General features: G+C 43.8%; 4 protein-coding genes across 7 annotated transcripts; 2 read left to right on the forward strand and 2 right to left on the reverse strand.

The window, feature by feature from the left end:
* The first annotated feature begins 456 nt into the window (after positions 1-456).
* Positions 457-6,218, forward strand: RAPSN (receptor associated protein of the synapse). Its single transcript, XM_058848702.1, has 6 exons — positions 457-648; positions 3,296-3,634; positions 4,937-5,095; positions 5,433-5,531; positions 5,629-5,751; positions 6,132-6,218. The coding sequence occupies exons 1-6, from the start codon at positions 457-459 to the stop codon at positions 6,216-6,218; spliced, it is 999 nt and encodes a 332-aa protein (XP_058704685.1).
* A 2,099-nt stretch (positions 6,219-8,317) lies between these two features.
* Positions 8,318-17,235, forward strand: PSMC3 (proteasome 26S subunit, ATPase 3). Its single transcript, XM_058844239.1, has 14 exons — positions 8,318-8,370; positions 8,959-9,158; positions 9,919-10,548; positions 10,644-10,724; positions 13,445-13,570; positions 14,300-14,404; positions 14,499-14,561; positions 14,977-15,114; positions 15,242-15,385; positions 15,610-15,758; positions 16,253-16,349; positions 16,500-16,645; positions 16,813-16,894; positions 17,016-17,235. Exons 2-14 carry the CDS (start codon positions 9,054-9,056, stop codon positions 17,124-17,126), a joined length of 1,977 nt encoding a protein of 658 aa, XP_058700222.1. The 5' UTR covers positions 8,318-8,370; positions 8,959-9,053; the 3' UTR covers positions 17,127-17,235.
* LOC131581696 (transmembrane protein 178B-like) lies at positions 15,068-29,543 on the reverse strand. Of its 2 annotated transcripts, XR_009278127.1 has the most exons (5): positions 28,715-29,543; positions 21,831-21,944; positions 20,474-20,611; positions 18,887-19,310; positions 15,068-15,193 (listed from the first exon to the last, which is right to left on the reverse strand). XR_009278127.1 is itself a non-coding variant. In XM_058844252.1 (4 exons), exons 1-4 carry the CDS (start codon positions 29,094-29,096, stop codon positions 19,066-19,068), a joined length of 879 nt encoding a protein of 292 aa, XP_058700235.1. In that variant the 5' UTR covers positions 29,097-29,543; the 3' UTR covers positions 17,651-19,065. The 2 variants fall into 2 exon arrangements, 1 of the variants encoding a protein (XP_058700235.1); XM_058844252.1 differs by lacking the exon at positions 15,068-15,193 and having other exon boundaries at positions 17,651-19,310.
* Positions 29,544-31,388: 1,845 nt separating this feature from the next.
* SLC39A13 (solute carrier family 39 member 13) lies at positions 31,389-51,618 on the reverse strand. Of its 3 annotated transcripts, none has more exons than XM_058854121.1 (11): positions 51,466-51,609; positions 46,909-47,007; positions 45,409-45,708; positions 44,849-44,962; positions 43,129-43,247; positions 41,763-41,906; positions 36,707-36,796; positions 36,132-36,182; positions 35,762-35,894; positions 35,526-35,625; positions 31,389-34,072 (listed from the first exon to the last, which is right to left on the reverse strand). In XM_058854121.1, the coding sequence occupies exons 3-11, from the start codon at positions 45,674-45,676 to the stop codon at positions 33,997-33,999; spliced, it is 1,095 nt and encodes a 364-aa protein (XP_058710104.1). In that variant the 5' UTR covers positions 45,677-45,708; positions 46,909-47,007; positions 51,466-51,609; the 3' UTR covers positions 31,389-33,996. The 3 variants fall into 3 exon arrangements, with proteins under 3 accessions (XP_058710104.1, XP_058710123.1, XP_058710115.1); XM_058854140.1 differs by lacking the exon at positions 51,466-51,609 and adding an exon at positions 50,861-51,079; XM_058854132.1 differs by lacking the exon at positions 46,909-47,007 and having other exon boundaries at positions 51,466-51,618.
* Positions 51,619-69,165: the final 17,547 nt, after the last annotated feature.

Raw genomic sequence — 69,165 nt, forward strand, 5'->3', positions numbered from 1 at the left:
AGCCTGACTAGAATTCCTGGGAGCCACGTGAGTTGGACTGGCAGGAGCAGCTGCAGCCAATGGGGAGGAGACCAGCACTGGCTGTTCAGATTGAGTTTCACTCCAGTGCCTTGAGATTTTTCTCTTTCTCTCCCTGTCGTGCTTTTCCTCTTTGTTTATGGGATCGGACAGACAAATGCACTGATGGAGCCCTAGCAAGCAAGATGTTTGCCTAGTGGATTTGGGATTCTGCCTTCAGAGGCAGAGGATTCTGCCTTCAAGTGCTGAGCAACCACTTCTTGCCATTGCCTACCACAGCTCCAGCCCCCTGACATGGCTGGGCTTTTACGGCTCTGGGCCCTCTGAGCACACAACCCGCCCTCTTCTAGTGGGGCATTTTACGTTGTGTTCTCTTGTAAGCACATCCTTTTTGCTATCCTTAGAGGTTAGTGTATGAGGCTTTTTAATCCATGGGAGATGGGTCAGGACCAGACAAAGCAACAGATAGAGAAAGGACTCCATCTTTACCAGTCTAATCAGACCGAAAAGGCCCTGCGAGTCTGGATGAGGGTTTTGGAGAAGTCTGCGGATCCTGCTGGCAGGTTTCGGGTTTTGGGTTGCCTCATCACTGCTCATGCAGAGATGGGCAGATACAAAGACATGCTGAAGGTAAGGTGAACTGGAGATGAATGCATGCCGTTGTGTCGCACCCACGATGGAACGTGGCTGGAGATCAGAACCTGAAGGGGGGAGGGTATTTTGTGTGTAACAGAAAATACCAGCTATTGAGTGCATGTTCTGGGCTGCTGTAATCACTGCGCTCACCAAGAGCTCCAGCCCAAAAGATACACAGAATATGACTTTTCACTGGATCTGGTTCCTCAGGATTCCTGGGTTACTTAAGTTCTCCAATTATTCATGGGAACCTTTCTTATTTCCAACATACAGGCACACCATGTTATCAGGCTTCAGGAAAAGGTAAAAGAACAGGGCCCTTGTCCACTACAAGCTGTTTACAGTGTGTATGTCAGCATAAAAGGAGAACTCCAAGTGGATTCTGTAGAATAAATGTCAATCTTGTGGAGACATGTTTGTTATCTTGTTCAGCTTCTGGCTGATATCTAATATAGATCTTATATTAGGGTTTTTTAATTACAATTATTTGTTTGCCAGGAGCTGATTAAAAGGGAAAAGAAGATGCTGTTTTGGTGAGGTAATCGAGACATCCCAGATGTCTCACAGTTGAGGTCAGAGCAGCTTCCAGTTGTCAGGATAGTACAGAAGAAAGAAGGAAGGATATGGGACTTGATGGAAGAGTGGTAAAAAGCAGCTGAAGTTACATTTCAGGTGCATGAGGATAAAATGTTTAATTAAATGAACAAAAAGAAGCTGGTGTGTGGATCTGAGAGACAAGAGGATGTGTACAGAGAGTAACAGGCAGAATTTGGGAGGGCAAATCTGTAAGACAAGGCAAGAGAGGATTGTAATAGTCTTAAGAAACTATCCCAGCCTGAAACAGGGTTGTACTAAAGGGCTTTGATATTCTTGTGCTGATGTTTTGGGTTGCCTCTTACTAGACTGGCTATCATTCAGCATTTAGAACAAAATGTGAAAAGGATGTCTATATCTCATTGAAAAGGTTTTGGTAGCTTTGTTTGGAATTGGAGTGGGGAGAGAGGCACGTCTTACTGGTAAACCCATGCACATGTCAAAGCCCTATACTGAAACCAAATACTTAGGATGAAGAAGAAAGGAGAGGTATTAATACACTTGGAAAACATTTGAAGACAAACAATTCTGCTAAGTGGTATGAAATTAAGTGCTGGCAAAAACAACAGACTGACTGGGGAAGAAAGAAAAAAAGGTAAGATGTAGCTACCTGGAGGAAATACTGAAGACTTAATGGGGAAAAAAAAGGGCAAAGGAGTGAGCTTAGTATACTCAAACATAATTCCTTACCTGACAACAGAACAAAAAGCAGGATCAGAGTAGGTGAATTTTAGTTCTTCACAGTATTGGGAAGGAAACATGGTTTCAGTCAAACTAAAGATTTTACACAGCAACTGGTCAAAGAATAGAGAAAGGAGAACTTTCTCTATAACTTTATAACTTTCTATATAACTCTATAACTTTCTTTCTTTGTAACTTTAGCAATAAGCCATTGAGAGAGGAAATATCAGGAGAAAAAGGGTCAGAATTAAAGGCATGAAATAAAAAGTGATTTAAGAAGGGTTGTGATGCTCAGCCTCTTTTGGAGAGAAAAGAAATTACTTCACACCAAGAAAAGAGGCTGTGGCAATCAGGAAATACTGAAGAACTTGGGCAAAGTTAAGGGAATGTGGAGAAGCGGATATGTGGATATGAGCTAGTGCGCATCACTGAGTCCGCATAGCAGCTTTCCTAAACTTTAATGAAAGCTGAGAAGGTAATTACAAACCCAACATGCACAATTTATGGTTGGTGATATTTGGGGGTTTTGTTGTTTTGGTTTGGTTTTTTGGAGTTTGTTTTTTTGTTTGGTTGGTTTTTGTTTGTTGTTTTTGTTTGGTTTGGTTTGGGGTTTTGTTTCCAAAGAATGTAAAATGTCCTAGTAGCCTAAATTATTACATATAGCCACTATACAAAAAGGAAGTAATTGATTCCCCTGGAATTTGCCATCCATAATCCTAACTGATAGTGTCTAACGAAAATTGCTAACTATTTACCTTTATTAGTGATACTAATTCAAGCCAGCAGTGTGCTTGCTTCATCACAAAACTTAAGAGTTACTGCTTAGAATAGTTTGCAGCCTGAAAGAGACTTCATTTAAGAGAACAGTATGCAACAAATCCTGGAGGTTATAGAACTAAAACTGTCAAGATCAAGACTGCAATTACTAGTAAAAAATTCATTAAAGAAGTGGCTTACTTTCTTCTATTATTAAAGAGTACTTTAATAGCTTAAGAATTCCAGAGAAAGTGGGATACATTACACTGAGTGAAAGAAAACAGAACAGCATTGTGTCAGATGTTTCCTGCTTCACCAACTTCTCTTTAGGGCCATTTAACTGCTGTTTTCCCCTTACTGCCAGCCTAGTTCATCTTCCCTGCCCAGACACTGTGTGAAGAGAAGGAAAGGTTTCTTCAGAATCTTCACAGGCCTTTTAAACCACCAGATAACTGCTCAGTGCATACGATGCTTCTCCATGTACTGATGGCCTTGTCTGCCCTGCTCAGAGATGAGCCTCTTCTCCAGTACAGGGCACTACTCTGTGGGTGCTTGAGCTGTATTTAAATAAACTACACACTTTTGTAAACACTGTGTTCTCTACTTAAAGTTTGCAGTGGTACAGATTGACACAGCACGGGAGCTGGAAGACCCAGATTTCCTTACAGAGAGCTACCTAAACCTGGCTCGCAGCAATGAGAAACTCTGTGAATTCCAGAAAACAATCTCTTACTGTAAGACGTGCCTGAACATGCAGGGTACCACTGTGAGCCTGCAGCTGAATGGCCAGGTGAGCCTCAGCATGGGCAATGCCTTTCTGGGCCTCAGCATTTTCCAGAAGGCTTTGGAGTGCTTTGAGAAAGCTTTACGCTACGCACACAACAACGATGACAAGATGCTGGAATGTCGAGTCTGCTGCAGCCTCGGGAACTTCTACACCCAGATAAAGGTACAGTAACCTAAGGGACAGAAGGGTGATTGTCCCACAGGTTCAGGGAAGCATTGAAACCACGTGAATTTCTGCTTTTGTCTTTCCTATAGGAAATAAACTACTGAGAGAGCATTGTAAGCTAAAATCCCTTTGTAAAATCCAAATGGAGAACTCTCCTCTACAGTAAGGATGGGAGGATTAGTGTCATGTTTATACAGCACAGCAGAAGCAGCTGTGAATATGTGTTGAAAAGATCAAACTTAGATTCAAAGAAGATCACATCAGAGACGCAGGGCTGGCAGCCAAAACTCATGGATTCTCTATTTCTACCACTATTGTAGGCAATTAGCTGCCAGCAAGCAGCTGTAGGTAAAACCAGGCAGGGACTGAGCACGGGGGTGATTTGCCAGTCCTAACTTCTGGTACAAACAGCAAAAAAAAGGTTGTTCTCACAAAGTCTTGATTTCTGCACTCATAGAAGACTCATCACATGAAGTGTGGTGACCAAGAATAAAGAAAATAACATTGTGCTGAACACTTTTCAGGGTGAAATAAGAAGGCAGAAAGGAAATTTGAGAAATTGTGGTTTCCTTTGTGCATTGTGGAGAATTAATAAAATATGAGGACTTTTTCACTTCTACAGTCTCATATATATTACTTGAGAATGGTTTTAGATATTTACATAAGTTTTATTTACATATTTATATTATTATTGTAAAATAAGATTAATTTCTAACATGCTTTTAATGCAAAAAAAAAGATGGTCAAAAATTAAAATGTATTATTACTTTTTGTGAATTTGATGAGGCCATGAGTCTTAGTTCCACTTTCCTGAAATGATGGATAATGAGTTTCTTGGAGATCCCAACTTACTGTATGGAGAAAATGAAGGCTCCATGTAGATATTACAAGTAGAGATGATGTAAGAGCAGTTTTCAGAGAAAAAAGAGAAAGTTTTCAGCCTTCCCTTATAGAGGAGGATTCCTGCAGAATAAAGTTAATGACTTTATATACTATTTTATACTTTTATACTATTTACTTTTTTTTATACTTTTATACTACATAAAATTATTTTGCTGGGTCATTGCCCCAGTGTCCTGAACCCAGAGAATAATATTAATTCAGTATATGGCAATTCCCCCTTTCACAATTTGATATCCACCAAAATAATGCACATGGAAGAGGAGCAGTGTGAGTTTAGACATACAGAAATTGGGTGGCTGTTGCAGTGTTAGTAAATAATAGTTGGGCTTTTTTTCTTCTCTCCCTTTTGTTTTATTTTAGCTGTGACTGCTGTCTGTGTGCTTGTCTGCCTTACAGGACTATGAGAAAGCCTTGTTTTTCCCATGTAAAGCTGCTGAACTGGTGAATGATTACGGGAAGGGCTGGAGCCTGAAGTACCGTGCCATGAGCCAGTACCACATGGCTGTGGCCTATCGGAAGCTGGGGCGCCTGGCAGACGCCATGGATTGCTGTGAGGTACAGGCTGCGGGCAGCCACAGAGCTGTGGGGGGCTCTACCAGGGGATCCTGCCACAGGACAGGAGCAAGAGAGATACTCTGGCAATCACACTTGACTGTAGATCTTCCTGTTGCCTTCCAGTTTTAGAGCTGTGCTTTCTGCAGCCCAGGGGACTTCAAAATTTGGGTCTACGAATGGTTCTTGGTTAGGAACACGTGAAAAAGATTTTCCTTGCCTTAAAAGATGGTGCCACTTCTTTGGAGCTGATCTGTCAGTGGCCAGAGTGCAGAGTCCCAGCCTTGTTGTTTTGAATCAGGAATAAGCTCTTCTACTGACCAGAGGCAATTTCTTTCAGGAGTCCATGAAGATTGCCCTGCAGCACGGTGACCGGCCACTGCAAGCACTGTGTCTGCTCTGCTTTGCAGATATCCATCGCAGTCGCAGAGACGTGCAGGTACAGCTCTTTCCTGCCAGGAAGGATAAAGGGAATAGCAAGAGGGCATGAAAAGCAGTTCATAGCAAAACATGTGTTTTCCTCCCTGCTTCTGCAGACAGCCTTCCCGCGGTATGACTCTTCCATGAGCATCATGACAGAGATTGGAAACCGCCTGGGCCTGATTCAGGTGCTGCTAGGAGTGACTAAGTGCTGGATGATTCAAAAGGAGCTGGACAAGGTCAGTTACAAACTTGTTTCTACAGAAGATTGTAGGAGGACAAGATTAGAGCACAGTCTTGTATTGCACTTTGGTGAGGGCACAGTTCAGAAGAGACCTGTACCCCCTTGGTTCTACCAACACGGTCTGTTGCTTGTAGAGTTGTATTTCTCTGAATGGTCTCTCTCAGCCAGGAATTTGTTACTTATGGTAGAAACATCCATTCTGAGTCAGACTGCTAAATTACAGAATTGCCTCATTAGTCAATCCTGATGACTTTTAAGCTCTATACTGAGAAACCAGTACTGGAGGAAGGAAGCCTTATGCTCTGAAATAGATTTCCCTGCCTACTTTTTAGTTATATGACTAAGCTCATTGATGTGCTAATGATGTTTAAACAGCTCTACAGCTCCACCATGTGCTTTGCAGGAAAATGTGGCATAAAATTCCTGGAGAAGCTTTTGACGGTCTATTTTGCACTGATGTGAAACAGAGGAATGAGAGCGGGAATTTATTCGGGAATAGACAACCAGTCAGTATAGAACAAGGGGGTAAAGTTACTTATTTTGAAAATGCTTAGGCAGTGTGTATGTGTGTTAAAGTCCAGACAACAATAGTTGTAGCACATTGCACGGCAGGAACATTACTCAGCCACAGAATGAAATGCACAAAGGTTAGCCCTGAACTAGCTCTGAACAACCTGGAGTACCTGCACAGTGCCACATCAAGATGCTGGCTAGGTCTAAATATGATGAAGATTCACTTTCATCACTCATATTGAGACACCAAGAACTTTAGCTCAATTGAAGCATGCCAGGTATCAGTGTGTCCAGTATATGTCAGAATAGGCAAGTTCAGGGTACTGTGAGCATCTGAGTGCCTCCATCAGGGAATCAGTTGGGTGAGACACACCATGCAATCTCCATAAGTAAACATAGTGTTTGTTAGCAATGGAAGAACAAACTGTGGACTTGAAATGTTTGTTCAGTGTCAAAAGTACAGGACAGGACACAGGAGGTAGGCCTCTGTAGGAGAGAATATTCAGAGCACTCATCAAACCCCTACATTCACTCATTCTATCTCAAGCCACTGTCAGCCTCTGATATAAAGCAGCTCTCACTTGAGAGAACATGATGAGGGGTTTGTACAGAATTCTAATCTCAGCAAATCCCACAGAAGAAGAAAGTGAAGGAATCTTATATTGTCCTAGGCATTAGAGGGAAGTCTGCCCTGCTGGGTCAGGGACCTTATGTCTGTTGACCAAATGTGACTTCCTTAGATGTCATTCCTGAATATTCACCCAAGCCTGTTCTTCAACTTGCCAGGCCCAGTTTCCATTTCTCATGCTTCAGTTACTTAATAAAGCAATTTTCCAACTTTCCACTTGCACATTCCCTAGTTTTGCCCAAGCTTCCTCCATCTTCCCAGTCTCTTTGGCTACTTAGTCCATTTCATTCGTGTATAATGTAATCAGTGCTAGTACAAATCCTCCCAGGCTGCTCACAGCTTGCTTGCCCTCATTCTTGTGCAGCCTCATATTCCTGTCCAAGACAAACTGTCCCCTAGACTTGACAACATCTTTTCCCCTACCCCACATATTTCACTTTGATTCTTAGTCACAGTCATAAATTTCAGGAGTTTCCAGTACACACTCAGTCTTCCTAAGTACAGTTCTCAGTTATGTTCTCCCTGCTGGCCTTCAGCTCCCACTTCCCTCTCCTTCCATTTCCTTACCCTATGCTGTTGCTGCCACCACAAGTCTAATGCCATCTCCTCTGCATTCACAGTGCATTTTTGCATCTCATCTGGTCCTTTCCTCCTCCAGTAGCAGTAATGCCAAATTATAGGGTAGAAATTTTATAACATGCATCACAAGGGAGATGTCTTCTTCCCCTTGGACAAATAGGAAGCAGATCTCAATAGTTCTGGAAAAGAGACTAATTATCAGAACAGGAAGGAACACTGTGACATCTAGGGGAAAATAGGGACTCATTTGGTATGACAGCTGCTATGCTAAATATTTCCTTCAGATTTAAAAAATGGATAGCGAACACTCCTACATCACACCATGTGTAAGGCAAGGTGGATATATCAACAGCAGGGAAAAAATGGATGAGGGTGGTGTATTGGTGTTGGTGATCCCTTTCCTCACCTCTGGTACAAGTGAAATTGGAGTTGTTGACAATTTTTGAGCCTGCAAGGTAGGACAGGGCCAAGGCTTGCTTTGCTTGTGCTCCATCCCAGCCCCAAATTAGCATGTGGGGCTGAGTTTAAATAAATCTGTATTCTCTCTGCTTGGGAATCAGTCTCTGCCAACACTGACACTGACTGTCTGTAACAGAAATGTAGCTCTTGCATTACTTGTGGTCTTTCAGAAACCAACCTTTTCTCATGGATTCGCTTTTGGGAAGGGAGGGAAATCTGCCCTCCCAAAAAAGCTTTCTTGATTCTTCAGAGTTGCAGGGATGGTTGTTTATCCAAATTTTACTCTGTACTTCTTTACCTCTTTTTGTAAATAATTCTCATAGGACTTCATACAAGCCTGTTTTTTATATAGAACTAATGACCAGTGATCTCAATTCACAGGCTCTGGAAAGCATTGAAAAGGCACAGGAGCTGGCAGAGGGACTAGGGAACAAGGTAAGATTCCAGAGCTTCTTTTCAGCACTCTTCATGTCTTGTGTAAGGCAATATCAGATGTCAAACATTGAAGTATCCAGGCTTCTTGTTGCTCATTAGCATTCCTATTAACCAGTGAGTGCTTGGGATTTGTTTTGTCATGAAGTGTTTGGCTGTGGGCAGTTGCACAGATAATCATCAGTATGCAAGTCTGAAGAGAGAGGAGTTGCAATGGGATAGGCAAAGGGGAACGGGAAACAGTGAAAATGGGGTGTGAAACAGACAGAGAACTAGAGGATTCGAGGTCTCTTCCTGAAAAACATTTCTGCCCTGAGCAGCAGCTGAACTGTGTGCTGGCTGGAGGCAGAGGAAAGTGAAATACACTGTATATCACAGGGTAGCTCAGGGCAGCCATGAGTGGAAGAGCTGCTGAGTGTCTCAAACCTGGTGTTAGCTTTTGTGACACAAAGAAGGGTTAATGGCAGGAAGTGTTGAGCCCTGCTGATGTTTCTCCAGCTGGCTGATGGGGCTGTGGTGTTCCCACTCCTGTTTCTAGTCTGTTTTCACCCAGTTGTTCACCTGTCTTATGTTTCTGTCCTTCACGTGCAGCTCGGCCTGCTGAAGCTCCACTGCCTATGTGAAAGGATCTATCGCACAAAGGAGCAGCAGCGAGAATTGCGTGACCATGTAGTGAAGTTCCATGAATGTGTGGAGGAGATGGAGCTCTACTGTGGCATGTGTGGAGAGTCCATTGGGGAGAAGAACAACCAGCTCCAGGCACTACCTTGCTCCCACTTCTTCCACTTGAAGTAATTAGCTGGAAGTACTAAATATTATTGTCACAACATTAGCCATAGGAAAGAGCTGCTTATGCCCAGAGTAGTCGTTTGCATGCTGTTCCTCAGGTCTTTGTCTTGATCCTGCAAGGCAGGATCTCACTGAACTGCTAAGAGTCTCACAGCTTTGGAAGGTGAGATGCAGCCATCATATGCATCACATTCCCACTTGCCCTCTAAATGATTGTTCACTGATGCCCTCACTGTGTAGGTGGTCAGTCCAGTTCACAGATTGCTATTTGATTCCTCCTGGGGAATCGGTTCTTCGCTCCCAGGGGCAGTTTGGATTTTTCCCAAGTCCCCTCACCTACTCCCTTGGCTAGTGGCACACAGAGGTGAATAGGTTGTTCAGCCTGTTAGCATACTACTGCCAGGAAAGAAGCTAGCTGTACCATCATTAAGAAACACGAGGGTTACAAAACACATTGATCTGAAAGCTAAGAATTTAGTAACAAAGTCTCACACCGAGACCAGAATTAGGATCATACTGGGCAGCGAGAGATGCCCGATAAACTCTGTGGAGTTTATCTGTGGACTTGGCTCCAGCAGTACAGGAACAAACTTTTGTAGAGGAATCTGCCGAAGCGTCTCCCTGGAAGGGATGGGAAAGAGACCCAGTCTCTGCCCGTGGCGGGAGGGCCCACGGGGAACAGCTTTGTGGCGTACAGTGGCCGCCCTGGGGGAGCCTCCGGCCGCGGCAGAGCTCCCCCGACCCGACCTCCTCCCGTTGCAGGTGCCTCCAGACCAACGGGACCCGCGGCTGCCCCAACTGCCGCCGTTTGTCGGTGAAGCCCGGCTACGTCTGAGCGCCGCGGGCTCGGCCGGGGACTCACGGAGCCGCTCCCGGGCCCCTCGGGCTGTGCCTGGTGGGGCGTCCTCGGCCTCCCCTGTGCGGGGTCGGCTCGGGCTCACAGCCCGGCCCCGCTCCCCTCCCCCTCGCTGCTGTGTACGGGCACTGACTGTAATAAAGGGTTTCTGCGGGAGACCGCCCCGTCTGCCTCCAACGCCGGGCTCCGAGCACCGCCCCGCCCCGCCCCGCCCCGCCCCGCCATGGCGGCACCGCCGCCATCACTCAGCAGCTTTGGGGGCGGCACGTGACCCGTCGGCCTCTCCCCGCCCCGCCGGCAGATTCGGCACGGCCGCGGGCGGCGGGGGCCGCGATCGGGGCGGCGGCGGAAGCGCCGGGGGAGGGCAGGGTGCGCGGAACCTCCGGGACGCCCGTTCTGCACGTCCCGCCCGTGCCTGTGCCCCGCCCTGCTCCGCCGGGAACCCGCGGTGCGGAATCTGCCGCCCCGAACCCGCCGCGCCGTGCGCGCGCCCGCGGGCCGGCGGAAAGATGGCGTCCGTGTGGGATGAGTCGGAGGTGAGGGGCCCGGGGCCGGGCCGGGCCGGGGGCGGCGGGGCCGGGGCGAGCCGCGGGCCGGGCCGAGGGTGACGCTGCCGTTGTTCCCCCCACAGGACGGCGTCGGCGAGGAGGTGCTGAAGATGTCCACGGAGGAGATCGTGCAGCGCACTCGCCTCCTCGACAGCGAGATCAAGGTAGCGGCGGGGGCCGCGCCGGGCCGGGCCGCCCTCCCGGGAGCTCTTTGCTGCTGTCGTTCGGGGCGGACGGGTTAGCACAGCCACGGGGACAGCAAAAAATTAAACACGGTTAATTGAATTGAGAGCCGCAGATTGAGGAATACTGAGCCGCGAGGGTAGGGAAGAAATCACTGGAATAGCACGGACCCAAGGAAGCTGAGGGGCCGGTTGTTCGACGCAGCCATGGATGCTTTAGCTAAGGTTACACGGGCCCTCCCTGCCTCGTAGGCGCAGGGGAGGGAGAAGTCTGTGGCCTGAGTCAGGTAGGATCATTGGGTAATTCCTGTTGGTAGGGACTTGAGAAGACCTTCGGGCCAAACTCCTCAAAGCTGGGTCAGCCATAACCCAGGCTACTCAGGGCTTTAGCCGGCTGGATCTTGAAAACCTTTAAAAACAGATATTGCATCGCTTTGCAGGATGTTCAGTGCTACTGCTTGACAGACTTCGTGAGGATAAAGATTTGCTTTGTATACAGGCTGAGCCGCACCTGTTTCAGTCTTTGTTATCTCATCTGCCCATTGTGTACTCCTATGAAGTGTCTGGTTCAGTCTCTGATAGCTCTTTCTCCAGCAGTTCCGTTCTCCAGCTGAACAAACCCACCTCCCTCAGCTGTTTCTCACAGGACCCAGCCATCTTGGTGGCCCAATGCTGAACTCAGGTCCAGTTTATCAATGTCTTTGCTGTATGGGGGGGACACCAAAACTGGACTGAGCGCTCTAGGTAGGATCTGAAAGTATTGAATAAAGGGGACTGAACATTCCTCTGCATCTACTGCCTACAGTCCTGATAGTACAGCCCTGGATGCAGTTTGCCACCCTTGCTGTCAGGGCACATCGCTGGCTCCTGTTCAGTTTATTGTCTTATGGAGACCCCCAGGTCCATTCCTCAGCCCGACAGTCACCAGCATGTGTCATTGCAAGGTGCACTTCCCTCCCTGGTGTGGAGCTTTGCATGTGTCCTGGTATTTTGTCAGGTTTCTATGTGGCAGCGCTGCCCTTAAATGCAGAGACTGTTCCCCCCAATTTGGTGTCATCTGCAAACATGATGCGAAAACATGCCCTCCTCTTGCTTGTTCATTCATGAAGATGTTAAGTAGATAGACCTGTCTTGAGATAGACATGTTTTGCATAAAAGAGCACTTACAAATTTAGAAGGTTTGCTGCCTAGTGTTAAAGTATTTTATAGATTCTACAGAGTAACTTCATCCTATACTGCTTCAGACTCTACAAGTAATTCTGAATTACTAATGTACTTTATTATTCTTTAAAGACAGTGTAGGTAAATATGTGTCATATTTTTAAATGCAGAGTTCAGTAAGGAGTATGTAACTAGCCTTCTTCATTTTATAGTAAGAGCGTTATAATTGCAAAATGTTTGTGAGAACCCTCCATTCAGTCAGTTTTCCTTGAATGTTTTTTAGGCTGTTTTATTAAAACAAATTTATTAAGTTTCTTGCATTTTTATTTAACAGACTCTGTATTGGCTCCTGTAACAGTTCTGTCCTGTAAATGTATTACAGCACAGTATTATGCTTAGGCATTAAGACTTTTAAAAAGATACTTTTTTAGTGAAGAGTGGATTTCCCCATTGAACAAAATCCTATACACCAATTCAGGTGTGACCAGTTCTCCTGAGATCTCTTGGTGCTCCAGTCACTTCAGTGGGGATCTCAAAGTGTGTATTTGCACACTTGTGACTAACCAGGAAAGGGATGGAAAGGCCTTTCAGTGTCAGCCAGACAGCACTGCAGACACCTGTGTTGGGTACCTTAGTGTTGGGTGTAAATGTACTCACTGTTGGATGGGGAATACATTTTTTTCTTAGAGGTTTTTTTTTTTCCTTACAGTTAGTAGGATCATAGAATCATAGAATAGTTCGGGTTGAAAGGGACCTTTAAGGGCCAACCCCTGCAGTGAGCAGGGACATCTTCAACTAGACCAGGCTGCTCAGAGCCCTGTCCAACCTGGTCTTGAATGTTTCCAAGGATGGGGCATCCACCATGTTTCTGGGTAACCTGTTCCAGTGTTTTACCATCCTTACTGTAAAAAGAATCTTATATCTAGTGTAAATTTGCCCTCTTGAAGTAAGCCTTACCTCTTGTTCTGTTGCAACAGATCTCACTAAAAAGTCTGTCCCCATCCTTCTTACATGACACCTTTAAATACAGAAAGGCCACTATGAGGTCTTCCTGGAGCCCCCTCTTCTCCAGGCTGAATCAAAGAATGGTTTGGTTTGCAAAGGACCTTAAAGATCATCTAGTTCCAACCACCTTGCAAAACATAACTAAAATAGGTGTGCATATGTAGCTACTTACATATCTGTATATATTAAAAGAGCACAACCAAACCAAACCACATTTGCTATATCTGGGTCATATTGTTATCTAGGTCACATTGCAACCCTGTAAGCTGTTGCACTGATTAGGCTGAGGCTACCAAGTGACACTGGGAAGAAATCATTGGTGTTATTGATGAGTTAGAGACCAGAATGGACTGTGTAGCCTTGAGTCCTAAAAAATTGTGGCTAATTTGCTGGCTTTGTTTTGTTTTTTTTTATATTACATTTCCCTTTATTCCTCAGACTTAGATTTCTGTAACTGTTTGCTTTTGGAATAATCTATTACTTGCCTCAGTCTCCTGACACTATTCCTTTTTCTTTCTTCTGTGTACCAATTGCAGATCATGAAGAGCGAGGTACTGAGAGTGACCCATGAGCTCCAGGCCATGAAAGACAAGATCAAAGAGAACAGTGAGAAGATCAAAGTGAATAAAACCCTGCCATATCTTGTCTCCAATGTTATTGAGGTGAGGGTGGTAGGCTCTTACATAGTGACATGAGAAGTGTGTGCACTTTATAATGTCAGGGAGAAGGGTAGGGAACTCATCAGGAATTCAAGACCAGCAGTATTCTCAGACTACTGATGCTGCCAGAGCCAGGACTTCCAGGCTTTTCTGTTGGTTATTTGTGACCTGCAAGTGTGTGTCTCTTGCCCACTTGTTCTCTGGGTTTTTCCTTAGGCTTTGGGTACTGTTCATCTGTACCTAACAACCATCGGAGGGTGACACAGCCCTTCTGAGCATAAACTTAAGCATCTAAAATGTGACATATGCTCTCTGGAACTTGTGAAACAGCAAGTTGCTCTGTTCCTCCATCACATTCTTTTTGTAATTCAGTAATTTTGATGATAGGAAAAAGAATGCTAATAGTTTCCTATTAAAAATGGGATTGGTTTGTACTACTGTTTTAAAACTTAATGAGCTTAAGCCTTCATGTGAACTGCTGTATGGGAGAAGGAATCAGTGCCATTAGCTACTACTTTGTTCTGAATTTTGTAACTTCTTTCTATGCACTATTGCATGCTTCTTCGTAAGGAAAGGAAGAAATCAATTTTTACAGGAAGGCTTTAATGCTTTCAGGATTCTACTGCTGATGGATGATGGAAAGTTCTGTTCATGTATATTAGAAGCATTAATCCTGGGGTCATCCTGCTAGCCTGGTTAAATTGTCTTGAACTCTTTCACCCTGGTTTTCAGCTGCTGGATGTTGACCCAAATGACCAGGAGGAGGATGGAGCAAACATTGATCTGGATTCTCAGAGAAAGGGCAAGTGTGCTGTGATCAAGACCTCTACACGTCAGGTAAAACCCATGTGCCCAACCAGGTGTGAGGTGTGATGCAAAGTATCTTCTCCTGGTAAATCTGATTTTGCTCACCTTGATTTCTGTTTTACAGACATATTTCCTGCCTGTTATTGGGTTGGTTGATGCTGAGAAGTTGAAGCCTGGAGATCTGGTGGTGAGTGATTCTATTGTGATAGTTAGATATGATGGTGGCCAGAAAACTGCGTATGTCCTGCCTTTAAGGAAGAAGACCAGTCTGTCCAGGAATGAACCCAGATGGGTTCAGTTAGATTTGTAGTAAAGGAAAGCACTTTGGGGTGTGTGTCCTTTATACAATTAGGTGCTGAAAGTTTAGAGACCACTTAGTAAGTTTTTTGTGTCTTTTTATTGTAAATAAACTGGACCACTCATTTAAAAAGTTGAAGGTTGAAGTGGCTTTGTCCACTCTGCCAAGCTGGGGTGATTTGATGAATGCCAGTGTCAAAGCTGGTCATTCCTGCATCCTTGAGGTCTAGTAAATCAGCTTTGTTTGCATATTTATTAAATGCTATCTGAAAGACCTGTTAAAAGCAAGGGACTTGTATTTACAGGGGGTGAACAAAGACTCTTACTTGATCCTGGAGACTCTGCCTACTGAGTATGATTCACGGGTGAAAGCCATGGAGGTGGATGAGAGGCCCACAGAGCAGTACAGTGACATCGGGGGGCTGGATAAACAAATCCAAGAGGTGATACTTTATGTATAGTTTCTGGTGTGACTGTGGACAACAGTCTTTGAACTTCAGCTCAAAAGCAGACAGCCTGGATCTGTGGAGAAGAGTGAATTTATGTATTAATACTTTTCTTTTGTTGTAGCTCGTGGAGGCCATTGTCCTGCCAATGAATCATAAGGAGAAATTTGAAAATTTGGGTATACAGCCACCCAAAGGAGTCCTTATGTATGGGCCTCCAGGAACAGGGAAGACACTTTTAGCTCGAGCATGTGCTGCCCAGACCAAGGTAAAAGGAACCTGTGAAAGTGTGTGCTGCTGTATAATAGTACCTGATAAAGAGTAAGAACACCTCCAGGGGAAGAAGGTCATACACACAAATTTGTGTTAAAAAGGCTGGGATTTTCCTGTCTATTTGCCTGCTTGCTTGTTTTAATTAAGGGCTTCATATAGTACTCAGAAGTGATGCTACTGTGAAATGAGGCCTAGGATTGATTCTTTTTCACTTCCCAGGCCACGTTCCTGAAGCTGGCGGGTCCACAGCTTGTGCAGATGTTCATTGGTGACGGAGCGAAGCTGGTACGCGATGCTTTTGCTCTCGCAAAGGAAAAAGCTCCTTCCATCATCTTTATTGATGAACTGGATGCCATTGGTACTAAAAGGTGAGCTGTAGTCCATGTTGTAAAGTTCTTGGGAGCTGCCTAGCAACCTCCTTTGCCTGTGTATGTAAGCAGAGCCTTTTAAAGCACGGCTTACTCAGAGAGTGTGAAGACAGTCACAGATGGATAGCGATTGCCACAATCCTTGGGCTTAGGAGCAACGTTTGTCAGACTTGGGATCTGTCTGATAGCCTCCTGCTGTATAAAACCCTTTTCTGATCACTGCAGCAGGCACCTGGAGGTGTTCACCCTCATTTACTACTTGTGCCTGGACAACATAAGCCCCATTCAGCTGTAATGACTAAATAAGTCTTATGTGCTGCTGACAGTTATTGTAGTTGCAGTCCTCATCATAGTAGGACTGTAGTTTCAAGGAAAAATTTGGAACATCTCGGCCAAGGAGCATGAACTGCAGTCATTCTGTGTTTTGATGTGATTAAAAGCAGGGACAGGGTGGTCAGGTTCATACTGATAGTTTTACTCTTATTTCCATTCAGGTTTGATAGTGAGAAAGCTGGTGACCGAGAGGTGCAGAGGACCATGCTGGAGCTGCTTAATCAACTTGATGGTTTCCAGCCAAACACACAAGTCAAGGTTGGGAGCTAGCAGGGAAGTGCTGCTGAGGTCCAGGGCGCTCTAGCAGGGGATGGAAAACAATGTCATGGGGAAGAAGCTTGGTGAATCTTGGGGGAGAAGAGGCCTGTCTTCCAGGTGCCTCACACTGCTGATCCTACTTCTACCTAGGTGATTGCTGCAACTAACCGGGTTGATATCTTGGACCCAGCTTTGCTCCGCTCTGGACGATTAGATCGGAAGATTGAGTTTCCAATGCCTAATGAAGAGGCCAGAGCCAGAATTATGCAGATTCACTCACGCAAAATGAATGTCAGGTACGGCCTTCTGGGGCTCTTTTTGTCATTCAGGATGGTACCTCTGGGCTGAGAAGTGGTTGGCAGTCACTTGTTGGGAGCTCACTGTGGGGCTGAGGAAACTCCCTGCATTGCTTTTTCTATTTGGTACATGCTCTCAGACTTTTTTTCCCATTTGCTCATATCAGCCCTGATGTGAACTATGAGGAACTGGCTCGCTGCACAGATGATTTTAATGGAGCCCAGTGCAAGGCTGTGTGTGTTGAAGCGGTAAGTATTCCTCCATAGGAATAGCACTGATGGGAGGGAAATGTGAAAGCTAGCGTGGAGTGATTATTTGGAACTGGTGTGGTGCTCACATTCCCTCTCTAAATACTGTCTCATTGGGCAGGGGATGATTGCCCTCCGCCGTGGAGCAACAGAGCTCACCCACGAGGACTACATGGAAGGAATCCTGGAGGTTCAAGCAAAGAAAAAAGCCAACCTGCAGTACTATGCCTGATCCCTGCCTGGTCAAGGTTGAGGCCTTGGCAGAGGACAGGAGTAGACTGGACTGTATCACTTACTTTCTGTCTGGAAAAAATAAAGCATTTTTTCCCTTTAAAAACAAATCCGTGATGTGTTGGGGCTGTCGCCCTTGCTCTACAAGGACATCTGTGTCGGGAAGGCTAAAAGCCTCCTGTCCACAGTGCCCATCATGCTGCCTTTGGACCCTCCTTCAGCTAGAACTGGACTAAACCCTGCTCTGATACTCCTTCATGAGGACCAAGAGGCTACACTGCAGTAAGTGTACTGTGACATTGATGATCTGCAGCTCAGACAGCATTCCCAGTTCTTGTCTGTGCAGCCAGGGAACAGCCTACAGCCTTGTTAGACTTTGAAACTTTTGAACACAACTCACACATGAATTAATGTTTTAACTTGGTCACTTGAATTTAGTTCTTGAAGCTTTAAGACTGTTGCTGGTATATGTATGTGAGCTCTCTGGGGAAATCAGTCATTAGTCATAAAGAACTCGAGGTTTCATCCACTGAGCAAGTCTTTCAGTACTTTTAATGCCAGTTGAGAATTACAACTTCCATTTAAAAATTACACTTTTCATAAATACACTGACTTTAGCATTAAATATCTTACATGCCACTGTATTGTATTTTAAATACAATGTAAACATCTCCAAATGCTGGCCATCTCATCTTTACCTGTGCAGTTTTTGGATGCTTGGGAGAGGGGCAGGGATGTGAGAAGGGAAAAAAGAATAGATGGATGAAAGAAAAATGCACTCCGAAGTACTTTGGCTGATGTTCCTGAGTTAGCCCTAGTACTTGTGCTGGTACCAAGGTCCTTAGTGCTCATTTTGGAGAGGGATCTTGTTCCAGCAGAACACGCGTGTTCTTGACACGCTGCGCTCAGGGCATTTGACACTGGAAGGGGGTGAGTGGAGAACTGAGCAGAAGCCACACGTTCCTGAGGAAAATAACACTGTGGTTCCTTTGGACACTAATATTAGAGGGGGCTGTACATCTGCTATTTTAGCAGTACTGTTATTTGAGCTCAGGGAGAATTACTCATCTCCTTTCACAGGAGTTGCACCCACAAGTTTGTTCAGGAGTGAAAGTTGATCCTGGCAGCTCAAACTATGACACATTTTGAAAAATGTACCTCTGGTGGAATAAGTAAAAGCTGCATGTTGCATACATCTCCCCATTAAAATAAAGGTATGTTAGCCAAATGAGTAACCTTCACTGTGTAAGAAGCTGAGAAAAATCCTCTGCTTTCCCAGAGTCTGTAAGTTTTCTTGGGGTCTTGCTGCTCAGTTACAGCTAGCTCCTTTTGGAAATAGTTTTGAGTAGTGAGTAAATAGCTGAATCCACAGCATGGAATAGCACAGGTTTCTGATTTAAATAAATTAATACTAAGAATGGGCTAATTCTTTGGCCTAAACCTCAGCTTAGATCAAGGTTCTTTTGGGAAAGGATGGCCTGAGCCAACACTAGACATGCCACATGTTGCAAAAGTGTTCAAGCCAACTTCACTTAGCTCCTTGCCCTAAATTGGGTCTGAATTACACAGACCTGCAGCAATAGAGTTGGTGCGTAAACATCCCTTACAACTGGACAATAACAGGACCATGGAGGTACAGTTCAAAAAACATCACAAAAAAAGACACAACCTCGGACTTAATCCCTTGTAAACAGAAGAAAAACAAATTGAAAGAACTGTCCCCCCTAAACCATCAATGATCGAGTTGCCAATAATTCAAACCTGGAGTTACTTTGCAATGTCCGTGTCTGCGACTGGAGGCTGTAGCAGCGTCCCACGGGCTGGCATTTCAACAGCTCTGGCACTGCTCTCCACACGCTGACATGCCACCTCTTCCTGGTGTTAACCCACAGCTCTGCCCAGGCTGCGCTTTCCAGAGTCTCTCCTCACTCCCTTTGGGGTCACACGGCCCCATTTTCTTGTCTGGGTTTTTGTACAGATGCCCGGGAGGTGTTGAGTGACGGGGCCAATGTGCAGAGGAACCCAGCCAGCAGGGTGAGGCCCAAGCCCCCCCAGGCACAGAACATGGACCAGCCATAGCCATGACTGATGTCCTCTGGCAGCCCATAGACGTAGCGAGGATAGCGGGATAACTCAAAATTGATCCCAGCTACGCATGTGCAGAGTGAGATGATGCAGCAAGTACCTGCAGGAGAAAAGCAAGAGGGTTCTACACTGCCCTCAGACAGGTTAATTACGTTCTGGGTTTTTTCCCTCAGTATTTTCAAAGTCATGGATTTTCAAAATCAAGAATTAATTACCCTTGGGTTCTTTTTGCAATCCTACCAGCCATTCTCCTTATAAGGCAGAGGAAAAAAAAGGGAGGCTATGTAGGACTACAAGATACTTCACAAATAAACACTGTTACCTTAACACCTTTCATTGCAATTTTGAACTCAGTCATAGTTCATTATGCTTTGATTCTCCTGAGACTACTTCCTATGTCTAATGTCTTCAGGTTCCAGACAGTACTTGGGCAGTTTCTCCTATGAAAGGTAATTAGCTCACTGAATCCCATGCCTGCAAAGTGCAGCACTTTTTGGTTTCCACCAGGAATACCCACACTTCTGCCAGCTGTACCCTAGGCCCACAAAGCATGCCCAGGTTTTTGTCATCTGCTACACATTCGCTGAACACCTATACAGAGGAGAAAAAATCCTAAGAAGATACAAGGCACTCTAGTATGTCTAATATACATACTATCTAGTATGTCTAATATACACTAGTACACTAGACTCCAGGTCTATACTGCCCATTTTCAAGTTGAAAAATCAAAGTTCAGAAAAACCTTTGGTCACACAAAGTCTGCTACCACCCAGGACAAACAGAGGTAACACCCCTGGCAAGCACTGAGCTCACATCCTTATCATCAGGCCAGGGTCCTCCGAGGTTTGGCTGGTTTGGACTTCATCATTACATGAAGATCTAAGCATCTTTGAGTACCAGAAAGGTGCTCTATATTAACTTATGTTTGCTTGTTACGATTCCTAGGGAAAACTGGGCTGAGCTGTCTGACAGGAGCCACGGGCTGCACGCTTGGAGCAAGCCGGAGGACTTGCTCATTGCGCACATGGCCCCTGTGGCTACACACAAGCTCTCTAGAGCAGCAGGCTCATACACACAGATTGGGGTCTACTGAAACATGCAATACCCATGCAAGCACAGGTCCTGCCCAGTGCTGAAGTGGTAACTGCGCTGTGCTGACAGTAACTGCTTCACATGCTCGTAGTGGGCTGACCTTACTGTAACTTTTGCAAGGCAGCAATACTGAATGTGATGACTTGAGGAGCAGAAGCAAAAGGCTCTCACCTCCCATTAGGAAGAGCAGCCCAGCCACGTACTGCATGAGCTCCTGCTGTTTGCAGCAGCCCAGCACACCAATGATCCACCCAAACAGGATGATGGAGACTGCCATGCCAATGAAGCCAGCTGTCATCCTGCGCAGATCTGAAGGAAAAGGAGAAAAGCAAGACAAGACATGAAGATGGCAGTACCTAGAGAGAACAGCCAGGGCAGAGTCCGGACAGATGTGCATTTACTGCTTCTAAAGTTTATACTTCAACCATGGACTTCTCCTGTAGCTTCTTTGAGATAGATAGTTTTCCCATTACACTAAAACTATAAGGGAATCCATCTAAAATGGCTCTGTTGTGCTGGGCATTGTGCAAACAGAGAGCATTTCTGTCCTGATCCAGCCAAATACTCCCCAGCATCGGACAGAAGGGGTGCATCACCAACTCATGTTAGTACCACAAGGGCTATTTTTTCCTTTTCATTTTTTTTCGGAGGTGGCATTGTTCTTTGGGATAGAGTTTGTTGGGGGAGAATATTTTCTGCTGAAAATGGAAACAAGAGAAGCAAAAGGGGACACTTGAGAGGACTAAAGGATTAACACATGGGAGACACATAGTGTGAACTGAAAAGAGGAATAGTGGGAGGACAGAAGCAGACAGCAGATCAATACAGTATTATGGGAAGAACTCCAGTAACAAGCTCTAAAAAAAAAAGCTTGGGTACCAGTGACATGAACAGCACTTTGTTATCCATAGTAAAATTGCTGTTCTTGTCTCCTAGTTCAGTCTCCAGCTGAACTAGGATTTCCTTGGCACTGACTCTCACATGACAGGGGCTATGTTGAATTATGTGAGCAATAGAACAAAAAAAAAACCCAAAACACAGAAGTAGGAGAAGAAAAAAACTGATTAGATCATTCTCAGTCACAGACTACAGGTCAGTTATCTGTGTGGGAAGGACTTGGGCATGAGGCAGTTTGTGGACCAGGTGCTGGTGCAAAGACAAACTGAGATGTTCCCTAAAAGAACTGGTCATCAGGGGGTTGCATCAGGTCACTGGTGTGCACACAGAAAATTGCAACAGGATCTATACAATGATGCAGCACCTTTGCAGTAAGCCAGCTAGGAACTGTCTGTGCCCAGATCCAGAACACGATTACACTTTGCCATTCACTACATGTCTGTACTCCTGAATTCCCAGCTTTAAGCCCCTCCAAATCTCATGTCCCCTTCCAATCATACTCCTCACTAATTCGTCTGTATCTATGCTTAGAGCCCAGTGCCATGCTTAGATGAGGTGATTCCGAGCCCTCAGCTGGCATTAAGGCATTTAGTGGTCCAAACATTGCTGTGCCCTGCTCTGGGCTACTTACGGAGCGCGTGCCACTCATCCTGCCGGATGGTGTTGGTGATGTTGATGGGTAAGTTGCGAGGCAGAGAGCTGGAGGTGTAGTGGTACTTCACAGCAGTGCAGCGCTGAATAACTCCTGTAAAGAGACATCAGTGTGAAACAGCATGAAACCTCTCTGCCTTGCACTTGCTGCTGAGTTGGCTGGCCCAGCAGAGCTTGCACAGGGGAAGCCTTAGTTCAGTAACAGAGCAAATGTAACCAAAAGAGAGCTGTTTACTTCAAAGGCTTTGGGATTAGGAGGGGAGAGAACCTACAAAGAAACACTTCCAAAGCAGGAGCCAGGTGCTCTCTCCAAGTAGCAACAGCTGAAGTTAAACAGTAATGACAGTCAGGAAAAACATCTCTAAAAGCTTTCTAGTGGAACTACTATGATCTTTTTGGATGTCTAAGGAGACGAGAACGTGGCCAAGTACCAACAGGACCGCTTCATCTCTAAGAAGTCAGAATTGAAACACTTTGAAAATTTTGAATGAATGCTGGAAAGTGAATTGCATAGGAGAATCTTTTGAATTCACTCCAATAGTCATTGGCTCTTTGCTTTACTTTCAATGAACAGTAGTACCCAGGCAGGCTTGTTTCCATTATAGCTTAAAGAAAATGTACCCCAGATGTAAATGTGAACTTACAAGCATGTTCTTCTTGAAAGGGATTTTTAATTTAGAAAATGGGAGAGAATAAACATGGATGATGGAGTAGAATAGAGCAACCAGAAAGGTAAAAGAGCTAAATGGTACAAAAAAACTCCTCTTAAACAATCGCTACAGGGTCATTACTGCTATTTGAATTTTGGAGCAGAAGAACCATTCAAAAACAATCAACTGGCCAATGAGCTAATTAAGCTGGTGAACAATCACTAGCAGGGAGCTGCAGATTCAGTGATCAGCTTTGCAAAAGACCCTAGAAAACCCAGGAGAAGAACTGAGCTTTGTGTGGCTCCCATAGCAATGAGAAGCATGATTTTGTTCTCTAACAATGTTCACTGGGACTGTACTGACCTGGTTTCTGCAAGGACCTGCAAAGAGGAAGCCCCCATTTCACAAGATCAGAAGCTACATATGAGAGGCCCTGGCAATTCCATCCAGCCATCGGGTCAGGGAGGGAAAGGTGATCTGAATTTCCTCCCATTTCAAGCGGGTTCCCATTCTCAGCTGTGCTTCCCACCACCCCTTCCCTTGCTGTGGCTCCCTGCTGCTTCCCCAGCACCACAGAGCACTTCCAGCTGCACACCATACACAGAGGTGCTGCCCTTTGCCTGCAGCCAGTGGCCCTCTCCTGCTGAGCAGCACTCCCTCCTTGCACTTACCTCAGGACAAGGCTGGGGAACTGCCTGAGCAAGACAAGCCATTGTCAGAGGGTGCCAGCTCCTTTGCAAAGGCTGCAGACATCTGAGTTAACAACTTAGGCCATACACAACACACCACAGTATCTAATCAAATTTCACCTGTAACTGCTGACTGAACTCAATTTCAATATGGACATGATTTGCACGTGCTGTTGAGAAATATGTATATAGAACAAACTAATGACATCAGATTTCAGATTATAATGCACTGCATTCATCAAAAGTATGATCTATGCACTTACACTTCCTGATCATAAAAGTAATACATATGAAGCAGCATTTTAAACAAGAGTGAGGATTACTATTTTTATAGCTCATTAAAGAAAAAGCAAACACTAGAGACGTACATCCCTTATGATCAAAGCTATGGCTTCTCAGCTAAGACGTCACTAAGACAAATATTTGCTCTTTATTATTCCAAGAGTTTAACATGTAAACTAAAACTAAAACCTCTCCAGCTTCTCATACAAAACTGGTTATTTAGAAATTTTTGGATATCAATTCACTCTACCTCTGGTTTAAAAACTGTACTCCTAATCCTTTCTTTCCCAAAAATCAAAGTGCTGATTTTATATAGGTGGCACATACAATTATACCAAAACAGCAAGTTTACAAAAAACAAAAACAAAACCAAAACAAACAAAAAAAAAAAACAAACAAAAAAAAAACAACACACCAAAAACCTCAGGAGTGCATAGATTTCAGGGCTTTTTCTCAGTGCTGACCTCTAATCCATAGGCTCGGTAACAGCCTTTGATTATACCAGCCCAATCTGTTTTTCCAACAAGATTCCATTTTCCCGAGAGCACAGGCTGGACCCACCCTGATGTGAGCCACTATAGGCAAAACAAGGAAAGCCTCTCTCTGTAGATCTGCTGGAAAATCTGAAATAGGCAGGCAAGAGAGACAGGGAATCTGCGAAGCAGTGAGTGTGATCTCTCAGCTGAATACCTAAGCCACTTTCTCCCAGGAAATTTTAACACACACCCAGGCAACCTTCAGCACCTCAATTTTGCATTTGCCATCACTAGTTTGTATTTCACATTTTTTGAGTAAATCTCTAGGTCTCACTTGCAGAGATGCCGTGCACTCAAATATGGCCAGGTACTCCACAGGACTGCATTTAAAGTCATGTAACACCTTGTTCTCTAAGTACTCAAGAAAAATAGTAAAAATCAAAATCAGGTTTGCAGTCCAAAATTTATTGCTAAGTAAAAGGTGTTTCAAAGGTATTCCAATAAGTCCTTGGACCTGAGCCTTACATACCTGAAATCACAGTCTATAAAATAAGGACAGCATCCTCCCCTCCATTTCAGAAACCTGCCATCAAAGTGATTTCCCTTTTGTTTACAACACACTCAGACAAGCACCATAAGAAAGCCTGCAAAAATTAAAACCTTTTCCTTCAGGCAAGGGTTTGAATAGAATGGAGTCATGTAGTGAACAACTGAATGTTGTCTGTTCTGGCACACGAGTACATTGGGAATACAGGAGAGAAGGAGACATGTGCATGGGTCATTAGCTTACCATAAAGCACACAACCAAGAAAAAGGTTAGATGGACATCCTAATCATAATCAGGATCCCAGCATTTCTAAGGGCTTTAACAGAACACTGTGAGAGTCACACTGCATGTACAATTTTCTTGATTAAAAAATAAACATGAACTGCAATGAACTGCATCCAGCAATGTCACACTGACACTTACATGGCCCAGCCACATTCCTGCACCTTCTCACAGCCAACATTGTTTCTTAACACCTTGTCCTCAACATGTTTTTTTTTACCCCTCAGAATTGCAACTGCAGACAGGTTCCCCTTGGAACTTGCACAGCTCTTGGAAGAGTACATGTGAGTGTCTCTGGACTTTCTCCTTTCTCCTGATTGAACACAAAGGATGGGAAAGGTCAGAGGATGCTTGCTAGACTAGCCAGATACCCAGGAAGAGCAAAGGCTCCTTGTTCCTAAACTGCTAGAAACATGGAAACATCAACCCTGCTGTGATACATTCAGTCTGTAATCCTGGGTTTAGCACACCCCGACTTTCAGTTTAGTTTTTGTCTCCAACTTTGAGACATGAGGGTTTTCTTTACACATTGTGCCAGAAGTTTATGAAGAAATTGAGGAGTTCATTTTCAATTCTGCTACATGCCCCAGTATCAGAGCAGTCTGACTCTCACACAGCTGGGAGAGACCCCCTCCTGCCCATGAGCAGCCACAACCAGTTAACAACTAAATACCATGTGAGGCCTGGCCCTCCCCTCCCTCATGCCTCAGGACCAAGTGGCCATTGAAGCTTCCTGGCATTTTCCTACCATTTCTTCCCAGAACTGCGAGGAGTATCGCAGCCATGCCTTCACTCTGTCCACATCGTCACCCAAGGGCCACCAGATCAAATAAATCAACCTTCCTCTGAAATACCACAAGAACTCTTATGGGTCACATTGACAGATCATACTTACCAAGGGCCATGACCAAACAGTTCAAGTTTATGAAACATGCCACTAGATCCTCTACAGACCTCACAGGCAATCCCATAACTCTTCCAATTTACCATCAGTCAGAAAGAATGGGAAATACAAACACCAGGACTGAGCAGGTTCTCCTCACTTTCTCAGCTACTTTGTGGTACCAAGAAGTCTTTTCAGTACATATGAGATATACCAGTCTCACCCCAGAGACTTTTCAGAGCAAGCCTGAAAAGCAATTAAATCCATGTTTTATCAACAGTGACAAACCTTTTATTTTTTAATTCCCTCCGTTTAGGGATTTTAAAGTTTAGGGATTTTAAAGCGCATGTTGTTCACGCTATCCAAAGCAGCCTGTTAGAATGGATCTTTCCCAATTCATCATTTCCTACTGTCACCATTTTACTCTCCTAATAGGTAGAGAATACCCCTAAACAAAATGTAATAAATCCCTGAAGGACCTTACTACTTAAGAACAGTCCATGTAGATGGTTTTTGTTGTAGCATCAATTATTGAATGTGGAATCCACGTAGTATAGGCTCTACAAGATGACGTGTAGTGCTCATGTTCTTACACTCAGAAACAGAGATCCTCTCAGTTGCCTCACCAAATGGTTCAGTTCTTTGGCTTCTATCTCTTACTGATTGCTAATCTCCATTTTCCCTATGTGGTTTTTACATTATTTCTTCTTTTGCCTTTTAATTGTATTTTTTAAATGAAACTGTGTATTTTTTCACAGTTCCAAAATAGTGATTTTGCGTTTTAAGAAAATTCTCACATATCATTCTCATCTTACATTTAAACATTTACCACCTCTCAGTTTTGCATTACATTTTCTGACTTGTTTTTTCATTTTAAATATATGAAGTGAACATATTTTGGTTTTTTTAATATCCTAGATATATAAATGGATGCTTGGATATGCATCATTAGCTACAATGCTCAAGTATGCATGTTTCCATGAAACTGCTTTGTATTAATAGCAGTAGATAAATACAGGACTAGAAATCCATGGAATTATCTATATGGGTAAGTGTATTTATGGACTTAAGTAATTTATTCAGAATTCAGGAGAGATGCAGAAAGGAAAGAAATCTTACTCCAGAGAGACCAGAAAAAATGGAGACTATAAAACCAAACCAAAATTATCATAGAACTGTGAGAAAAAAATAAGATTTACTCCTCTGTCACTAAAAGACTATAAAAATATCTAGATTAAGGAATACTAGGAATAAAGAAGGGCATCACACATCACCAAAGAGGTAGCTGAAAACTTAATGCAAATTGAGGAGGAAGTAGGACTTTCAGCAGTGCACAGTAGTGATCTTCGGGTCACACCAGGAGAAAAAATACCTTATTTTCCCTTTCAGAAGCTCCATATATCCTGCTTGAGAGAACAGCTCAGATGCAGCCACACCTGACCATCAGTCGGAAAAGGCTGCTTAATCACAGCTGTCAGAGAAAAGAGACACAGTGGGAACGAGGAAAGGCTGCTAGTAAAGCAGGTCAGGAGAAGGGATAAGAGAGTCATATCTATTTAAAGATCTGATTCTACAAGAACTATTATTAATAATATCCCTCTATAAGATGACACATAAATCTTTACAGTAGCAAATGCAGACCTAATAGGCAAAGAATATAAGGGGAGCAAGGCTTTTTGTAGGGAAAGGCAAGGTCTTTTATTAGAATAGCTGGGGAAAAAACCAAAATAAAGTAGACAGAAAACATTTTGAATTTAGAGTCTTTCCAGTTTTACACATCAAACACTGAGGAACACCATTCACCACCCTGTAATGCTCTGCAGAATGTAGAATGCAGACTCTAGTCTGTCTGTGTGACCTCTTGTAGTATTGGGAAAATACCTCAGAAAGAGAAGTATTGAGGACCAAACTAGTATTCTTCCCACCCCTTCCCCCATCTTAGCTAATATCAGTGGGAGCTGAAAGCCTTTTGCTTGATGTGAAGCAAAAAAATAGATGAATATTTTACATGACAGCCACAATTAATAGAAAGAAATTAATGAGTTCCCTTTTAGTAAAAGGAGTTCAGCATAGAAATAAAAATTAAATCACATAAAATGTATCCTAGGAGAATAAACAGGGAAAGAAGCTAAGCACACAGCACTAGAGTTTCGAGAAGTAAGAGTCACTGCTGTGCATTGGAAAGAAGGGACAAAGACGAGCTGAGATTCACAGTGCCAGTCTATCCAGCCTCTGCTGTGCAGGACTGGCGTCACAGTTGGAAGCCAAGCTGAAGAACTGCTCTCACTTTCTTAAGATAGCATTTCCATTTTGTGCCTCAATGGAAGCACTTTTCCCAACTCCTACTCTCTCTGTGCTAATATGTACCTGCTGGAACACTAAGTCCTGCTATTTACCATTAACCATACATAACCCATTGACTTCATGGGTCAGCCTACTACATTATTTATACCACCAAATGCAGGACTTTTATTTATACTTCATGGCCTGCTTGGCTTTGCACCATGTGCCACAATAGTAGAAGATCCATAGCTTTCTCTCCCGTCACCCTGGGGGCCCTGAGTGACATCTGCCACCATGAAAGCCTGGCAATCTACTGCAGCAATGAGAACACCCCCATGCTAGAAAGGGAACAACAGGTCCCTTTCACCTTGCTGCAAAAATCACAGTGCTACAGACAACACCGCACGTTCCTCAGCACTCAATTGGAAGGAAGCGTCGGGGTTAGGAGGACGCCCACCGAGAGTCAGGCCCTGCACTGGGCCCCCGAAGGGGCTCTCTGAGGACGCGGTCCCACCCAGCACTGCAGCATTTTTAGCAGAGAGGGAGGCGCACAAGACCCCGGGATGGGGTCAGGGCCGCGCTCGCCGCTTCCCGCACGCCAGGGCACCGGGAGCCACGGCTCCGCCGGGCTCCACCCGCGCCCGCCCGCCGGCCCGGTCTCGCCCCGGCAGCGGCAGCCGCCGCCCCGTCCGCAGCCCCGGCGGGTCCTCTCCGGCACCGCGCTCAGCACCAAGGACAGCGGCGGGGCCGCCGCCGCCCCCCGCCCCCGCACCTTTCCGGATGAGCTCCTCGCTGTCCGGCTCGTAGCCCGCGCGGTGGCAGCGCCTCCAGAGCCCCGAGACGGTGGAGTTGAAGCGGCGGCCGCAGTGCGAGTCCAGCGCGGCGGAAGCGGCGGCGGCCGGGGCGGGGGCCGGGGGGCGCCCGGGCAGGAGCGCCCGCGGGGGTCGGGCGCGGAGCGGCAGGTGCGAGCTGGGCGCCGACATGGAGCCGGGCGGGTCGCTGCGCTTGTGGCCGAAGCCGCGGCAGCGCTCGCGGTGCCGCCGCGCGTCCGTCTCGTACCAGGAATCGGTGCCGATGGCCACGGCCAGGAGGGCGAGGGCGGCGGCGGCCAGGAGCAGCCCGGTGCCGCTCAGCGCCTGAGCCGCGGCCGCCATCTTACCGCGCCGGGGGCGGCAGGGGCGGGCGCTTCCCTGCAGCCCGGCTGGGGCCGCCGCCCGCGGCACCGCCCCCGGAAGGGACTCGGGGCCCGCGCCCCCCGCGCCGCGTCTCCGCGCCGGGCTCGGTCCCCGAGCGCCGCATCCCCCGGGCACGGCCTCACGGGGGTCCCGGAACCGCCCCCGCCGCGGCGCCCGGCTCCTGCTCCGCGGACCGAGGGCCCGCGTCCGAGGCGGTGCGGGGGTGGCCGCGGACAGCTACCGGGCGATGGATGACCGGAGGAACGGGTGAGCGGACCCTCCGAGCCTTTCCGCGGCCTCCTCTGGCCTGGCCGTCGCCCGTCCTGCTGGCTTGCCCAGGGCAGAAGGGCAGAGGCCGGCCCTGCTCAGGCCGCGGGAGCCAGCAGTTGTTCTAATCTACGCGAAATACAACCACCCGCAACATCATTTGTTGGCCTTTGGATTATGACTTTTCCTCCACCCCATCCTTCATTATCAGTTAATGGAAAATAAGGCCTGAAAAAGCTGAAAAATGTCCATCTATTTTACGCAATGAGAAGCAGATTAAATCCAAGCCCTTAGTTAAATGCATCATTTATAGGGGCACAAAATCCCTTCTGATCCTGCTTGTTGTATAGGACTTGTTGCTCCAGCTGCAGCACTGTCAGTTGTTAAGGCATCGTCTAATCAGTTCTCCAGATAAAATGATCTAGTGATATGCTATGCCTGAACTACTAATTTAATGTCCAATTTTGAAGTCTTTAGCTTTGGGGTTGTTTTATTAAAAGTAGTTTTAATTGGTTCCCAGGAGAAAATGCTCGAACTGTAGGAGATTCCGATCCTTCCCGCCTGCCACTTCTTGGTGTCTAAGCACAACCTAAACACCGTCCCCAGTATTTCTGCCAGCAACACTGCCCAGAACAGAGTACTGCTTATCTCCCCTGAGCACTCTGCCTGGTGGAAACATGCAGCAGCCACAGCTAAAGCTTGTTCTAACCACATTTCTGCATGATCCTCTTCCGCGGTTTGCACTGGACAGATGGGATTACCATCCATGCAGCTGCACACTAGTGCCTTCAAGGCAGACAAATTGAAAGGGCTGCTGTCAAAAGAATCTTCTTACACATACCAGCTAAATTAAGTCTTCTACAGCAAGAATGAAAAATAATTTTTAAATACAATCACTGCTCTAGCTATCATGGAAAAATCCTTCAATTGTAATAGCTCTTTCCCAAAAGATCCAAATATTCGCATTTCTTAAATCTGCAATCCTATTATGTCACCCTACTCTCCATGTGAGCTCCTCAGGCTACAGTTTCAGAAGACAAGGGCTCCAGCAACACCATCATCTTAGAAAGTTCCCATTAATGAAACTCTAATTATTCTCCTTTCTGTGCTACTGCAATTGTGTCAGAGCCATCCTTCCCAGAGCCTGTGAAACATATTAATGATAATTTTGATTACTTTTGAGAAGGAAAAAGGGATGAGGGAGAGAGGCTCATAGCACAGCCCTAAGGGCAGGAGTACCAGCACAGCTCAAGAGTGCAGTGTGGTAAATCCAGGGACAGAGATTCCAAAATGTAGATTACTGGCAAAAATCCTTGATCACCTACCTGCCTTCATCTTCTTCCAGCTCTTGGGTTATGGTTTTCCCTCTTTTTACAGAAGACTTTGGGTAAGAAGAGATATAAATGCACCATTTATAGCTGAAAATCTTCCAAATGAAGTGTGGGATAAGGCATTTTCTGAACCCATGTTTTTGAAGGGTAGAGAATTTCCTTTCTGTCTTTTCTGGGCAACCAGAACACAGAACATTTGAAGATTGCACCTTTGTCCTACATGGCAGGTATCCAGCTTAGCATTAACTGAAACCAGACAGGCCTTGAGGATTTTTGATTTAAAAAGTAACTGATTACAGTTAAGTATGAGACTATACAAAACTCTCTGAACAATAAAGTCACCATGCAAGCTTTCCCCTGAAAGAGGAGAAACTTACTTAGTGATGCTTTTCAGGGAACCCAGAGCAGCAGTCAAGAATTATGATTCTACCACACTGCTCCTGGACAACAGTTCCATGACAGCAGGAAGAAGAAACTGGAATAGAACTTTTTCTTTCAACTATGAAAGTCTGGGGAAAGTCTGACAGCAACTCAGAGTCCAGACTGCTCTAGACTAAACCAGAGATATGTTTCTGTAATTTAAATTTAATTTGAATTGAGTTTTTATATCAAAGGAAAGTAGGAATTTCCAAAAAAGCCCAAACCAACCAAACAAAATAACCCAACACAAACCGACATGGAAAACCATTTATTTCATCTCTATTGTCTCCATGCAGAGCAGACCAATACAGATGAAGGGGGAAAATGCATAAGAGCAGCTGAAAAAATAGAGCTAGAAAATACAATTCTCTCTGCATTTCCAAAAGTGACAAATGTGGTGGAGTGATGCTCCATTTCCTCCCAAGGCTCTCAATCCCCAGCCCCAGGGCTGATGCAGTAGAAATCTATCAAACCCCTCCCTCCCACAAGCCCCATGCTACCTCCTACCAGGGTATCTTCCCAAGAACCACAGACTATCCATGCCTGTGACAGCAGCCAAGAAAAACAGCTCAGAAATTCTTTCTTCAGTGTCATCCACTTCACATTCCTGAACGCTGAGTATAAAATCCTGACTGTGGTTTTCAGTCTTGGCAAGGCTCAGTGCTGATGCAACAACGCCAACTCATGGGCACTCACCTGGCAATGCCTCAACTTAAATGCCAGCCTTATTTTGGGAAAGACATCTTGAGAAACAGCAGGCATAGCTTTCTGGAGGAAGCCTGCTTCCTCCAGAGCCCTGTTACAGGGTCTGCTTAGCTGCAGTCCCTGGGCAGGAGGAACCCCCAAAGCTAGAACCAGAGGGTTGGCACACTCCCCCAGTCCCTGCAGGCTAACTCATCCTTCCAGGATTAATCATCCTTCCAGGAAAGCAGGAAGTGGATGCTACCTTCAGACCACAGGACAATTGAATGATGGAGAGAGTAGTTGGCACAGGAAGGCAACTTTGTTAAGAGGAATAAACAATTGCACTAAGCCTCCCTCCTTGTTGCAGTGAAACTAGTTACTAACCTAAGTCCAGGAAAAGGAAAGCTGAAAAAAATTCTGACAGCAGTTCCTGGGCAGACAGAACTGCAAGCATGAGCTCTCCAGAATTCACTGAAAAGTAGGACAGGAGCTGTCATAAAAAAGAACTGTGTCAACAGTTCAGAAATCTCTTAGGCAAGTAATGCCTCTGCTGTGGGCAGCATACCTGCCTTGCTGCTCTGACCCAAATCGCCCTCCTAATGCGTGAGCCCTCTTGGTAAGGCCCTGGGCAGACTGGAGAGGTGTACTGCTTCACAAAAGCTGTTAAAAGACTGAGCTAAGTTGGTGTAAACCACACTGTGGCACCTGTTTAGTGTTCAGTGACTCTGCTAGTTCAATTAGACCTGTTTTTAAACAAATTTAAGCAGAGCAAAGTTAAGTTCTACAGAAGGGATGACCTAGCAACTGCACATCTCTGTGGCAATAAAACATCCCTGTGGAATTATGGCCTGGTCAGCCCTGTAAGCTGGGATGGAGGAAAGCACTAGAAATTTTATTTATTTTTATTGGTCTCAAATTGCCAAAAATTTTATCACAAGCATCACATAACAGAAAACTCCTCTTAAAGCATACTTATTGTCACCCTCTCATATCCCTTTCTCACCTTACTGAAAAATATAATCACCAGCAGTTTCAACCTGCCCATCTAAAATATTTCTTATTCATTCGTCCTCAACAGATGAGCTCCACTGTGAGGTAAGAACCCCAGAAATAGGATACCATCGACAGTATGCTCTTAAATAGTCTACACTGAGCAGAGGAAAAGCTAACCAGGAGTTCTCAGTTGCTGCCCAGGCTGTAGTGTTCAAGCCCTTCTGCCATGACAGTCTAGGGGTGCTGCAGCATGCTCAGCAGGTCTAACATGCTACACCCGAAGAAAGCTCTGAAACACGGTGTGGGGCAGATGGTGCATGGACCAGGTCTCATGAGCAGGCTCAGAGGCATGTTCAACTGATGGTTATGAGGAGAGGGAGCTTAGTCACAACAGCTACATGGCTTTCCCTGCAGATGTGAGCGAGCTGGTAGTTGGCAATTGAAGAAATATTTACTGATCATTTATCAGATAAACAGTTGGGCTGTGCTGGCTATTAGGGCTGAGGCAAGTAATCTCCAAGCTAAGTCATTTAACTGTAGTGACCTACCCTAAAGTGCCTCAACTTTTGGCTCAATTTCAATGTAAACAAAATAGACCAAAAGAGCTGGACTGCTGAGGCCAATACTACCTTTAGGAACAAGTAGTGTCAATGAAGAGCCGGAGATCAAGTTGGAAAGGGTCTCTTCCCCTCTATCTCAGCACCATCAACTTCTCGTGGGCAGGGGTCCAGGCTAAAGCTGTTTATTGTTGCTTTGTCATGCCTGTTCTGCCTCCAGCCCTTAAAGCAGTAGGAAAAATCCTTTATCTTCATCAGTGACAGGAATCACCTCTGTTGTTTTCACACAAGAGCTTGGGAGGTGCTGTTCCATCAGAATGAAACATCATTCACTCATAAGTGGAGCAGTTGTTCAGTTCATTTCTGCCCAGTGTATCTTTTGCCCCATAAAAACCGACCAAACAAAAAAAGAACAGAAGCCCTCATGTGTGGATTTTAGCAGAACAGGGATAGGAGAGCCAGGGAATGAAGTCTTGCACAGCCAGACCTCTCTCTCACCTGCTTCTCACACTAGCAGCCAGATCTGCGCACACACACGTAGGAAGTAACATTAGTGTTCCTTATTGCTTTGTAAAGCTCAGAGTCACTGTGGTGGCTCTGGGAGGCATCACGAGGTCTGCGCAGAGGTCACTCAGTTGTGAGCGCGAGTAGCACCATGACTGTAATGCCCGTACACAGGAGCAGAATTTGCTGCAGGGAATTCCTGGGAAAGAAACAGCAAAATTAGGCGGAGCCATAGACCAACCCCCATAGGCAGCTGCACAGAGCTCTCCAATGATTTGTTCTTTGCCCCTCCAAATCTACCACGTGGAGAACCCAACAGCTGTATGAAGTCACTAACACAGATAAGACCCTCCCAGCACCTCCAGCAAAGAAGTTGTCTATAAACTGGCAGGGAGCTGTTCCACTCAGCTGCAAGACCCCACTCCAGGCTTCCAAATCAATTCAAGCTGATTCAGTCATGCAGCTACTCAGATACATATTCATGTCCTTTCACTCACGAGGAAACCAGCACTTATGCAGCATGTGCACAGACACTTTAGGGACCTCATCCAGCTAACAACTATAGTTACAGAAAAAAAAAAAAAATTTGGCCATTCTTTTAGCACTATCTTAGGTTTATTTGGATTGAAGTGACTGTGTGCAGCCCACTTCTGCGTATTCTGCCAACAACCTCTGCCAACACAAGAGGTTACCAACCCAAATTAACACTTCTCCACAAAAAGTTTCAATCTCCTCAGATAGAACTGTGGAGCTGTTTTTTTGAGCACTGTTTCAGTCAAAATTAACTAGGTGAATCAAGGCATCTTATTTAAACTACTAAAGTTACTTGTCTTATTACAATTAAAATAGGAGGGAACATTCAGGGGCAGCTCTGCCAGCAGATCTGAGAGGGCCGTTACTATGGAACAGCTGGATTTGGATCTGCTACAGCCTTAATTAAACTGCAGGAAACTAAAATAATACATGAAGGAAACCCAAATAGATTGGAATATATATACCAGTGCAGAAGAGAGATGTCTGAGAGGGAATACAATGACAGACTACAAAATGCTGAGTGATAAAGAGAAGAAAACTATTATTTTATACTCACACAGCAACAGTGATACCTAATAAAAAAAATATCAATAAGCAAGAGTGTAAAAATCAAATATTTAGAAGCATCACTTAGTACAGTCAAACTCTGTAAACTGCTGCCAAAAAGAGGTTGCAGAGGCCCTAGTTAATGGATAGAGTCAGAAAAGGATGAGAGAAGCATGGAATGATAGATTCACATGTGGCTATTAAACATACACACCTCTGTGGGGCCCTGATTCAGACAGTCCCTACACCAGTATGTGCTGGAGGCTGAAAACAGACTGGGCAGTGGTGTCCTTACTGGACATGTTTCCCAGGAACCTGCTCTAGCTGGCCCTGCTGCATACTGTGCCAGCACAATCTCTGGGACTCACCCAGGTGAAAGCTCTTGTGTTACAGAGGGTCTTTGTAGTCCCACAAATGCAATAAATAGCACAGCAGTCTATTTTGAGTCCAGTCTTGTCCATAGGATTTGAAATGCTGGCATTCACGCACTTGCAGAAGAGGCACAGGGAAGGGATATATCCCTGCCCCCTGGCAGCACGAATTGCTGCAGAGGAACAGGAGGGAGCACTTACCAAGGATTCTTTTCCTCCAGGAGATCAGGCACAACGTTTACCAAGGCAATGTACAAAAATCCTCCAGAAGTGAAAGGGAGGATCCAGGCTACTGTTTCTCCTGCACGAATACAGAAAGCTTTGGTTATTACTGAGACAGAGCCATGGGAGACAACACAGAAGGGAAAGAAGATACACAAGGATGATAAGCACTGCCTCCCACCCCCCATTTCTAAAGAGGTCCCAAGGAACCTTACCTGCTCCTTTTGGTGACTGAGCACATATTGCAAAGCAGGCTCCTAGAATTCCCCCCAGAGCTGTGGAAAGCTGCATCTTGGCTGCACTCCAGCGGTCAAAGCCAGCCCGAAGTAGGATTGCAAAGTCTCCAACCTAAGAAAACCAAGAACTGACAGTTAATAAACTTGAATACTAAATTCTCAGTCACAAAGGTCATTTACAACAAGGCCAGTGCTTCAAGACTGTTCCTGGTTTTCAATGTTGTCAGTCTCCCCAGAGGCAGCAGCTTTCAAGAAGACAAAAAAATGTTAACCAGACCCAGACCTCCTCTTAGTAGAAGGAAGCACATTATAATCCCCCTTGTGATGGCAGGATACAAAGCCCTCTCACCTCGTGTGGGATTTCATGCAGGAGAATGGCCATTGTGGTAAGGAACCCAACCTGCAGCAGAGAGAAAGCAATTAGAAAACAATCCCAGTTTTCTTAGATGAATCCCATCATGCCCCATACACTTACAGGGATCCAGCTGGAGCAGTAGATCCCATGAGTGCAGGGTTGACTGTGAGTTTACCATTCTCACAGTCATGGTGCTCCAGCTCAGGGCAATGGGGATGCCATAGCCCATCATCAGTGTTGAAGACCAAAGAAAAATGCAGTAAACATCTCTGCCTTTTCTGTGTCCCAGTTTCTGAGGTGACCATCCTCATCATGTTATTTTTGGACTGCCTTTTGAGTAGACTAGGGTAGATGAGCTAATCCATCCCCTAATGCCAGTACAAATGACTAACATGTCCCAAATTCAAAGAAGGCATCATAGGGTCAGGATAGGGTTGGGTTTTACTGTAGCCTGTATTTTCTCAGAAAATTCCAGCAAATAGGAAGGAACTCCTTTACATTTTTTGTCGGTTTCACACTTGAGACAAGGCCTCTCCATTTCAGTACACAGCTGGGAACAGAAACCTTACCTTTCTGCTAACCAGGAAGCTGGCTGCTACTGCCAGGCCATGGGTGAAGTTATCAATGGTGTTGGCCAGCAGATTGAGGTACCCACTAATCTGCAAAGAGAAGAAAGAGCCCCGATAAAGGAAGAGATGTAAGAAGATAAAAGCAAGCACACGGCTTAGACATGGGTTATGCAGCCACAATCAGATGGTAAAGGACAGAGCACAATGCTGCTTCTGCTGAAAATCTTAAACTATATCAGTGCTTGAGTACAAATTAAATGTCATTTTTAGTTTTAGAGTAAACTAAGTTTTAGGGTAAGCAATTATTGTCTGAGATTAGAATAATTACTGTATGCAAATGATGAAGAGCTCTAAAAACAGAAAAATAAAAGAAAAAGAAGAAAGTCAAAATACAAGAATAAGGTAACACTAATTTACACAGGTGACTGGATTCAAATATGACTTGATCTTGTTTTCAAGTCATGTACTTTAATATCCAACTGTTAAATATCTCCTCTTCAAAAGCTGGCAAAAACAATGCAACAGAACAAATGCTGCTGGAATTGCTTTCTATAACTAAATAAATCTTCAAACATTATACCAAAAAAGTTTGTGCTTGTGGGTTTGCTTTCCCTTAACAAAGAATCAAAAGAGAAGATAGTGATGACAGTCACCAAAAAAACACCTACTAGAAGGCTGCATAGCATGTATCAGCATTTGCAGATAAACACATTTCTTAAAATTATAAGCATAAAGCAGCTGCCTTCCTCAGAAGCCCATCTCCATATTAAAATTCTCTAACATTCTAACTAGGGTCATCTCCTGACAAAATCTGAGTATTTAACCTAAAGTAATTTTACTGGAGGGTATCACTCCAGCTCTTTAGCTCACAGGTTTTGGGTTTTTTCCATCAGATTTAACAAAAACTACTGCATGTTGGTCCTGAGATACTGCAGCTCACTACAGGGCACTTCGGTTTATTATCAAACCAGGTGTTAACCCATATATCATCAATCTGTCTCTGGACTGCAAGAACTCCAGATACAGGGCAGTATCCAGTGAGTGGAGAGACTGGAAACTGTGAAGCATTAACCTCTTCACCACAGCATCAGATGCCAAAGTTCAGCTGATGGACTTCATTAGCTTTTTTTGGTCTTGTGCTCTTCCTTGTTTCTATCTAATTTTTTAAAGTTCATAGATGATTAAATATGAAAATGAAGGACTCAGCAGAACCTAGCCTACTTTTAAGTAATAATCTAAGTAACATCTCCACAATGAATGGAAAAGAAGATCCCTGCATGTTTTTATAAGGAAGGAAACACAAACAGATGCATGCAGGCAAACCCAAGACGAAAATTCTCCTTTTTATGTTGTTTTATTTACGTGATGGTGTTTCACCGACAGGATAATAATAATTATTCAGAGAAGTTTTACACAAAAATGCTTTCCCATACCACCATATAGGGAAAAAATAGACTTCATGATTAAAACATTATGACTTTTTGTTGTCAGTGGCTTGGGCAAAAGCTGTCACTGAAAGAAGCAAAGCTTTGGAGTGCTCAGAAATAAATTGGGTTGATTTGACAGTTATGAGCCTCTGACATTTACATTCTGCGAATCCCTAATAGGATTCTCTCATTGCTCATAAAGAGCACAGCCAGATGAAGTGTTTATGTTCATGCTTCAGAATTAATGTCACTGTGTAATAAAACAGACTTCCACAAATCAACCAGGACCCCATGTGCCACAGGGGGAAAGAAAGAATAAGCAAGGCAAAAGTACTGTACACAATGTTTTCACTTGTTGAGGGAATAAAGGCTTCAATGAGGGACAGAACTGATCTATGTTTGCATGCAAAGGAGATCTCCCACCTGACATTTTCAAGCTAGGACAAATTCTAGCCGCAGCTAAAAAGCAGAAGTTCTAATATATATGTGGACAACAGTCAACTCACTACAATTTAATAATCATTAAGTCCTGGAGGATGACTTTGCTCATTTAACTAGTATCTTTCCCTTTTTGTTTGCTGAAAAAATAGGGGTTTCAGAGAGAATAGAAGAACCAAAGAAATCTGCCATGCTATGGATTTCACTCTTTCCTTCGCGAGTACCTACTCTGTTCACTCCCAGCAACACCACTTCCCTGCAGGTGCCCTGCCCAGCACACATGGTGTGGCATCCCTGTCCCCAGCAGGCTGAGCCAGCTGCAGCCAGGAGCATCTGCCAGGCAGCACGTGGCACCTGAGTTCCAACTGCTGCTTTCAACAGGGCATCCCTTTGCATTCCTCCTCTACTGCCACGCTGATTTTTATGGAACTTGCAGAAATCTGATCACCCTCAAGACTCCTATCCTCTCTTGAACTCAAGGAAAATTAATTATGGGTTCAAAAGTTATTGAAAATGAAGGGCAGAACAGATGGACAGACAGATGGAATGACTGCTTATGTTGTTGCCTAAGGAAACAGGCTAACAACGCAGGAGTATCTTGCTAGGTTTGATAATTTCCACCCTACCGGGAAGACTATTAAAATATTCAGATTATAAGATCAGAAGGTAGAAAGTTAAAACTATACCCATTAAGTCTTCGGTTTCTAATTCATGCATATTGACAACCGTCTGTAAAACTGAACAGATGTGTCAGGATTTTAAAGCTAGAAGGGCTCTCCATGGTTGTCTCAGCCTTCCACATAACACAACTGAAAGAATTTAATTTAATTTGTGCACAAAGTTCATTGTTTCTTAAGCTATCATGTACTCTGTAGAGAGCAGCTTAAACCACAGTTTATAGCTCACAAGTGATAAAAAATCTGCTATCTCTAAGGCAAGTTGGTCCATTGGCAAGTTTCCCTCAGTTAGAGAGTTGTCTCTATGTTCTAGTCTGCTACTGTTTGCTATAGCTGTAACCATTCAAATTTAGTCATTCCTCGAACACGGGTATTTGTATACTCTAAGTCACCCTTGATCTATCATGACTACAGAGCTAAACTAAAGAAAGACACTTATCATGTATTGCAAACTTAAAATATTGTTTCATCTCATTCCAGGCTCCTTTACAAATTATCAGTAGTATTTTTGATATTTGGAATGGCTCTACTGAAAAAGTCAGATAGTTGTTCCACTACTGCTATGCAGAAAGAAGAACTCTCACCTCTCCTCTTACATATTATTTCCTACTCATCCATCCTCCTGGCTGTAGCATTATGGGGGAAGAACGTGTTCAGACAATTTCATACTGCAATCCTCTTATGTTTTTCCAAGGCACTTGACTTGACTAACTAGAAACTATCCCTATCTTGTAAATATGATCTGTGGTCCTTCTTAATCTATTCCTTATAATTGCATGTATCAAAACCTGTTAAAAATTCAGCGCTTTTGATGAAGTTGCTCAGTTTAGCTGCTATCGCTGACTTCATGCAGTCACAATGTGCCATTTATGTAACACAGTACCTGCAAATGTGAAGAAATACTGTTTTTATAAATAATGACTTAGAAAAATCATAACCCACCAGTGAACAGATTTGAGGGGGGCTGCATTAAACCAGTCCCTTTTGATAACATAGAATAACAGATTTTTAATACAGCTAATATTAGCAAAGTTGATTAGAATGGGGGAGAAAGTTATGTTTTATGTACATTTGTCATGGCCTTTATTAAACTATTTAATGCCTGAATAAGAGGCAGGAAAAGTGTCTTGCTGATAAGAATTTATCTTACATAAAATCATATAAATTAGCATTAATTACATTATTTTTTCTATTAGGACATGTCCTGAGCAATTGTATCACCTATCAGTGTTTCATTTCTACTTGAAATCAGTAGTCTATAGTTCCTTATATAAACCCTTCCAAAATTAGGGCACAATATTTTATAACCCAGTAATATTGGTGTCTTCACTACTACCACCTCTAGAACCATCCACGTGGCACCTTGCAGTTTGTGCAGTGTTATGTATAAATTACATGAATGTGACGGATGTCAAAAATACTCAGTGACCTCAGCATAACTTTCATGTTCTGTAGGAAGAGCAATAAAGTTACAGCAAAGCAAATTTAAAATAGAAAGACTGAAGAGCCTCTGCCTGACCACATATGCAGTTTTAGGCTAGTTCACTTTCTGTCCATAGTTACACTCATACAATCTTGCACATTTTTATGGGCTTTCAAACTCAAATTGCAGGTCCTCCTTCACCAAAGCGGTTGTTTACTCTCTCACTTGTAAGTTCACCCAGAAAAGGGTTTTCCAAAGTACAAAAATAGTAACACTGAACAGAAAGCCAAGCCAATGTAAAGGTTATCCACTTTCCAATGGTGCAGGGCTCTTCCTCCTCCACCTCCAGTCCTATGAGCCTATGAGCTGATCTCCCTTATCCCAGCACTACAGGCAGCCTGTCTGCATGCCAAGCTGATTCAAGAAGTTAAGTTAGGAGAGAAATAGACCGGGGGGTGGGAGGTGGGTGTGTGGGTGTAGACAAGCAAATCCTTTGCCTGTTTAGCTCCCTGAATAGGCTCACTGTGAGGTCAGATGAGACCCAGTGCAAAGGAAGTGATGGGAAATACAGGTTTGGAGACAGAAGTGGACAAGAAGTCCTTTCTGGCAGCAGGTAAACTGATAATCTGAGAAACTGAACTTTTAAATTCTACACTGGGTAGCTTCAACACATTTCCTAAAGGTGTCAAAACACTTCCAAAAGGTGCCTTAAAAGGAAAAGTGCAGCTCAGAATCAGTACAATGCAGGCTGTAGAGAACAGAGAAATCATGGTGCAAAAAATTAAGCAAATAAAGACATATTGACTATAAAATATAGAGTAACAAAACATGAAATTCTGTATTTTGGTATCAGAATTCAGCCAAAACACACATCATCAGACTTATGCCTTTATAATATTAACTTAGCCTCTTCCACATAAGTTGCAGTGTAGATTTTCTCCACGTTTGCTACTTCCTCCCTGCTGTGACCAGGACACACTTTGAGAGAGCAAAATTAAGCACAATTCAAATGCTGAGTTCCCTACTCAAGCACATTCTTTCCACAGACAATTCCTGACTAAAAAGAGAAGGTGAGTTTGTGGGTCTCTTACCTTGATTCTGTTGTTTTTTGGACCAGACTGAAGAGAGGAGCCATTACACTGAGCTCGTACTCTTTGGGACTGAGAGGACCCCTTCGGCAGGGGACAGCCACTTCCATTGGGAATCTTTCCAGATGGTGCTTTGGAATCACAGTCCTAAATTAGGGGAAACAAACCTGCCACTGAGTTTTTTTCAGTGATGAATGAGCATGAATCAGGATCAGAAATCCAAGCTTCACCCTTAATCCTTTTGTCCTTACAATGTGACTCAGAAGCTTTGACACCCCAGTTTAGTAGTAACAGCCAGAAATGAGATTGATTCTGAGATTATGACATCTGCCCTGAAAGACAACAAGAGCTAAGACTTCCCAGTCCTCAAGAGAAATAGAAAGAGGAGGAATTGGAGTCACAATCCCTTGGCATGAGATAGATTCCACTAGAAAGATAAGGGACTGAGCCTGCCCCTCCTGTTAGCAGCTGCTGCCCAGAGAAATACAACTCCATCTGGGCCGGAGATGGGGGAAAGGAGTCTTGCTCTCCCCAGTGCATCAGAATAGTCTACAGAATTATTCTACAGCTGGGATCATCATCTTCCAAAGATATTTATCTAGCATTTCAGCCTCTCTCTAAGTGAGAAGATGAAGTTCCTTTAAAGTCTCACATTGAGTCAAAGTTAACACCTAATTGCTCCTATGTAGTGCCTGACCTTCAGTTTCACCTCTCAAAAGTCATGGCACAGCAAGGACTGAAGAGTCTAAAGGAGCTGCAACTAGGAGTTGTGAGATGTCTGAAGACTAGGTGCTCTCCTCTGTCTTGGAACTATCTTCTGCTACCTCATCTATCACCCCTTTGCAGCTGGGTGAATCCTTTGAATTTAGGATTACTTGGCCAATCATAAACCCCTTCTACCACACAAAGTAACCCAAGCAAGCATCTGGTCCAAGACATAACCAAGACATCTTCAAGAAGACTGGCCTTTGTCCTGACTGAGATCCCAGAAAGAGAATGAGTCACAATGGGTCAGTGGAACATTCATCAGCAAGCTGCCACCCCTCAAAGCTTACTTGAGCAAAAAGCTTATTTGCAGAGTGCTCCAGCTCCCAGTCCCCACAAAACAGGAGCCCTCTGTTACACTTACCTCATGAAGAACAAAACCAAACCAGAAGTGAGAAATCTCAGTTAAAACCACAAAACAAAAGCCTGAAACCTACTCCTACAGACCAATGGCAAAAAAGTGGCGAAAAAACTCCCAAAGGGCAATGACAAGGTACTCACAGCTACAGGATAATTTCCTGATGCTGTCAGATAAGGCAGATGAGGTATTTAGTACAGAGCTTCAAATATAAGAGCACTCCCTCCCCTCAGGCTGCTAACTTACCACACCATGATACTCCTCCTCTTTCTCTAGGAAGATCTTCTCTAGCACCAGGAAGGTCAGGAAACCAATGATCACCCAGAGACCAAGAAGCTTCTGCTGCTGAAAGCTCTGCCCTTCTCCTGAAGGACCAAAGAGAAATCTTCATGTTTCTATTAAGTAGGTAGCTTTTCATGCAGTTCCAAGACAAAAAATAAATGACAATGTAAAAACTCCCTGCAAGGTAGGAGGAGTAAACACATCTCAAAACAGATTAGTTTAACTTGCTCATTCTTGATATAACAGATACCATCATTGAGACACTCAGAGTGAGAGCCACCAACCTTTCTTCCACATCAGCTCAACACAGAGTATTTCCTAACAACACTGGGAATTTCCCTGAGCTCCAGAGGCAAGTGAATATTACATCAACTAAAATCCAGCAGCTGTACCTACTGAAGAGCAAGCCCTGACATGAAATCTGCTGTTAGTGGAGTTACAAACTCACCTTCCCCTTTCTGCCACACCTCAGCAAGTTATTATGCCCAAAGCTATAAACTTTCTTTTCAATTACAGCCAAGCTTGTGAGATAATAATCCATTCAGCCTCACTGCAGAAATGGAAATTGCATTGCACTGGAAGAACAGAAAGACTCTGTAACAGGACTTACATGGGTCAAGGAAACCTTTATGCTTCAGGACAGTCTGGCAGAAGCAAACAAGCTTGAGCAGGAAGACAGAGTAATTTGGGAACCACTGTAGAAAGGGTGAAAAAAAAGTACAGCAGGTTCTGCTGACAGTCCTAGAGCTGTGAGGAAAAAGAGGACTAAAGGCCTGGAAGATTTGAAACCCCAGGACATAGGTGCAAGAAAGTCTGGGAAACCCAGGGCATTATCTTCCCTCTCTCACATTTTCAGCAGGAAAACTACTTTTTGGTTTCTCAAAAGGTGGGATGCAGCAGCAATTGCTTTTTATGATATCAGTTTGCTGAAGCAGAGATACAAACATTATAGGTTTCAGCAACCCTGGCTATTTGAGGGATGAAGGAACCATACTGATACCACAAGGTCTATACCAACTCAGTGTTTAATTTGCTGGCAAACACAAGTTTCTGTCACCTCCATTTCCTTTTTCTTCCCCTGCTCCACCCTCCAATCTCAATTGTGGCTCTATAGACAATGTTCCATGACTTCTCATGGAGCAAAGACTGCAACACATGAGCACCCATAAATCAAAGCATACAACAGAGGGGCCCCAGTTAGTGCCAAAAAAGAGGTTCTAGGAATAACACTATTATAGGGACAGATTTTTAAAAAAGGTGCACCTGATCCCTAACTGAGATGTTGAACATGTTCATGTACCAGACCACATACACATTCATAACTTCCCACCAGGAAAGGACCAAAGGAAAATCAACAGATATTTACAGGAGTCCAAGGTGTGATAAGGAAAGTTAATAGACAAGAAAACCATTCCAAGTTACTAACCATAGAGAAATCATGGCCAACTGAGAAAGCCTCTAATTTCAAAGTCTGGAGGACTTCTAAGTACAAAGATGTAGTACTAAGTGCGTGGTCTTTTAGTCTCACATCCTTCCCTCAGCATCTGCTTTCATATATTACTTGAAAAAGGATACCAGCCTAGACCAGTTTTTGGGCAGACCCAGACTAGAGCTTGGGCTTTCATGGCAGAACAGATTCAAAACAGGGACAGTGCAAGCTTTCAGGCACATAAGGCTCTCATACCTGTTGTTGCACTGCATGTGTAGGCCCAGGCTTCAGGAAGCAGGTGGAGAAACACATTTCCCAGCAGTCCACCAATGGCAAAACTCAACAACTGCTTCAAACGGTGTGACCCAGCTAAAAAAAAAAAATAAAAAATGAAAAGAAGAAACAAGAAGCAAAAATCTGATCACTACTCAGCCAGGAACTAAAACACCTCCAGCTGAGATTTGCACAAAGAAACCCAAACTGGAAGCATCTGGAAAGCAAGCTTTTGAAGTAGAGAGCACAAACCAAATGGAGTGCAAGAAAAAGCCCTTGCACCATTTGGCTAGGACAATAGTGTGTGGGAGGGTCCTGAACCAAGCAGGGTAAAAAACAGTATTCTGTTCAGTACAAGCTCCATCCAGGGCTTTCATTTGTCAAAGGACTCCATTTCAAGTTCACAGGTATGGATTAAAGCACTGAAAACAGATTTTCTATTTTAGAGAACATTTCTGTGACTAGGTCCCGTTCACCACTGTGCTGCTATCACATCCCAGGACATCTGGCTTCAGAAAGGCCAGTGCAGTTGGCAGGTTTACCTTCTGACCGCAGCGCAGCTCCTGTCTCAAGGGGGATCACCAGCAAGGGGAAGACCCCACTCAGCCCCACCATGAAGGAACCGATGAGAGAACAGATCCAAGCATCCAGCCGCTCACTGCTGAATAGGTGGCCCCAAGACTCTGCCTCCGTGTCACACAGAGAACCAGAACTAGCAGCAACATGACTCCTCGGGAGCTGCTGAGCTTCACAGGCCGCGATCAGGAACAAGGAGAGTGTCCCATCAAGCAGGAGTTTTTGTTTTGTCATTGCTAAGTGGTCTCAGCCGGGCTGGCCAATCTCTGAAAAGAGAAGGGGAAGCAGTCCTGAAAACATGTTTAACCCTTTGTTCCACCATCCCAGAGGAAAAGCCTTGGAGACACCAAGCCCTCCCTTCAGTGTTTTAGCACAGGTATGAATACCCATGAGGAACACCTGAAACTCTTCTTGATTTCAGCACAGCGCTGAAGGACAGAGAGGCTGTTTATCAATGGGTGTATGAAACTGAGACACCTTGGGAAAGCATCAGGCTTTCACTATTTCCCTTCAGATGAGCTGGACAGGGACTCCCAAGTACCCTTGTTCTTGCCCTTCAGTGTCCCAAGGCTTCAGCAAAAGGTATTGACCAGAGATGCTACCAGGTAAGTCTTCTCTTTGCCATGGAACAGCACCCCTGAAACAAATTAAGATGCAAGACAGGCAACATAACAGAGGCCCTGTAAACTCATGAGTGGTGAAAAGATGGGGAACAGGGTAGATTATTCACCATCTCGTCAGACAAAAGTGCAGACACCCATCCACATGGGGCCAGTGAGGGTCAGCTTCAAAACAAACAAATATGACCCTTCATCAGCAGGTAACTTGTGTGGTAGCACTTCTCCAAAAATGATGAAAAATTTTACATGCACTCATCCGAAGACAGGATAAGTACTAGAAAGCCAAATCTATTGATTGTTAATGGTTAAATGATTAAAGCTCATACTAGACGCAGGAAATTCCCTAATATGAGAGGAGCTGAAGAACGGAAGTGTACTTGAAAAATACCATATCTACTTGTCCTGTTTTTATCCTTTTGTAGAAGTATACTGGATTAGATGGTCTCTTAGTCAAAATCAGCACAGCTGTTAATAAGAGCTCTGCAGTCACAAGAAGACTGGAGAAGAGGGCATGTTAGAAGAGAAAAATAAAGATAATTACACTCATTGACAGAGATGGAAGGAAAGCAAATGATATAAAAGCGGAAGTGCAAATGTTCCTTATATTCCAGAAGAAAAAGTTAAATGTGACAAGCAAAATTAATTTGGAAATGGGAGAAAAGGGTGGGTTAGAAAGAGATATACCTAATAAATGTTCACAAAACAGCTCTTGAGAGGTAATAACAGCATTCACCTGAAAGCATGTAAGAAACCAATCTAATCCGAAGCATCAGTGACCATCTTTGAAAATTTACAGGAGTATGGGTAGGCCACAAGAAGGCTGGAGAAGCATCATGCCTCACCTACCTTTATAAAAGGAAAAAAAAAGGTGGGAGAAGTTACACACCAGTAACTTCAATCCTCTGAAGGACTCTTGATCAAATTAAATGATCAGTTTGTAGTTACCTATAAGATAAGAAATTGATAAAGATATCAAAGCATTAAGTATCAGCCAGGTAGAAGGGGACCTGAAATTATCAAGACAAAATTCAGGGTGTTGGAGCCAATCTAAGACTGTAAATGAAAAGGGTGGTGTTGCCCCTTGTCCCCCCCCTCCTTCAAGAAGCATCACCTCTCCATGCTCACACCAGACTCTACCAGTGAGCAGCATCAGAAGAAACAAGCAGGAAAATCTACTTTTAACTCATGGCCCCATGCCAATTTCAGTCCCTGAACAAAAACACTGCAGGAGGAAAGCCAAGCTGCAATCAGAAGCAATCAGAAAGAAATTAAGGGACAGGGTCCCATGGCTTCTCTGAAGGAGAGCACCAATCTCAAAGCACAGTGACCATGAACATCAGGAGCAGGGATGCAAGAAGGAATCAGTGAAGACACTGGCTTGGCTTGTTGAGCAAGGACTGCTAATGCTATCACTTTTCTCTTACAACAACAACAAAAAATCCCTCAATACAACAAGTTCAAACCAGCTCAGGATTTTGGGACACCTAATCACAGGTTTAGATCTGGCTGCAGGAACCCCACACCTACCTATAACCTACTATCAAACCAATCTCAGTAAAGAGCAGTACAAAACAGTACACTAAAGGCAGGGGAGGCAGGTGTGGAATCAAATGGAAATGACAAAACACTAATTCCAACATGCTACAAAGAAAAAAGCACACACTGATTGAAAAATTAATTCCAAACCAGCAAGCTTATGTTGCTACAAAAAGGGTAAATGTCATCCTGGCACAAAGTAGTAGTGCCACTGTAGCCAACAGACCACATCCAGCCCCACATATTTATTCTTCCTCATAAAACACATGCAAAAATCTGAGACACTGCAGTGGAAAGAAACAAAAACTAGAGTGTAGAGAGCATGACCTGGAAAAAGGACTGAAGGACCTTGGTGTGTTTAGTCTTAAAAAGATAACAACAAAGGAACAGAACAGCCTGCATACATTAAAAGTCACAAGAAAAAGGGAAAGTGCCCAGCTCTTTTTCCACATCAGTTCAGATGGTAAACAAGATTTAACCTGAATATGAAGAAACAAATATACATAGTGCCAAAGTGGGGATATACTGGAACAGGTTACCTAGGATGCAGAATCTCCAGCACTATATTTTGTTGGGGTGTTTTGGGTTTGTTTATGCTTTTGGGTTTTTTTAATTTTGAGAAAAAGAAACAGCTGATGCAGATACCATTTCATTACAAGGATTAGATCCCTTCTTTGAAGTCCTTCAGGCCTACACCCCATCCACCTCTGGAGTGGGCCTGATAAATGCCCTCATCCTTTATGATAGGATTAGACCTATAAAATGGCTGAGAACTTTGTGAGGAACACACCAAAAATAAATCAGAATTTATACAACTATACATGCCTATGAAGAAGCAACAAACACACATAGCTCAGCAATGATGGGAAGCAGCACAGATCTCTTCTGTAACAATGTCACAGCTTTTGAAAATCAATCTGGAAAAGTAAACACTGCCATTATTTCAACAGGTCGATTTCTTGAATTTCATTCTCCACACTCACAACCCACAGAAGTCCCAGGGGACACCTGAAAGGGTCTTAGAGACTAAGACACAGTAGCACACAAGACAAAGGGCATGTCCAGAACTCTGAAAAAGGTCTGCATTCGTGGCTTCATGCTGCTCTTCCAGCCACAAAAAGGGATCAGGTTCCTCAAAAAGGGGATGGTGGTGGAAAACAAATGGGTAAAAAGGTGTAGGAAACTGATTCCCCTAACTCACATTAGTGTTGGTCAACTTTGTGTGGCCCACAGGTCTTTCTTCTGCTATTACCCCCATGAGGAAAAATCAGCACATTTCTTTACTCCTGTGCAGCCAGACCATCATTACATCATGCCTCAGGAACAACCTCCTATCTCAATGCAATAAACTCCTCATGTTTATAAAACATCTATGAGAAGCTCGGTGTATTGTCCAGGACACACCTGAACTGTTCTTTGTGTCCAGCTAATTGTTTAGGGCATATTCCTAGCATTTCCTTATTCCTAACACATCATAACCACTTGCTAAAAAAAAAACAAAAATAAAATAAAATTCAAACATTCAAATTGGTTGCTCCTATGACAAATTTTTAAGAGGAAGAAAATAAGCAGTGAAGACATAGTCATAGGAAAAAACTTCTCAAGAGGAAAATAATACCCTGTCAGAACAGTTGCAAAGGATGGAGGAAGTCTCTACGTACCCTTAATTTCAGACAACAGCATCTGTTTTTAGGAACCCAGTCAGAGAATGTCTTGAGAAATTTCTAGAGAAAGCAGTGCAGGTTCTCAGAGACATCTGTGCTCACAAGGCAGAGGCATAAGCAGGTTTAGAGATGTGTTTTCTCAGGAAGGGTTTATCACATGCTTAAGAGCACAAAACTCTGGGAGAAAAATAGCCAGCGGGTTGTTTACTTATCAGTTTTGACAATTCTCCATGTGGGATCACAGCTCCCAGCTGTGTTCAATTCACAGCCTGGTGACCATGACCACTGGCAGCACTCTCCAGAGCTCCACATCTCTGAGCTTTCAGGACTCAGGTCTGCTGAGTTCCTCCTGCAACAGCCTCAGGCCTGGAATAACCATTAGGCTTTCCCAGCCCAGAAAGAACAAATAAATGAGAATTTGCCATTTACACGCTCCTGAGCAGAGGAAGCTGCACACCAAGCCAGGAGATGCATGAGGCTCCCAGCGCTTCCCGTACCTCACAGTGCTCACTGAGCACCTCTGTAGCAGGCAGGGACTGAGGAAACATAGACAAAATTAAAATGCCAAAGCAAAAACCTACTGGAAAAGAGAAAATGAAATATTGACCTGACGACCATGCTTCTATCTATTACTCTCTTCCTAGACATTCTGCCTTCTCAGACCACAGAATTTCTTCTCTCGGTGCAATTGCTCATTGCCACATAATAACATTTTAGATGTTGTTCAAAGGAAAAAAAAATAAAATAAAAGGCTTTTTTTACAAGTGTTTTCCCTGGAAGCCAGTTGCCTGGTCTTACAGTTGGAAGAGTACTGCATGGAATGGAAAAAAAAGTTATTTTCCAGGGAGGAAGCATAATTTGCAGCCAAAAAACTCAGCATGAACCACCTCCCTCCATTAGCCCTGTGGAGAGTTTTGAATTCCTCCTGGAAACCCTGACCTCGGCAGAAGCACAAAAGGTCTCCAGTACTCCCTGAGCATTCCCTTCTCTCTGAATCACTGCCTATCTCTGAGGAATGCACTGCTCTGGTGGGACCCTTCCCTTTTGCCCCATCCCTCTCATAAAAAACCACTCTGCACAGACTCACATTTCTGCAAATGACAGCGTGTGCTAAAAGCTAGGGGTGCACAGGGTTACAAACAATGGGGTCGCAGATCAGAACAGATTACAGACCCGGGGGAAACCTACGAGCTGGCAAGGAAGGCATTTGAAACAGCCTGAACGCTAACGGAGTTTGGGAGACTGCGACTCCTTCCCCATCCTGCATCCTTTCATCCCTAGGATGAGAGGGAAGTTTGAGGACCAGGCAGTGGCGTTCATTCCCTCTGGGCTGGGTGGGATGTCTCCCCTCTCAGCCCACTCTCCGTGGCAGCCCGAAGCACAGGCCGGGCAGAGCGCCCCGCTCCCGCTGTCCTCGCCGGGCTCCGGCCCCGCTCTCCCCGCAGGCGATTAACGCGGCGGGCCAGCTCGTGTCATTGTCCCTGACATCGCGGCGGACGGGACAGACAGCGCGGGTTTTCCATTAGGGGAACGCTGAGCGATGCAAAGCGAGACACATTAGCCGCGGGGCGGATTAGTAATGAACGCTGCTCACGCACCTTTCTGGAGCAGCACACTACGTGCCGCCCGGGGTCCCTGTGCCACTGTGGCCGCGCAGACCCGGCCCCCCCGCTCCGCGCGTCCCGCGGGGCAGCCCCCGCGCCGAGACCTTCTCGCGGCACCGTCTACCGGAGGAGGGACTTCCAAAACTTTCTCGGCTGCGTCCCGCGGGGACTGCGCTCGCAGCCCCGGGCACGCCCGCAGCGGCAGCCGCCCGGCTCCGCGCCCCCGGCGAGCTGCGGCAAAGGCGGGCTGCGAGGGGGGACGCGGCCCCGGGAGCCCGGGGGCAGCCGCGGCCCCGGAGCGGGCGGCGCGCAGCCCACGGTCCCGCCGGGCCGGGGCACGGCTGCCGGCAGCAGCGGCCCCGCCAGCCGCTCCCCGCCGCGTCTTTCCCGAAGTTGTCCCTCGCTCGGCCCGGCCGGACTCCCCCAGAACCGGACTCGGCTCCGCTGCGTGTGGCGGTGCCCGGCCCCGCTCACCCCGTCCCGCCGCCCGGGGGTGAGCTGCGCTGCCGCCCCCGGCCCCGCCGTCCCCCCTCGCACCGCAGCAGCGGCCCGGTGACCCCCGCCCCCGGCTGCGCCCCCGGGCCGCCGGCCGCAGTTACCGTGCGCCACCGCCGCCGTGCCCCGGGCCGCCGCTGCCATCCAGCCGCGGCTCGGCGCGGGCCTGCCCCGCCCGGCGGCCCCTCGGCTCCGCCTCCCCCGGCCGGCCACGTCGGTCCCGGCCTCCTCGGCTCCAGCGCCGCCGCCCCGCCGGGCACCCGCCGCCGCCGCCGTGCTGCGCTTCCGGCCGCCGCCGCCGTGTCCAGGCGGGGCGGGAGCGGGGCTGCCCACGGGCACACGGAGCCTGGGAAACAGCCCCTCGCGGCTCCGAGGGGTGTGTTTGTACACATCCCCGAGGAGGGCTGCGGGGGCACAAACGCGCGTGCTGTGCGACACGCGGACTTCTGGAACATACTTGCTGAGATTTTTTTTTTCCTTATTTTTTTAATCTCCCTAAATGGATTATAAATTCCTTGGGCTACAAATGGGAAGAGACAAGCACAGTGTGAAACCGGGGTTTGAGCAGAATTTCTGGAAGTTGTTAGAGCAGAAGAAAGTGTGGCTGAGGACTGAGCCTCGAAATGCTTTTGAAAGATAGAGTGACTTTTAAGCAAACTTACTTCCTCCTCACACGTTCATTGCATCCCTCACGATAACTTGTGAAACATCAGAGCTCCTTAAGCACTGGTGTCCTGTTAGTGGTGAAGGTTACCCGCGGTTCTTGCAGAGATTTGCAGAAACTGCGTGTGCTTAGGAAACTAGGTCAGAAGAGAATAAAGATTTATCTTCATACAAGCCAAGCTATCGTTTCCAATACTTTCCAAAATGTACTGATGTACCTTTAAGTTCCATCTCCTACCATTTTCCCTGAGACGCAGAACTTGATTCTCGTTCCAGTTTTCGGAATGAATCCTATTTCCCAAGAAGGCAGTGCTGATGTTGGTGCTTCTCGCTACGGTTTCACCCGAGTCTCATTACATCATACCAATGTCATGCCCTGGAGCAGGACCTAGGAATTAAGTCAGCCGGAGCCGCCTGCAATGGTTTAGCTGCTCTTTCTGCATTCATGCAACAGCAGCACAGTCCTACAGGCTGCTGTGCTGCAAATGCAATTAAAGATAAGTTACATCTTTCTTAGTTACAAGCAGAACGTTTGTACAGAATGCCAAATTCTGACAGCAAACTTTTAAGACAAAGTATTTTGTATTTTGCTCTCAAATTGTACAATTTTTGGGTTTTGTGTCCCGCAGCTGCCTTCCTACTGCTTGAATAGCTATCCTCAGCCTTCCTGAGCCTTGCTCCAGTGACACAGTTCCCTGTGCTGATGGATCATAGCTGTGATTATCACAGTTACAACAGGCATCTCCTCAGGTAAACCAAGCCACACCGAGAATTTCAACTGTTGGAATCAGTAGGGGTACCATGGTCTCAGTGAAATGAGTGGGAGTTTGCTATTGATTCCAGCAATGCTAGAATTCACTCCAAGGCTCTCAGTTTTTATGACATCCTGCTGTAAGTCAACACAGGAAGAATTCTGGATTAAATGTTCGCTCTGTACCTCATGTCATCAGGTGTCAGCTGCTGTTCATCAAATAGAGCTTTTACACAGTTGGTGGCTGTGCAGTGAAATTTTCAGTGATAGTCTAGAGATCCATACAGAAAAATCAGGGATCTGGGACCTTCTCCTGTGTCCCCCAAGCCACAGAATCAGTTCAATATGATTTATCTGAAAATGACTTTAAGATTTTTGTATTCTTTACTGAATTATTTATCCAGCTGAGGGTTAAAAAACTGATCACTTTTAAAGGTAGATGAGCAAAACAGTCACTATGTCTTCAGCTCTTTGACTTGTAACTGATGCACTTGCCTCCCTAATCTCCTTACCTGAGTGCCTCCAATGCTCACCCTTATTTACAACCTTTGTGGTCTTCTATCGCTCTCACAGGAGTGGGACAATAATGGAACTGAAGGAGCTTTCCAGCGGAGAGTTAAAAACAAAAAAAGTAAACCCATTCTAGTTCAGTGGCACCCATCAGGGCAGAGACATGGGGTACACCTGATGCACAGCCCCCAAAGGCTGGCGTGCTGTGCATCCACAAAAAGCAAGAGATTGCAGTGGAGCATATATATAACGGTATATACATTGAAAAAATAAGTCCCTCAAAAGTATTAGTCAATTAATGACAAATGCTACATTACTATTATTGTTGTTGTTGTTATTATCTTTTAAAGTCCTACGTTAATTGATAAAGAAGTATATTATTGGCTGGGTCACCCATATGAAAAATCCGTTTACAATATTTCGGCTGGGAAAAACCCCCTAACGTTAATAAATACAGAAGGAAAGGCGGAGAATCAGCTACTCCGGCTGTCGCGGCCGGTGGCCGAGCGGCGCGGGCTGCATGCCCGGCCCGGGAGCGCACCGGGCACGGGGCTGCAGTGGCGCGGGGTTCCCGCGCGGCGGCGCTGCCCGCCCGCCGAACGGCGCCGCCGGGAGCCGCGGCCGGGCCCGGAGCGTCCTCGGGGGGGAACGGGGAATCCCGCCCGCAGGGAAGCGGGTGTGGCCTGGTGCCTGAGAGCCCGTGTGTGGGACACGGGCAGCTAGGCCTGTGTGCGGCAGCGGAACGCGGCGGGGAGCTCATGGCACCTGCCTAGCGCCGCAGTTGGAGGCTGGGCGGGGTCCGGCCCCGGCAGTGCCCGGGCGGGCGTGGGGTGTGAGGCCGCCCCCGGCCTGTCCCCACGAACGCGTCGTGTTGGGCTGGCAGAACGCGGACAAGCCGAGCTCAGCGATGGTGTCACCTTCCCCCGGTCACTCCGGAGCCGTGGGAGGCTTTCCTTTAGCCAGGCACAGCCTCGAGTGTCTCAAAAAGCCTAGCAAGCTGCTGCTCTGGCTGAAGGACGGGGGCTCTGCTCCCTGGCCACCGCAGGGCTTCTGTTCTTCCCCAGAAAACTGGCAGCTGAATTTGCACCACAAAACTTGCTAATAAAGGGGTCAGAGTTTTAGTAAATTCATGCCTCCTCGCAACTAATAGTGTTCTCTGTACTCTATCCCCGGGACATTCTAAAACATACTTTTTCTTGTGTTACAGCGAGCTCACTTTTGTAAAAAGGAGCGGCATGAGCCGTGCCCTGAAACTCCACTTGCTATCGAGAAAAGGTACCAGAGCCCCAGCAAAATCTCTGGAGAGATCACATCAAAACATCTCTGGAAGGCTTCCATGTGGAGGACTCGATGTGAAGCACTGACAGAGGGCACAGGCAAGCTGAGAAACAGGGGCAGTCCATGAGTGTGGACAGCACAGAAAGATTTTTAAATTTCCCAATAAAGGTGATCAGGCACTGGAAGAGATGTTCAAGGTTCCTGTGGTATCTCTTGGAGATTTTCAGCAGTTCAGCTGGCCCTGACCTTGAGCAAATGGACTGTGAAGCTTCGAGCAGGAGACTGGACGAAATGACCTCTCAGAGGTCCTTGTCAACCTAATGTTTTCTATGACCCCCTGATTCAGAAAAAAACAAGTGTAAAGGGGCAAGTGAATCAGAGGGAGCCCTCAAAGTATGTGAAAGGAGCCGTGAGGCCCTAGCAGAGGCATTTTTGCCCCCTGTTTGGTGGGGCCAAAGGCAGTAACACTGTTGCCTGGAAATCCTGCTCTGACTCATCCCAGGAGACATTTCTGCAAGGCACGCCAGAAAAGGAGAAGTGACTGCAGAGCCCTGAAGGGGGGTGGGGAGGGGAGCTGCCCCCATGGAAGCTCAGAACAGGGAATTTTAGTCTTACTCATCATATTATTTTTGAATTTGGGTTTTCAGATGTAAAGCTCTGTATTTCTATCAGATATTAACTCTGTGTGCACCTCAAGTTTGTCCACTATCCCCAGTGACTCCTTTTATGCCTTTACTCCATGCAAAGACACACAACTTCCAGCTGTGAGCTCAGTCTGACTAGCACTTTACTAGTGTTTGTAGGGAATAATGGAACTGCCTGGTCAGTGCTATTTAGTCTGAGCAGAATTCAGTGTCATTCTGGAGGAAGAAAAAAGATGGGCCTGGTCTGGGAAAGAGAAAGCTGGAGAGCAAGTTAGGGCAGATGAGTGAAATGTGACAGATGAGAAAAACGTGGCAGATGAGAAAAATGTGGCAGATAAACAATAGAGGATTTACGAAGGTTAGAATGGAGAATCGTGCTGATTTACCTCATCTTAACAAGTGTAAGCAAGACATGGAAGGGAAATCTGTGCAATCATGAAAAACAAACAGTGCTGGAAGGTCTAGCAGAATCTAAACCTTTAGCAGAAGACCAGCATGTGTTTGTTCCTCACTGGAGTTTCAGACTTAAATAGAGAGCTCACAATACTACCCTACCAAGCTGGCTCTGTGTTTTGTGTTTGATACACAATTGTCTTAGTCTTAGAACTAAATGTAGTTAATGCTGGCTTCTGACCACAAAAGAAGGTTTCCTTATGTTTTTCAGTGCTCAGTAATGAAAAACCTGATTTCTATAACCTAGCACAACTTTGTGTCTCTAGGGCAGAGAAGTCTCTGATTCCTGCCCTTCAGCTGGCAGAGGACAGGCTGCAGTTCTGTATGTATGTTTCAGTATCAGTGCTGCAGGCATACTTATACTTCATAACCAACATTCCCACTTCCATTCTCTGCAGAGAGTGAGAGCTACATCCCTCCCTAGTGAGGGCCATATTCTGAATACTGGTGCCAAGATTCTCAACTACTGTGAGTAGTGAGGCCTGTGCTGTCACTCACCTTGATTACTGTGGGCTTCACACTGTACAGAGCTACTGACCCTGTAAGTGGAGGAGCCATCACTTGGCAGAGCTGTAAGAGTAGTAGTTGTAAGGCATGGTGTGAAGAGAAAGAGAGTTTAAATATCAGGCCTCTGTGATGAAGGGGTTGATGGAGTGCAAAAGCACTCTCTGAAGCTACTGCTATGGTTCCAAACAATGCCTACCTCGAGCCAGCAGAGACAGAATTAAATATTCCAGCTTCTTAAATTCAAGAGGATCCATTATTAGCCTTGACCATGCAAATTTTAAGTGCAGTTATTGCAGCCTAGTCCAGTCTTCATTTAATGAGGAAGTCACAACAGTGTATAGGTCAGAGGTTTACAGTCTGCTTCCAGACTCTTGATGAATCTATGCCATGTCTGTTTGGGTAAAACACAGAGCTACTCAGTAGGTTGATACAAATAGCTCTGTAAAAAGACCAAGGAGGACATCTCCTGCTGTGTTTCAGCCTGGCATCCTGCATTATGAAATAAATTCTCAAAGACGGAAGAAAACTCTGAGATCAGGGTTTTTCCATTTCTGTTTGTCTAAGGTGACAGAAGTTGTATAAAGCTATTGCACTAAAAAAAGTGCAATTGATAGCTAAGTTCATCTGAGGTACTCCAGGTAGGTGGGGGAAGCCCTTTTTTTTCTTTTCTATTTGACACAGAAGCCCAGGACTGGAGTAATAGTGGGAGTGTCACAGGCAAGACTCAAACTTAGTGGCAGACATTATGGAGGAGAATTCAGAAGAATAGCAGAGGGAATTGTCACTGAATTACAACTAACATTCACAAGAGCATGTTACCAGCAATCTGAGGAAACTTGATGTTTTGGTTAAATAGAAAATTCACATGCAACATCAAAATGTGCAGTCCAGTACACGGCGATGGTTTCCTGGTGCTATGATCAAGGATAGAAATGTGCCAGCATGAGCAAATTTAGCAGAGAGTCAACAGGTCTAGTAGAAGAAGGAAACAAGCAGCTTGGGGCAAGAAAGACTGTGTAGAGTCCAACTCTAAGCCTTAGTGGAGGAAATTGGGATGCAGGCATAGTATCTCAAAGATTAGGTCTGTAAAACTGATCTTAGTTGGACAGAGGTAGTATCAGATGCAATAGTAATAAAGACAGCTGAGAAAAGTTGTGAGACACAGTACTGCCAAATTCCTTTTCACCCCACAACTTCATATTAAGTGCTTTGTATTTCATCTCAGAAGCCAAAACTCTTGGCACAGCAAGAGGTCCCGTGGAATCACAGTCTCTCTTTGTTTCAGATGTTTTTAATTAGGCAGCTTGAAAAATTTCGAAACATAAAACAGACAAAATTGAAAACAATCTGAACACAAAAATAAGAACCCCCAATTAATATTGCAAGGTTCTGACAATGTTTTAATCAGCCATGACATTTTAAGTTCATCGCACGTTTCTGAGTGTCACAAATTTTGCACTATCAGAAATGGCTATGCTCTGAACAGTGTTTTTTCCCAGGTCAGGCATTTACTTACACTGTGGAAATACATCTTCTGGTTGGCAGAGCCAGTGGCCCCACAAAGATCACAGATCCTGAGTTTGAAAGCTTATCTACAACACTCATTTCTTGCTATTACCACAGGCCTCTTCTCAGCAGTCTGGGGCTTTGCTCCCCTAATGCTGGGCTTGTCCTACACAGCTGCCCACCCCTGATAACACAGCTGAGGAGCCCAGAGGAAGTTGTACAAGATGCTTTTGTCGACACTCCTTCCCACATAGACCATCTCCCATCTCCTTTGTTACTGTAAATTGACATCAGAGCTGCTGAATCATGATAGGGGAGTCACAAAAATGTTATTTATGTTGTAGAAACAAGGTCCCCTCCCTCTCATTGTTTCCTGCCTGTGTCAAAATGGAGTCACTGATTTTTGTCCTAGCTCCTCCTGCACTGCCACTTGACATAAAGCACTCTGAGTTCTCCTCCTTTGGGGTCAAATAAAATCCATGTACAGACACAACCAAGATTTGATTCTGGCCTGTGAAAAGATATCCTTGCTGAGCAGACACTGTGTGGACAGCTCACCATGCAAAGCCATTTGATACCAGTTTCTAAGAGATTTGTCTAGAAGGTCAGAGACCCAAGGGAGTTTTTCAAATCAGCCACTGCACATTTGAAAAGCTGACCTCCCAAAGAGAGGACTTATCTGGACTACAAAAATATTTTGTTAGGGTGCTTAGTTGCAACAGGCTTTTTCACAAACCTGTAGGTAGAGCTGAACTATGATTTGCCTTTTCAGCACTGTAAAGGAGTTCCCAACAAAGCATGGTGCTGAGGAGAGAAAACAATGCTGTGTCTGGAAAGAGGTGCAAGGAACAGGATGAATTGCTAGCTTTAGACATCATAGAAAGACACAAGAAGGACATAAAAAAAGACAAGAAAGAGGCAGAAGGAGACACTGATGACCAGAGACAAATTATGAAAACATTAAAAACACACAGGGAACAAGAGTAAATTATGTCAAAGGGGAAGTCTGAGAAGCCTGGCAAAACACAAGGAAAGGAAGAGCTCATTAGCAAAACTTTACAATGATAAAAATTTTCTGTATATAAAGTAATAAGCATTTAAAAGTTTTATGTGTAGATACTTATCAAAGTGATATTTTCATAACCCAGTGAGATTTAACTTTCCTTCTTTAAACTAATACATAGGCCCTACATAGGTTTGCCAAAGTATCCAGGGGAAACTTCCAGACTTCTACTGTATAAAAAATTTACCAGAATAAAATACCTATTGATCTCTTGCAGAAATTCAATTTAAAACTACATCAGTTAGAAAAATCTGGGAAAATTCACAAATTAATGAATTTAATTCACAAATTAAAAGAAAGCTGTAATTTCTTTCAGCAGAATCCTATTCCTCTGCTGCTCTCTTCCAAATTCTTATTTTCCAACCAACTAACAAACAGACAAATTGTACTCTCTCTCAAAAATATTTTTGTATTGTACATACAAAAAGAAAATATGGAAAAGCAATAAAAATTTCAGTTCTTCATTTACTGAGTCTTCCCCACTAACTATGACTCACCCTAAGATTATCAAAATGCATAATGAATTCAAAATAACAAATAAGCCTGGAATTATGACATAATGTAGCCAACACAAATCATTGACTTTTAAGGCATTACAAAATTGTTATTGTTGCTATTATTATAGAAGTAAGTGAGAACAAAATTTGGCTGAAATTATACCTGTGCAAGAAAATATATTGTAACCTAGTTGGAAATCAAATGCAAAATGTGAATGACAGAACCTATAGAAGAATTTACTGGAGAGAAAAAAGATAAATCAAAAAAATATGCTCCTGACTTACATTTACTGCATGACTTAGGTCATGTGAAAAATTTCTTTTTAACAACAAATGAAATCTTTCTTGCACAATTCAGCTGCCATTGTTTGGCTCATAACACACTAAAACAGGACAAAATTAAAAATACTTGCATAGTCATTACTAAGTGTCTAGTTATAAACAGAACATAAAACTCTGCATAAACTTCCCTATCATGTGCTTTATGTATTTCATAGTTTCAAACATATCCATCCCAATTCTGTTCAGAAAACATCCTGTTATACCACCAAATGTTTATAGAACTGTGCTGAAATATCACTGGCTGTTGAACTACAATCCCTTTAAAATCGTTAGCCTATGCTAACTAAAGTTGACATCACTTTTGCCACTTTATTTCCATTAAATGTAGGGCAGATTCAAGACCAAGTGGGTGATTTATCCTCCATAACTGATAAAGGGTGAGTGGCAGCAAGGACAGAGAGGAAGTCCTTCATTGGACTTTTTTTTCCTGGACTTGCATGGATTTTAAGGTCTGTAGCACAGTTTCAGCTGACTTTTCATTGTGATAATACCATTAAGTTCTGGTATTGCTGCTTTTTTTTTTTAATTAACAGATCTCAAAACACTTAATTCTTCTTTAGACACAGTGTCTTACATCAAATGAGGCACTAAACATGTGCCTGTCATGACTGAGAGGGAAAATAAAGGCATAGTGGGTGCAAGTGGCCAGCTAATGAGTCAAGGAGTCAGAAAATTAATTCAATATCCTAGATTACAAACCAGACCCTAAACAGTAGAGCATGTTATCCTATACCAACATTTGCTATTCCATTTTCTTTCATGAAATCTGCTTTTCCACAAATGTAATTCAGAGGTTAGCTAAAATGACATTTCTGCAAGTATTTGAAGACTGAAAGAGAACACCAAAGGTAGTAGGAGAGATGGCCAGGGAAAGAGCACAGTGATGGCCACAGCACCTGGCTTTAATATAAAGACAGGTAAAGACAAAGGAAAATTTTAGGGGTTTGAAGAGTGATATTATTGGAAGCAGCAGATTAGTCACCTTTCATGTTGGGGAGGAGTTATTTATAGCTCTTTGTTTTTCACATGCTTTGCTGTGGGCCTTTGAAAGAAAACACATGGTTTCTATGTCTGACAATATGGAGAAGATGACAGAACGGGCTTAAGAGCCACATGAGTCTTCAGACCTCTGATTTTGCCAGTGCAATTAGTTGTTTTCCAGCCGCAGCTCTTCAAAAAACTTCCAGTGTGTACCTTTGGTAAATTGTAATAGGGTAAAATAAAAGGTTTTAAATTTGGATTGACTATTCTTCCCCTCTAAGTTGCCATGAAATTTATCCAGTTATGCATGCAACATTTACTTTGGACTTTTTCCTCAGAATTAATTTGAAATTGGGCATATTATGAGCTCATGCTCATCAGGATGGCCCAAGTACAGACTTGTAACAAAGTCTCTAAAATGTGAGCTTTTGTTTATCAACTGTTTAATACTCTCCATTCCTAAGGGACTGAGAGATTAAGCAGATGGTCTACAAAGCAAAACTGTAGTATTTGAGGCTTGATGCGAGATGTGCATTTTGGCCAAGAGACATGTAGAGTGTTGCCTGCTATTTATTTCCTTTAACAGTTAAGACATGCATCCGTCACACAATGAAATGGCTGCAAAACAGCTGTTTCTAGACATCATATGCCTATCCTAGAATGGGTTTTGTTATGCAATTGAAACTGCTGTGGAGCAACATAGGAACAGTCATTACCTGGATAACAGTGAGCAAAATGGTAGCTTGACAAGTCATTCAAATACAAAGGATAGGCCTGTTTCTGTTGCAGGATGGATGCAAGTTCAAATTAGAAAAGGTGAGTAGAGACTGATATCTGTAAAGACCTTTTGCCTGAGACAATATTTAAGGAGCATAAAATCTTAAAGCCAGCCACATCTGTCATAAAGGAGCTGCTTTTTCAAAGTCTGCTAAGAGGGGGCTGGCCCTGCTAACAGACAAGGAGATGGTCTCAATGCACTAATGGTTCTTTCCATCCAAATTTCCTGTGTGTGTCACAGCTGCTGATCTGTGCAGCTGTCTCTGGTGGTTTAGGTTTTTTTGCCTCCCCGCCTCATCTTTATAGACAGTTTATCATTTTATGCTGTGTATCAGGGAAGTGAAGAGTAAGAAATACTATTCTGATTCCTGCAACATATTGATCATGAAACCCTCAACAGCCTGTCTATATATATATATATATATATCTGTCCTGTTTGTTAGTGATTAAATAGTAAATGCCAACGCATTCTTACTCAGACAAAACTTTACCCACAGGCTTTAGATTTTCCTTTGTTTTCTCTTTGCTCTCCAGTCTTATACAGTCCAGTATTTATCCCTTGCCAAAGACTTTAGAAGGTCCCACTCTGCTGAACTCCAATATGCACCTCTCTTCCCCCTATGGAGATAAGTTACAGAGAACGCAAAAAAGGGTAAAATAAGTTTCCCTACTTATTTGTGGGGTTCAACAAATTTCAATTCATACGTGGAGTGATGTGACTGTGTAGTAATGGAACTTTAGGGGGGCTGCTGCCAGGAACACAGAGATATCTGGGTGCAATACATATTGTCCCCTGGGACTGGGGGGGACACTGGTTTTAGTAATGCGTGCCTTCCGGCACACTGGAGCAGGTGCTATCACCCTCTGATTCCTTCAGCTTTCTCTCACCTCATTCGGCAGTTGTTAGTCAAATTCATTTCTCATCACCCAGAGGTAAAGAGAACACCTTGGGACAAAGAAGAAACAAGTGATGAAATGCCCCTCCTGAGCACTCCAAAGCTCACACACTGTGGCGGGGAGTAGATTGGCACTGGTTTGTGAGAATATTGCTCCATGATTGTTAGTCCTTGTGCTGCCCACCCATCTTACGTTCATGTCATCCCCCTTTTCCCGTTCCATTCTTTGGGCAGATAGACCCCAGTTGCTGAGTATTGCCTCAGTGTAAAATAACACGTGGTGCTTGTGGTGTGTGAAGGAAGCTGGCTGTGAGAGATAAAGGTCTGAGGTTAAGAGCAGACCGACTGTTAAGCTCCTGGGGCTTTGCTGCTCTTTGTATAACCTTAGTGTGGCTGAGTGATACAAATCAGCACTACCTTTTCTGATAAAATCCACCTACCAGAGGCAAGCAGCAGCCATACCTCCATGTCTTTTTGTGGTTTATTACAGTCCTGGTGTTCCAAGGGGTCCGGATGGGTCAAAGGTTAGTTTTCCACTATATTAGTGGAAGACAGCGGCCAAATTTGGTTGGGGCTCAGAGACTTAGGAAATATACTGAAGGAAAAAAACGTTCAGAGAACTTGCAAGCAACAAAAGCCTTCAGGGAAATTCCAAGATTGCCAAAGTAAAAAATAGTTGCTGAGAATGTTTGTGCAAAACCACCATCTTCTTCCTTCCCACAAGGATTAGTACAACTCACTTTGAAAGAGAAAGAAAGAATCAAGAAAGCAAGAAACATTTCACCCAGCTGTCCCACTCTGCAAAGCCCCACTGCTCAACTTCACCCAACGCAGCAGGCAGAAATGCAAAATCATGCCATTTGTGATCTACAGAAACAAAGCTCAGTGTTTGCATGGGTGGGGGAGAGAGACAGTCAAGCTTATCACCAACTGGAAAAAATGCAGAATAGAAATGCTCTGATTGCACTTTAAAACTTTTTTCTGTTTAATTATTTTTCTCTTTGTGCAAACTTTTATTATTTTTGTTCACAGGAAATACAAATCCTAAATGAAGCTTCATTGCACATAACAAATAGGGATTGAGCCATAGTTTTGAAGACTAGAGAATGAAAGTAATGGTTCTGGGAGACGCTGCGCCAAAATCAATCTTTAACTCTTCAGTGAAAAATAATAATTAAAATTAAGTCAGGAAGCATGGAAAAAACAGAGATGATTATCTGATCTGATCTCCTCAAAGTGTTTGTTAGCCTATCTTAAGAAAAATCTTCTACCTGATTTTCGGAAGTTCTGTGCAGTAAAGCAAAATCTTACAGCCCTGATGGCTACAGAATAAGCAAGTGTGGGTTTACCAGGCAGATCTAAGGCAGCTGCAGTCTCTTCTTTTGCAATGTCCAGAGCAGAACAGATATTGTCCTTAGACAACCTTGTCCAACCATTCTGTCAAGAGATTCAGACTCAAGCTGACTGCTCAAAGGGAAGAAGTACTGTGGGCATCTGCATAACTGAAACCTGAGGCAAGCAGAATGTTAAATAAGTCTAGAACTGCTAAAAATGTTCACAAAGAAGGGAAACAAAAATCTGCTTTTTTTCTGAGGTCAGCTCTGTCCTGAACATCGCTCTAGCTCTGTCACATATTCCTGATATAAGGAAGTTATTCCATCTAAGAAAATTTGGTGGAATTGGCATGTAGAAACCCTATAATTCAAAACAGAGTTTGTATATTTTAGATACTGATTTTTTAAAGCTAATAAAGTACTACTGTTACTACAAAATCCCTTGTAGATCATAGTCAACTCTGAAGATTATATTATTTATTGGTAAAATATCTAGTAGTCTAAATGTTCCAACAAACGCAGGTGAAATCAGTAGAACTCAGGAACTATGAAAATCAAGCTTGAAGTATGTAAGAGGAGAGAAAACTGTCAGCCTTTCACACTGTAGAAATTGTAAGTAATGAAATTAAACAAAAATATGCTTCAATTGATGTAATAAAAATATGCTTTGATCTAAGGTTGAATTGATAAATTGATGGACTAAAATATATGTTATGCTGAAAGTGATGAAACTGTGTTTTGAGTTTTCAGCCTTCTTTTTGTTTTTCTCTTTGTTCATTGTTCCAATTCTTTTTTGGTTTTTCAGTTTTGTCAATGAATACAAACAAATGAACAATGGAATGACCAAATAAATCCGAAATTTATTTCACACAATGAGATCTAAAGAGTCCTCGCTTAGCAAAATAAGGTTATGAGGAGTAAAAGAAGTTGCTGACTGGTGAAAATACAGTAAACATACCAAATAAGCAGAGTAAAAACCTTGCCAGTGAACTTAAGAGAACAAATGAAGGGACAGGATGAAGTGTACAGGGAGATTTTTAAATAAAACACCAGATGGGTTTGAAGTAAGAAATGTGTTTTAACACACACAGCTACTGGAGAAACGGTGCTTCCTCTTCCCCTCAGTGAAGGTCCATAAATCAAAGCATTTATGGGCTTTCCTTAAGGCCTCCTATACTCTTGGTAACAACAGCTGAAGGAAAACCAGAGGAGCTAGCACAGGGAGTACCCAGGCAGAGCCATAGGCAGGAGGGATAGCAGCAGCTTGCAACTTTGAAAAATTTCTCTCTAAAAAAACCAGTAAGAAATAATTGATTGAGATCCCATGAAATGTAGCCTCCTGTAGAACAGATTTTGTTCTCCAAATCACTTATCATGTCCATATTTTAAAGGCTGTTTTTCATTTTCCAATCTGCACCCACATGATGCAGTTTAATACAATATCTCTAACACATATCTTTGCTCACAGAGGGTGTCTTTCCTAGCTTTAAGGGCAATTTTCACTTGCAAAGGGCAATGTCAAATCCTGTCAAATCAATGCTTTCTCCAATGAGAGACATGGAGAGTCTGACAACAGGAGTCTGACAGTTTGCAAAGCACTTAAAACTCACTAGTCCTGAACACTTTCTGTGTTTATTTGCATAAAACGCACCCCTTTCCATCTATTTCTTGCCTCACAGATTAGATTTTCATACTGCATATTAGACCACTAATAAGGCACAAATTTCAGAGAGCATGATATCTCTGAAATAAGCACACAGAATTTAGGACTGAAAGCCCCTGGTTTCCCACATTATCTTCATTGGCTCTATGTTTTAGTGCAGCAACAATTAACAATAATGTGTGATTTTTCCACCCAGACTTAAATTTCTATATGCAGAAGTTAATAATACTCAGTTTGAACAGCTCATAAGGAAAAAATATCAATCTTGATAAATACTAAGCACGTAACAGTCTTAGACAAATCATCAGAACTTTGGAAAGAAGCTGAAAGTCAATTGTGAGTTGTAGTGAAAGCTGAATAAAATAAATGAGGAAGAGCTGGTGGACTATTTTTTTTTCTAAATGTTTGGTTTCCATGTGATTATCCAGTATGTATTTTCACAGTAATAGACACTTAAAGAATCTCTTCCTTGCTCAGAATATGCTAATTTGCATCTTTTTATGGCTAGGAGTTCCAGAATTCCAAACTTAAGGACATGTTGGATATTCCCAAAGGGACAGAATTCAATGCTGATCTCAAAATTTAGTGAGATAGTGGGGTTTTTTTTCTTTTTTTTAGTGTGAATGCACAGTGGTAAGACATATCTTGAAGTTTACATATATGTTGATTTATCATTAAACCCCCCAAAAAATCACTAAGCTCTCCATTCAAAATCCACAACAAGTGTGTGAACCAGGACATTTTAGTAGAAACAAACAGGATCAATCATACATTTTGCTTAGCCTGATACCAAGAGAAACAGTAACTATCATAATTTTCAAGAGAAAAGATGACCAGCATGGCAGAATTCTGTCCAGTAAATTTCAAGATTTTAATAACATCTTTAGAAGTTCGAAAACAGCCAACAGACAGAGTAACCAGCAGGAAGAGAGAGATTTAGATCAAAATGAGAAGAATATGGATATGCTAATTTTGGAACTAGTCATGTTACTAATCTCTGAGCACATTTAAAATGAAAATTTATTTAATGGCAAGAAAAAACCCATGGTTGTGATCTTTAGAAAAATTCCAAAGTGTGTGTTGTTAAGAGAGTTAATGCAATGAGGGGAGTTACAAGACAAACTGACGTTGCCTGCTGAATGACTGTGCAAAACAGAAGCAATGTGTATAGACTGAGTTGCTTCAGAAGGAAATATAATGAAGTTTTTGTCCCGGATTAGGTATTTTCAAAATTAACCTGTGCTGGAAGTATTATAAATTCAATTCCAAAGCAATCTGGAGAACAGAAATCTGGATAGAAGTCTCTCCATAGTAAAACAGGAGGTAAAATATTAAATTTAATTTCATTACATTGCATAATGTAATACATTACATTATTCAATTTCATTTCATTCATTCAGCTACATTTCTATTTGTTCTAGATTAAGTTCAATTGAACTGTGACAGAGAAAGAAGACACTTAGGAGCTAGTGACAAAAACAGAAAGCATTCATCCATTCTGAGTATTTGTCTAAAATCCACGTCTAGGCAAGATCACTTGAAGATTCTACATAGAACTTTGCTGCAGTATTAAAACTAAGCCAACTTCCTGGGGATATTTGCTTAATGTTCTGGAGACATTCTCTTCAAATCTACATTTAGTCTCTGAATAGGACTTTCAGCACTTTTGCAGTAGAACTCTTAATGTTCTTCAACTCCCAATAATGATGAAGACTAGATTCAGCAATCTGACTGCTTTTCTCAATTTGGTTGAAGTTAAAGGAATAATTGACTTTTACTGGCTGAATAAAAACAAAAACAAAAACAAACAAACAAAACGATACAAAACCCACAAACACAACAATGAAAAAACCAAAAATAAAACAAAAACAGGAAAGGAAAGCTAGGTGATTCATTTTCACTCTAAATACTGACAAAACAATTCAGAGAATTTAACAAGAATTTAGAAATAGTTTGGTTTCCATGACCAGATTCTCAAATCTACATTTATTGGACAACTGAAACATCTAACAGAAATGTAATGCCTGGATCTAGTCTCAATAGCTAACATCAAATTCCAGTCCTGACCCTTTCCTTCCTTCCTATTATTAGACTTCTTTTGAAGCAACTTCTCTAGTTAAGAAATCCTGCTTTTTTAATGTCTAATCCTCCAATAAAATTTTATTTGCCCATCATCCAACATATAAACTTTCATTTTTCCTATTTGGCTTTGTAGAATAAATTTTCAAGATTATTTTAGTATTCAAAAATAACAAAAAAGGTTCTCAAATTTAAAACATTTTTACATGTTGCATATTTCTTGTCTCATTTGTTTGTTGTGGAATATCCTGTTCTTCTCTTTCAGCCTTTCCTAGTTCTACTCCATGCCCCACAGCACCTCCAAGGAATGGTTTCCTACTTGAGAGCAGTCTGTCCTGCATCTCCTTTTATAAGCAGAAAGCACCTCTATTCTCTGAAAACTTGTGGTACACTCTGTTCTCTGCAACCATGAGTGTGAGAAATTATCTTACTTTTTTAGTATAAAAGACATCCAAATCACAAGATATACTGATAAATCTCTCTCTAAAAACACCCATTTCTTCCATGTTGCCAAGGAAATGAGTACACAGTTAATCACGATCAACAAAACACAGTCCTTGCCACCTTCTCTATTTCTATTTTTCAGTCTGTCAGCGCTCCAGACAAGAAGATTCTTACTGGATTTTGAACAAATTTGGGGGCTGAAGCAAAATAATTAAGAAAAAGCCTTTGCATTCTGTGTAAGAGCATCCTACAATGGGGGATCTAAACTGAGAGACACAGGACATGTTGATGACTGAGTTAGGCTGTGGGCCTGAGAAACTGAAGCCAGGAGTTGCACAGGCAGCCGAAGGTCAGCAGATTTCTCATCTCTTTCTCAGTGTATCCTGCAGTGTTCTGTTAACATTTTGCAATAGGTTCAGCAGCTAAGTTTTTGGGGTGGGTGTAAGAGTGCACCGCTTCCTGTGGTGTTCTGCTTCCTGTTTTCTCAAGGCCGATGGAGACGAGCTGGCGGGGCTGCTGATTTTGAAACAGGGGCAGATGCATGATTGTCTTGTGAGAGCACAGAATGAATCATCATCCCGTTTTTATAGAAAAATCCCGAATCTTTCCAGAGTTGGAACTCTAACTCTGTGGCTTTGGGCTACCTGCTCTTTCATTGAGAAGAGGATGGGAAATGCCCAGAACACCAAAGAGTCAAAAATCAAGAGCCAAACCACAATAGATCATGAGATTAGTTTAAAAATCATATAACTTTTGGAATATATTTTCTCTCTTCACTGAATTTACATATTCTAAGCTACATCCTATTCTCAGCAATAAAAGTAATAAATATTTTCTTTTTAATATGAAAAACATGAAGTATCATGAGACTTTTAATAAAACCACAAGTCAGTAGCCATAGATGGACAGAAAGATTACTGAAACACAGAACTACTTTTGCTCAGGTTTTGATAAACTTTCAAACAAAATGAATATCCAAACCATTGAAGGTTTCAAGGGTATAGTAATTCACTTTATTAGTAAAAGAAGAAAAATCTTTGGTAAAAGACAGGAAATGAAGGGAGAATAAATTGACAAAAGAAAAATCTTCTTCTGTAAGATATAATATGTAGAATAAATCTATCCTGGTGCAACTTTACCTGGTTATTATTATCCAAACCTTAGTATCAACATGAGAGACCCCCCCCAAAGTGTTTACAAATAACATAATATAACCAGGATTACAGAATATGTTTCCCTGAGTAGGACATTCTCAAAATTGAAATGAGTATTTGAAGAACCTGCTTGCAAGGGCAAACACCACCCCCCACCAAAAAAAACCAACCAAAAGGCAGTCAAATTAAGACTGTACTTAGAGCTTCAGAGTCATATCTCCCCTTAGATTGTCTAGAAATTTTGAGGCTAACACCTGTAAGC

The sequence above is a fragment of the Poecile atricapillus genome, chromosome 1 (genome assembly GCF_030490865.1).
Source record: "Poecile atricapillus isolate bPoeAtr1 chromosome 1, bPoeAtr1.hap1, whole genome shotgun sequence".
Taxonomy (NCBI): Eukaryota; Metazoa; Chordata; class Aves; order Passeriformes; family Paridae; genus Poecile; species Poecile atricapillus.

Excerpts from the sequence above, each read along its gene's own strand:
- RAPSN (XM_058848702.1), top strand. The coding sequence starts at position 457 with ATGGGTCAGGACCAGACAAAGCAACAGATAGAGAAAGGACTCCATCTT. Across the intron at positions 649-3,295 it reads GATACAAAGACATGCTGAAG|TTTGCAGTGGTACAGATTGA; the intron begins GTAAGGTGAACT and ends CTCTACTTAAAG. Across the intron at positions 5,752-6,131 it reads TTCAAAAGGAGCTGGACAAG|CTCTACAGCTCCACCATGTG; the intron begins GTCAGTTACAAA and ends ATGTTTAAACAG.
- PSMC3 (XM_058844239.1), top strand. The coding sequence starts at position 9,054 with ATGTGTGGAGGAGATGGAGCTCTACTGTGGCATGTGTGGAGAGTCCAT. Across the intron at positions 10,549-10,643 it reads CCGTGTGGGATGAGTCGGAG|GACGGCGTCGGCGAGGAGGT; the intron begins GTGAGGGGCCCG and ends TTCCCCCCACAG. Across the intron at positions 14,405-14,498 it reads TCAAGACCTCTACACGTCAG|ACATATTTCCTGCCTGTTAT; the intron begins GTAAAACCCATG and ends TCTGTTTTACAG.
- LOC131581696 (XM_058844252.1), bottom strand. The coding sequence starts at position 29,096 with ATGGCGGCCGCGGCTCAGGCGCTGAGCGGCACCGGGCTGCTCCTGGCC. Across the intron at positions 20,612-21,830 it reads GGATGAGTGGCACGCGCTCC|ATCTGCGCAGGATGACAGCT; the intron begins GTAAGTAGCCCA and ends CTTTTCCTTCAG. Across the intron at positions 19,311-20,473 it reads GCTGCTCTTCCTAATGGGAG|GTACTTGCTGCATCATCTCA; the intron begins GTGAGAGCCTTT and ends TTTCTCCTGCAG.
- SLC39A13 (XM_058854132.1), bottom strand. The coding sequence starts at position 45,676 with ATGACAAAACAAAAACTCCTGCTTGATGGGACACTCTCCTTGTTCCTG. Across the intron at positions 44,963-45,408 it reads AGCTGCGCTGCGGTCAGAAG|CTGGGTCACACCGTTTGAAG; the intron begins GTAAACCTGCCA and ends TTTTTTTTTTAG. Across the intron at positions 34,073-35,525 it reads CTGGAGGAAAAGAATCCTTG|GAATTCCCTGCAGCAAATTC; the intron begins GTAAGTGCTCCC and ends TTTCTTTCCCAG.